General features: G+C 34.3%; 2 protein-coding genes across 5 annotated transcripts; both read right to left on the bottom strand.

Moving 5' to 3' along the window:
- Positions 1 to 28,916: 28,916 nt before the first annotated feature.
- LOC145623830 (uncharacterized) lies at positions 28,917 to 39,907 on the bottom strand. 4 transcript variants are annotated; one of them, XM_081676707.1, is made up of 19 exons: positions 39,619 to 39,906; positions 38,641 to 38,758; positions 38,333 to 38,517; positions 38,141 to 38,248; positions 37,675 to 37,739; positions 36,264 to 36,369; positions 36,002 to 36,085; positions 35,618 to 35,764; positions 35,395 to 35,523; positions 34,649 to 34,716; positions 34,361 to 34,394; positions 34,203 to 34,287; positions 33,972 to 34,039; positions 33,790 to 33,903; positions 33,642 to 33,677; positions 33,426 to 33,512; positions 32,630 to 32,721; positions 32,365 to 32,489; positions 28,917 to 29,999 (listed from the first exon to the last, which is right to left on the bottom strand). In XM_081676707.1, exons 1-18 carry the CDS (start codon positions 39,772 to 39,774, stop codon positions 32,393 to 32,395), a joined length of 1,779 nt encoding a protein of 592 aa, XP_081532833.1. In that variant the 5' UTR covers positions 39,775 to 39,906; the 3' UTR covers positions 28,917 to 29,999; positions 32,365 to 32,392. The 4 variants fall into 4 exon arrangements, with proteins under 4 accessions (XP_081532833.1, XP_081532832.1, XP_081532831.1 ...); XM_081676706.1 differs by having other exon boundaries at positions 28,919 to 29,990; XM_081676705.1 differs by lacking the exon at positions 28,917 to 29,999 and having other exon boundaries at positions 32,202 to 32,489.
- A 29,823-nt stretch (positions 39,908 to 69,730) lies between these two features.
- LOC145624839 (uncharacterized) lies at positions 69,731 to 70,186 on the bottom strand. Its single transcript, XM_081677926.1, has one exon. The coding sequence runs from the start codon at positions 70,184 to 70,186 to the stop codon at positions 69,731 to 69,733; it is 456 nt and encodes a 151-aa protein (XP_081534052.1).
- Positions 70,187 to 72,089: the final 1,903 nt, after the last annotated feature.

The raw sequence follows: 72,089 nt of genomic DNA, 5'->3' as shown, positions 1-72,089 counted from the left end.
CAAAAGATGACGAAGACGGACGTTTGTTAGCTCTTAAAGCTTTGTTGAAGGAGGTAATGTCGCAACTAACCTTTTGAATTCAGTAGAAATCGTTGTTTGTTTTAATTAGGGTTTTGATTAAATAATTTCAAAATAATAACATTTGATATTAAATTGATTAATTTGATGAATTGTGCTTGTTTAGTTTAAATGTGTTTTAGTTTAAATGGATGAAATGTGTTTGTTTTGGTTTATTGTTTAGATTCAGTGGCTCTGTTGTTGTTGTTGTTGTTGATTTTGTTGTTGTTGTTGTTGTTGTTGTTGTTGTTGTTGTTGTAGTTTTATGTAAATAATGAGAATATGAGATCAAATGTTCCCTGAGATTAGTTACTATTTATTTGAATTTTGATATGCTTTGAATAATGTTGGAAAGGTGATTGTTGGTGAAGAGTCATACAAGACTCCAACCAAAGGAAAGAGTCATGTGGCTATAAGCTTCGAGATCAAAGAGTTTGCAAATGTAGAGGTTTCCCTTCCTCCACCTGAACCAGGAATGATCTTTGATAGTTGGAAAAAATAGACTCATATTTTATGGACTATGGGAAACAAGAAGGTTTTGATATAGTCCGTTCAAGTGGAGAATCAATAGGGAAAGGATCTAATGCTAAGGACAAGCGGAGTGTGACATAGACATGTGAATGTTACGGTATGCCTGGTAGGAGGGGCAAGAAAACTGATGCCACACTTGTTTCGGATTCACAAATATGTGACGAAGTTTGTGTTAAACCAAAGAGCAAAAAAGTGCAATGCCCGGTGAAATTATATGCAAAGTTGAATGAAGGTGGTGATTGGGTAATTGATAAAGCCATTCTAGAACATAAAGGTCACTTACTAACACCGGGAAAGTCCAAGAACATCACTAAGTTTAGGAAGAAGTTCTTGACGGACAACCCGCACATTCTTAAACAAGTATTCAATGACCGCAAGGCGGGTGTTCCAGTTGCAAAGATATTCAATTGTATGGCCCGTCAAAGGAATGGCCGAGAGGAGATGCAATTTACTCAAAAGGATTTGCATGATGAGGTTGCAAAGCAAAGGAAAATCATATTTGAGGAAGGTGATGCAAAGGCAATGTTTGCTTACTTCAAAAGGATGGTGGATGATAACCCCCTTTTTTCCATACCCATCGAGTGGATGATTTGGGTAGGCTCCAAGATTTATTGTGGGTCGATGTTAGGAGCCGGGTTGCGTACGAGGAGTTTAGAGATGTTGTATGTTTTGATTCAACTTACTTGAAAAATGAGTATAAGCTCCCATTTTGTAATTTTGTGGGGGTTAACCATCACGGTCAAACTGTCTTGTTCGAATGTGCACTAGTGTCTCGCGAGACTGCGAAAACGTTTAAATGGGTCTTCTCCAATTGGTTGAGGTGTATGGGTGAAAAACAGCCTATTGGGATCCTAACGGATCAAGATCCGGCGACGAGGAAAGCGTTGAAAGTGACTATGCAAGGAACCATTCATCGATGGTGTATTTGGCACATTACCCAAAAATTTGCCAAGAAGCTTGGGATGCTTAAAAATTACACCGAAATTGAAAATGATCTTGAGAGTGCAATTTATGTCAGTCATGATTGTGAAGAGTTTGAGGCTAATTGGCTTGAGGCATTCAAGAAGCATGAATTAGAAGATGATGAATGGCTTCAAGGTATCTTCTTTACTCATTATAAAAATAGAATCACAGTTGTTCTGTGTTGCTGTTATAATGTGTTTGTGTGTGTGTGTGTGTTATACTGTGTATTGCTGTTATAATGTTATGCTGGTGGATATTGTTATGTTGTTGTTATAATGTTATGCTGCTGTAAATGTGTTGGCAAATCTAGATCTGTGAAAATGTTATGTTGGTGCATAAGCTCTGTAAAAATGTTATAAGCTCTGTGAAAATTTCATAAGCATTGTGAATTGTCTAAATCCTATTAAGTGCTATCTGAACTAGTCTGTGACTTTAATGCTCTGTGGATATTGTTATGCTTTGTGACTTTTTAGAATCTAGGAATCATGATATATTTTTTTTTTCTTTTTTTGCTTTTTTTGAACTCTTAAACTGCCTTTCTGGATCATGTAACTGTTGGTGCATAAACTCTCTGAAAATTAAGCGTTGTGAAAATTTCATAAGCTCTGAACTGTAAACCTTATTAAGTGGCTCTTATTTAAATTTTTTTAGGGTTGTATGAAGAACACAATATGTGGGTGCCTGCTTTTGTGAAACATTTTTTAGGGCCGGGATGAAAACAACTCAACGGGTTAAGAGTATTCACAGGTTTTTTTTATGGGTATTTGAGAAAGCATACTTTGTTGCATAAGTTTGTGGAGAGGTATTGTGATGCCTTGGAAGTTTGGTGCACAAGTGAGAAAAGGGCAGATGACAATAATGATAGGTATGTGAGGCAAGCTTACACTGATTTCCCGACTGAGTTGGTATTTCAAAATATTTATACGGATGCAAAATTTAAGGAGGTGCAACGAGAGTGCAACCGTATAATTTATGTAAGTGAGATCCATCGGAATCGGGTTTCTGACACAATAACTGAGTTTGTTGTGGAGGATAGAGTATGGTACAAGCCCAAAGGATCGCGTAAAGAAAAGCCGTCCAAGAGAAAGAGAGAGTACAAGCTTTCATTTGACAGTTTAACCAAGCACGTAACTTGTGACTGCCGCCACTTTGAGTGCACTAGTGCAAAACTAACCTTAAGTAACACCCACAAAGTGTTACATAAAGTGGTAAAAATGTTATTATAGACAATAGGTAACACTTTAGTGGGTGATACAACCGCCCATGTTACCTAAGGTCTTATGTAACACTTTGGGTGAAGTATAGTAACACTTTTTAAAGTGTTACTATAAACTCTCCTATGTAACACTTTTTATGTTATAGGTATCACTTCAAAAGTGTTACTTATTATGTCTTAGGTAATACATACGTATCTTTAGTATCATTTTCAATCATATAGTAATACTTTATCCGACATTGTGTATCACTTTACAAACTAATGTAACACCTCGTTGGGTATTAGGTAACATTTTTTTTAATCATCTTTTGACATTTAGTATCACTATATTCGATATTATGTATCACTTTTTGCAAACTAACGTAGCACCTTATTTATTAATTGGTAACATTTTAATATAATAATAATAATAATAATAATAATAATAATAATAATAATAATAATAATAATAATAATAATAATAATAATTATTATTATTATTATTATTATTATTATTATTATTATTATTATTATTATTATTATTATTATTATTATTATTATTATATATTTTTTATTGAAACAATTATTTATTGGCACTAGCTCAAAACCGACTTAGGGCACCAGTTTAAGGGCCGAACCGGTGCCCTTAACATAAAATAAGGGTATCGATCTTCCCTTGAATCGGTCCCTTTAATGCATAAAAAAAAGTAAAATTGATAAACAAACCATTATATATATATATATAAACTTAGATATTTTTATTAATAGATGCTTGTAACATTACAATTTCATAAAAAAAAATACAATATATGAAACAACAACAACTTCTTGGAAACAGAACAGCAACAGCCCGGAAATAAAACAGCAGCAGCTCGGAAACAGAACAACAGCAGCACATAAGCAGAACAGCAGCAGCACGCAACAATAGAAGCACTAGCAGAACAGCAACATCACATATGCACAACATTAGTAGCACATACGCGAAACAGCAGCAACAAGAAACAACAGCAAAATATGCAATAACACAATAATAACATATACTGCTTTCTAAAAGAGAAAATATTATTCATTACCTCATTTTGCTTGGTAACGTTAGTATAGTTTCATACATTATTGAATGTGTATCGAAGTGACGGTGAATGGGTTCATTTGGTATGGGGATTCTTGGGATTTCCCTCCATTTCACAACTGTTCAAGCCGAATTCATTAGAAAAGGCCTAAGTTGCCTGAAATTGTTCATGTTCTTGAATAATAGTGAAAATCAGCTACTGAGTAAGGCTCCACCTAATTTCCACTAAGTGGAGAGAACACAAGAATGACAAGCACAGAACATTAACAACAACAACTCCAGGACGAAAATTTGAAAGGTAGTCAACCAGTCTTTCTGATATACTCAGCCTGCTACTTAGTCTACGCCGCTTGCTTATTCACTTTTGTTTTAGCAGCCGCCCGCTTTTCTTCGGCTGTGTGCCTTGCAATAGCAAGCTTTTTCATGAACTTATCTTGTGTTTCGGCTTTCATTCTTTCCACCTCAACCTGAACAATTACAATTTGGTGATGAAAGTAGTGTAAGTATGGTAGATTGGGAGGACCACAACTAATCTTGTACACTATAAACAATTAAAAGACTTAGAGAAGATATATATAATAAATAGATATTTTCCTTTGATTCCATGTTATATATAAATCTCAAAAACCTATAGTTTTTCGTACAAGTCAACAAATTTGTGACATAATCTAATATGCATGCAAATTACAGAGGAGACATTACTTACCTTCCACCACATTCTCCAGCAACTTACTATGCATACGAGTTAGAAACCAAAAAGAAATTGCAGACAAAATATTTTTTAATCATTGATCTTTAAGTTGATTGATATTTTTATTGGCTTATGGTATATCCCTGATTCTTTTAATGACTTTTAATTTAGGTCCATTCTAAAACTCCTTCACAAATGTGGGTTCTTAATGGCTGCACCACTAACTTGGGAATCCCTCATTTATATCCAAGCACTTCATTATATGATTGCGGCATTGCATAACTGAACTAAAACTAACGTATCAAAAGATGATTGCCATATAGATTTTTGAATCGTTTTGCTTTTTTACATCTTAATCTATATCTGAACAACTGCTTTGAGAATAACATAAAAAGAAAAAGAGCAGAGTAAGATGCACCAATGTACCATATTACCTGACTATTATACAAGCTTGGATTTAAGTTAAAGCAGTGGGAGACACTACCTTCCAAAGCCCATGCAGACTTACGCATTATGCCTGTCCAAATCATAAAATTCTAAATATTGCAAGAAAGCCACTAATGAATAAGTTTTACTTTTCAAAAACAGATAAGCTGCATTTCAAGATTGGTCTAACAATTTCATAAATGTCCTACAATTCTAAAATAATTGGATTTTTTTTTTAAAAAAAAAAAAAAAGAATATTACCCATTTGCTTTCGACGTGGTGTCAACCTGAGCATGAAGCTGCCAAATCTCCAAGGGACAATGGCTGCCTAGGTGGAGGCCCCTCTTTGGATCACAAACTTCATTTCAATGTCTCCTCATGTTCTTGTACCTCATTTATATTAGTATTGAAAAATCAATAAGCAATCAAAAACGATAAAATAAAATAGAAGCTATTAAAAATTTGAACAATTTTATTATTGCACCTAATTCAAGTAGGAATCAAAATCCTACCCATAAAACCCCGATTAAATTAAAGATACATAAATTAATAAATACACTATGACAAGCAAAAGAATAAAGCCTACATTCATCTGTTGAACAATATCTATCTAGTACAACACCAATTGTCCCACTTAATATACATAGATATTCCCATTTCAATTAATCAAAGACCTAATCAAAAACCAATAATTAAACATATAATCTCCCAAACATTCTTTATTAGTGAAAATATAACGGTTTCATTTACAAATACAATATTGGGTAATTCCCATTTGCCATTTAAGAGCAATTAATTCATAGATTAAAAAATATTGGTCATGCATTCCTTAATTTCAATCAAAACTTATAATAATACATTAATCTCAAAATGTTAAGGGTATCCAAAAATCAATTAATTAATAGAATTGATGGAAAAAACCTGGTCAAAGATGGAATCGATGCTATGTTGCCACTTTATCATCTCGCCGCTCTCTCTCTACGCTAAAATCAACCACCCTATTTTCCTATGTCCTTATACAATTCATGATTGATGCTGCTCGTTGTTGATGTAGGTGTTGCTATTGATTTATCACATCATCTTTATCAAAATCTCACCCATCATCATAGTTTCTATTGAATTTTTATCTAGGGTTTCCTAACAGAAAGCCCCTTTCGTCACTCAACCCGCGTGCTCGTGGGGTAACCGCCTTCTTTGGCCAGTGGGTGGGGACGTAGGGTGGCCGGTGAGAGCTTCATTAGCCAATGGAGGGCGTCGGCGTGGCTGGTGAGGCGGTGAGTGAGAAACTGAGTTTTTAAAAGAGGGAAATTTGAGATCAGGTTTTGAGAAAAAGTAAAGGAGGAAAGAGAGAAGTCATAAAAAAGTATTTGTTTTTTTTTTAAACAAATGCTACTAATATCAAAGTGTTACAACCAAATGATACATAAAACTAAAGTGTTACAATTAAGTGCTACCTAATATAAAAATGTTACAACTAAGTGCTACATAAAACTAAAGTGTTACACGAGTGTTACTTATATATTAAATAACTTTATAACTATGAATGTGTTACCATTTGGTGTTACCTAATGTCACTTTTGTAGTAGTGGTGTCATGGGATTATTTGTCGTCACATCATTAGGGTTTATGAGATTAATAATTACTATGAGATACCAGACAATTATATTCTCCGGAGGTGGAGGAAAGATGTGATACGGAAGCACACAAGGGTGAAAGTGTGCTATCATGACCCAAGCAAAACTGAGGAAGTTTGTAGGTATGAAAAAATGATGGTCATGTTTGGTACGTTGTGTTCGAAAGCTTCGGGTTCTATTCAAACTACTGCAGTGGTGATGCAAGCACTGCAGTTAGTTGAATTGCAAGTGGAGGAGAAGTTAGCAATGCTTGCGAAAAAGAGTGGTCAAGGTGTAGGAGCACCATCATCAGTTTGTTTGGAGAAAGAAAAGGACTCAACCCTATCGACTCAAAGACATGGTAGCTGTGAGGGTCATGGTGATGGAAATGATGACAATAGGGTAGCTGTTGAAGAACAAGATGTTCATGTGAAAGACCCACCCTTACCAAAGAGGTCAGCTCATCGCACCACTGATTCGAGGTACAAGTCATGTCTCGAGAAACCAAAGAAGGCAAAGACAATGAAGAACACACAAGGCAAGAACACACAAGACAAGAACACACAAGGCAAGAACATGACTGTTTCAGAAGCCCAAACAACTTAACCTTCCTCAAATGGGGTAAATATTCCTTCAATTCTTCAATCCTTATTACTAATGAGGTATATTCTGAATTTGAGAAGCCTTAATTGTTATATTATACTTGCATCATATTGGTGTGTCTATGTTGGTATTTTGGTAGGCTGTATATGTGTAGATATATGTGTATATGTACAGATATATGTCCAAAGGCTCACAGTAGTGTGCATATTTTTCTAGACTAATCAATTTAATGTGTAAAATTGGAACAATCATTGCACTATTTTTTAATTAACTCAGATTAATATGCAGCTGTGGAATCAAGTACTTAAAAGATATCATTGAAGGCATATACAGGGGAATACAAGCTATAACCTTGACACAAAAGCAATCTCATCTAACCAAACAGGAAAATGAAACAAAATATCAAGTTATATGGCAAAAACAAAAAGCCTTTCCACATCATACTCCCATAATTCATCATAGACCAAAACATGCAACAGAAACAACCAACCATGAAACCACAAGGCATGTACCCTAAAGGCAACTACAACAAGGCATGTACCCAAAATGCATCTACAACAAGGCAACTCATGATAATAGGCAACATAACCAACAACACATGATAATAGGCACTCAATATAAGACAGAACATGTTCAAAAATTAACAAGACAAGTATTACCCTTCCTACATTGTCAAAGTGGGTCTTCAAAGCCAGCCCTTTGCTTATTACCTTATTCCCTTTGCTTATTACCTACATTACATATCACAAGGCACAAAGTCACAGAGTTGTCATATAGCATACACATAAATCGTAATGGTTGCAATAAAATAAGAAAAAAAAAACTATACCTTCTGCCTCTTGTTTGCATGCTCATGTTCTTCACCTTTCCTCTTCTTACTCTTCCTCATCAAGGTCTTAAGCAAGTTGTGCACCCCCGATTCCAAAGAAGAGGACTCCCCTACACTGTGCGTATTATTGGAACCATTGTCTTCAGAATTATCATCATACTCTGACTCCGTATTATCAGAGACTTGCTTTCTATTCTTTGCTTGCCTTTGCATACCGCACTTTGCTTTTGCTAGCAGCCTTCACAGTCTTGGAAGAAGGATCATTGACTTTCTTGGGAGGATCCTTGACATTCTTGGGATCCTGTCACCAACACATTAGCTTCAGTACTGCACACATTTCAACCACAATACTCTAAATAATTTACTTGACAATCAGTAAGAATTGCTCACCACAAATTGTTTCCAGCACGTATTCTTCGTTCGCACAACTGTATTGTTTCTCATTTTCTACCAAATCAGAGAAACAGGATCATCATAACCATGTACACAACAAGATATTGAAAAAAAAAATAATCACTGGGATAAAAAATTTAAACAGATTCACTTTCAATTTCATGGTTTCAAACCATACAGAATTACTAAACCAAAAATGCAAAATACAGGAACATCAAATACACAATCTTTATACGAGCCCTAACTCATTTTGTAAATGCAGGAACATGAAATACACAATCTTTATACGAGCCCTAACTCATTTTGCGATAAATAAGATGATTCCCATAAAACCCAATAACATTGAAAAAATCCTAATTCAACCCTTACTCAAAATTGAACAAACCCCAACTTCAATTAGACCATAATATTCGAACTCAATGAACTCAATCAACTCCAACACAAAAAAAAATTGTACTTACTTAATTTAGCGCCTTTAGCTGCGGCAAGTCTTGACCGACGAGATTCACCTTAACAAGCTTGTGAATTCCGGCAGAGCTATAAAGCCAGAGATGCTGAGTGAGAGGAGGGAGTGACAGAGCGAGAGGAGCGAGGAGAGAGGAAAGAGGAGAGAGAACGATAGAAGTGAGGGAGACAGAGAAAGATGAGTGAATAAAAGAGGAGAGGGGTAATTTTTGGGAAATCAAAAGCAAAAGTACGAATGCAATACACCAAACACTACAAAATACGTGAGAAAATACCGAAATACACTCAAAACGGGCTGACATAAAGTAGAACGGGAGATGAGGTGGAATTCCACTCACTTGAGCAAAATCCGTGTGAAATGACTTTCTAGCCCCTTAAACTGCATTTATACGTACCTAACGAGAGTGCATTTGGAATGCCTCCAGATGACTAATAGAATGTTGTACTGAAAAAAAAATATAATGAGCTACAATTAACCTTCAACCTATTATCTTCTTTAAACAGAAGTCGTCATGAGAAAAGTTCATGAATAGACATGTTAAACACCCAAAAAAATTTAAATACTTTTGTATAAAATTGAATATAAACTACGAAGTATATTTAACCAATTATATTCCATATAGATGATTGACAACTATACAATAAAGAAAGTGTGATTAATAAAAACTATAATGCTGATGTCTCCGACAAATGTAATAGGTAACATTTGTCACAAATTTTAAAATTAAGGAAATTATGCAGTACACCCTTCGTTATTTCTTTAAGCTAGAGTTAGGATTGTGCGAGTTTAATATAATAAAATGTTCGTTGGGTAAATTAAGGGCATGTTCTCATTGACTGAACTTAACTTAACTTAACTTATTAAAGTTGAGCTGAAATGAACTGAAAAATAATCGTATGAGAACATGCCCTAAGTAATAAAAAAAATCCAAAGAAAAGAGTATAGTAGTAAGGTAAATATTTTATTAAAAAGTATAGTGGTGTGAGAGGATTTTGGACCATTAAAGGAACTAAAAATGATAATGTAAGCCAATATGGATCATTACTCATTAGTAGGCAACGATATATATATATATTTTTTTTGTAAGGGATTTTCAAAAGAGAAAGTGTAGCTTTAAAAAGATGGACGAAAATAACTAGTACTATATTATACTCTGTAAGACGTTGTAAAAAAATATAAATAAAAATATTATACTCCGTATGAAACTGCATTATACTATGGTAGGAGAAACATGGTAGACTTCTTAAGCAATCAGATCTATTCAGAGGAAACAAAAAAAGTAAACGATCAGATTCGTCCTATTTTGATTTTAATAAGACTAGCAATTTTAGGTTTTCTTTTTATATCTATGTAATTAGTCAATGATTCATACACGCAAACAAGTAAATGATAAAATTAGGTGGAAATCATTAGCCTTAAGTTACGGTAATTGTAACCTAAACCTTCTAATTAAACACTAGGTAATGCTAATGGTTTAGTTGAATCCGTTTTCAATCCAATAAATACTCTTACCAAACATGTTCTAAAATTACCGAGGACCATCATTAACAATTTTTTTGATATCAAAACACCATTAGTCCACCAGGAAAATAGACTATCAGTATATTTCTATCTTTTTTTAAGATAAAAGATAAAGCCAATTGATCATTAAATTTTCTGCTGGAAATTACATAGAAGTTTAAGAGTACCACATTATATACTTATCAAATCATACAATATACGAAGTGTAGACACCCATTTGTGTCTCCCCAAAACCAAACCCAGTGATGAATACCTTTCACGTCGAATCGTAATCGAATGAAGTGAAAGTGTGGAAGGTCTAGTGTTGCGGTTAGTTTTATTTCTTTTCTTTCTCTCTATTTTTGAAAACCTATTTTTAAGAAAATAGCCAATCCAGTTTGGTTTTGTCCATAGCAAGGGTCCAATAATAGTGTAGTTGGGTCAGGTTCGAAAAGAGCTTTCCAACGATATATTATAAGCCTAATTCCGATGAATAATGAGGAAGTTATTAATTATATATCCCTAGACTCTAGTGTATGTAGCTCTACCTACACTCCCTCTAAAACGATCCGTTTAGCCTCCTATTAACCCAGTATCTAAACCCATCAAAAAGACACGCTTCAATTCATAAAACCATCGAGATTGCTCGTTGAAAATGAGATTTTTACCAAGTAATGATTAACAATTGAACACTTCCCAAACTACCTCCATGGTTCTGCATTCCAAGACCTCCAACGCTAAAGTCGTCGTCGGGGACGATGGCGGAGATAAATAATCAATTAATCGTGTATGTGACTTAAAAGTGTGTGATTTGTTCTTCTACTGGTTATTTTCATGGAAAATTCAATCAACAAAAATTTCATTGATTGAATTTCCCATCAATTTTTGTCCCCCTTAAATTTCTAGTCTCTTATTCTACTTTCTCTCTCTAATTGGCAGTTATTATAAGCATGGTTGCTTTCTTTTTCTTTCCCAAATCATGAAAGAAAATTTATTAAAGTAGTTTTATTTTTATTTTAAAATTTATTAATGTTCATTTTTCATATTGATAAATGTTCATTTTCATATTGATAAATGATCACTTTATTCAATATATATGTATTGGGATATTGATATATACATGGTGTATGTTCGTTTTCGTATTAATAAATGATCGTTTTCGTATTGATAAATGTTCATTTTTATCTTGATAAGTTTATAATTTCAATTTTGATAGACATTCACATTTTGTAAATAATGTGTATTGATTGTTACAAATACGTACTCTTTTTTTATGTAACGTATAGTATGGAGTGGTAAGTAATTAAGTATATGTAGTACTTACTACTTAGCTTGCTTGTATCGTTTGTATGTCACACCTAACATAAAAATATATTTTATGCAAACAACAAGATACTAAAAACATTGAATAGAGCTTTATATGTTTAGCCACATATATTTTTTAATGCTCATTAATTTTTATGCCATGTTCATTATCATTCCAACATATGCTCATTTATATATGAGTAGATGCTCATTTACATATTATGTTGATCATGTCAGTTTCTATACTCTTTTAGGTTCATTATTTTTATGTATATATTGTTTTTGTTTTAGCGTCTAATGTTCATATTTACTATATTTAAAATACTTATAAATAAATTTGATGTTCTTATCAAAGTCTTTTGCTCATTCTCATGTAGATACATAGGCAACATAACCAGGATATTAATATATATATTATATTTTGAATTTTTAGTAGATGTTTATACATATATTATTGCAATTGTTCAATCCCATAATTTAAATGCACGGTCAAGATATTTGTTAATTTTCGTTTGAATTTCATACTGATATTTTAATAAATGTTCATTCTTATATTGAAATAGGTTCATCTGGAAATGGATGCATGTTCATTGTCATATTTATACATGTACATCAAGTTATTGAGTCATGGATATATTGAAAATACAGGTAAAACAATAGCTACAGCCTACAGGAGAATAAACTCATATTGCACAACCCATAGTGTTTACTTGATGAACTACGAAAAATTCTTTTGTTGAATGTTCATTTTCATTTTGATAAATGTTCATTTATATATTAGTATATGATCATTATTCGCATATTAATAGATGATCATTAAATATATGATAAATGTCCACACTTTTTCCATCTACGATCTTTATATATTTTCTACAGATTTAATAAGAAATTTCAAAAACAATTTGTTATTTTCTATAGTTTTACATGAAAATGAAAAAAAAAAACATTTATATATTATTTGATGTTCATTTTCATATGTATAAATATTCATATACTTTATATACTCCACTAATTTTTAATATATGTTTATTTTTCACATAAGCCTCTACAATTATCCTCAAATTCCTTTAATAATACAAAAATATAACTTTTATAAATTTTTTATCATCTATGAAAATAAGTAAATGTTCTATCAAACCATAATTAAATGTTCAATTACAAAATATTATATGTTCATTTATGTTTATCTTTCATTCATGAACAAATTCATTATACAGTACGGTGTTTCTGCTATCATTTTTTGAGCTTTAGTCTTCATAATTTTCTCTCTCCTTCTTAATTAATACTCTACAATCCTCTAAGCTTCATTCTTCATCTTTTTCTCTCTCCTTCTCTATTACTTTCATATTTGTAAATAAAAAATTGGAATAATAAGTAATCAACAACTTTAGTTGCCTCGTCATCGCCTCCACCACAACAGTGAACAGGCATATATAATTCTAAATCTTCATCCCACAAAAAAAAAATAGGAAATATTGGATCAAATTAATTTTATAATTCTTGTGTAATATGGCTTGGTTGTTTGATTAAGCTCGTTATTTGCTTGTTGAACTTTGATCGTAAGTTATGACAATCAATTTTTGATCAAATCAATACAAAAAAATCTTTGCAATTCTACCGAAAACTATTTTGTGATCGACGGAGAAGTAGAAAATGGCAGTGAGATCAACAAAGATGTAAGATGGAGATCAAGTTAGGTTGTCCTGTAGTTTGAAGGTGAAAGAAATTAAAACAACAAAGATGCGGTGTCGTTTGCAAGGGGAGCAGGGATTTCATCCTAGACTAGAGTCTAGGTAAAAATTTGTAGGAAGTTATGGCAAAATTACCAAACTGGGCCCGGTTAGATATTTATATGTGGCCCAATGATATAGAAGAGGGCCTATTATTGATTTGTCATTCCTAATGTGATTAGGATTGATTATAGTGTTCTAGAATCTTCTAGAAGGTTCTTTTGAATCCTGATTTAATTAGCATTGATAAATTGATCGACTTTAGTTAACTTTTAAGAGCTTTAATCAGAATAAAAGAAGTGTTTTTAAGGAAAATACAATTTTACCCTCTCGTATGCTTAAATTTTATCAAAATAAGAAAACGCGTGGAAAATTATTTCTAGTGCCATACGACAGCTCTGTCGCCTGGCGACAGTGGCGTCTGGCAAGACGCGCAGCATCTGGTGACAGATCTGTCGTCTGGCAACAGACGCGTGTTTGGCGCTGCGGTCGTGTTTTATTCTTTTCGAAACTCTGATTCGTTTTTTATCATATCCGGCTGATTTTCTCTATAAATAGCCTCCTAAAACCTCCGTTTTCAATCATTAATTCTCATCAACTATCATTAATTCTCTCTCTCACCAATACTTATCAAGAATTTCTTGATTACTCTCTCTCTCTCTCTCTTTTCTAAACTAGTTTTTCTCATACAAAATTCCGCATTCACAAGATCTAGAAACACCTAGTCAAATTCGAAGTTGCCTTCGTCCTAGACGTGAAAGGTTTTTAATTTCTAAGGGTTTGGTCCCAAATATCTATTTCAATTATTTAATTTAATTGTTTGTTTATTATTTTCCTTGAACTTACTAACGTGTGTATTTTGTTATTAGAAAGAGGTACGAGGCATCCAAGTAAGTGCTTTGATTGTTTGCATTGTTATTATGATATAGAAATCATGTCTAGGTTGTTATTATGATTCCTAGTGTCATGTTAGGGTGTTTTGATCTTCCTAGTATCATGTTTAGGGTAAAGGTTATAATATCAAATATGACAATTGTGATTCCTATGATGTCTTTTATTGTCTCTTCCTAATATTCATGTTAGTATCATGTTAGGGTTAAAGCTTTGACTTTTAATGCTTAGTGACATACTAGGGTTTATTATTAATCTTTTTAGTATCATGCCTAGGATCTTGCTATTGTTATGCTTTATTTTTAACATGAACATGATTATTTTAATTATGATAAATATGGTTATAATTTATTATGATTATTATGTTGCTTGATTATTTATTGTTATTGCTTGATCACGCCTTTTACGCATGTTTAAAGGGAATTTGTACTTGTAATCACGTTTAATATATAAGATAATTAATAATCTTATTCAGGGTTAATATGATTATAATTCAAGTGATCGTCAATAATAGTTTTATTTGTGCATTAATATTCAACTAACATAGATAAACAGGTTTAGGGTAAACATATTGATTGCATGTTAGTCAGAAGGCACACATGAATACGAGAAGAATAAAGTAGAGGCTTATTATTAGGGCAGGTTCAATCTCTTTTAGGTTGGATTTGTACCTTCATCCCCGAACTACCAGTCATGGTTCCAGACCTATTGGAGTTGACGATCTCCTGGATCGTTAAGGGGTGTAACCTTCACCCTGTGAACGGTTTACAAGTTCCTAAAACTTGTTGGCGACTCTTTTGCTCTAGCTTCCTTCCCTTTGGACGCCACCATGCTTAAGTGTATTATTCATGACACTTAGAAGATATTAAGTTGATACAAAATTGATTGATGGCTTTTTTTTTTTTTTTTTTTTTAAAGAAAATTGATCAAATTTGTTTGATCTTATGTTTCTGGGTATTTCAACAATGTATTACTTCACAATCTATAGTCTAAACCAGCTCCATACTAGATTAGTACATCAAAATAAGTCTAAACCAGCTCCATATCAAAATAAGTCTAAACCAGCTCCATATCAAAATAAGTCTAAACCAGCTCCATATCAAAATAAGTCTTCATCAATGTATTACTTCAACAATGTATTACTTCACAATCTATAGTCTAAACCAGCTCCATATCAAAATAAGTCTCTTCAAAATTATTAACTAGAATACATCATACATGTCGATCTGTTAAAGTGTGTAAAATTATTCACCTAATAGTTTGATAATAACAAAGTTTAGACGTACCTTGGATTCTCGTTTTAAATCCATCAATTTATGATGTTGTAAAATTGCTATTGAAATCAATCTAGAGTTATGATGCTGATAACATGTTGTGAAATAAAGAGAATAGAAGTGAAATTGGGAAGAGAATTGATCTATATATTTTTAATCCACATTTATATATATATATATATATATATATATATATATATATATATATATATATATATATATATATATATATATACTACCTCCGTTAATTATTACTTGCAACTTTTGCCATTTTAGGATGCTTCCAATTACTTGCAACTTTCCAATTTCTTTCCTTTTTTGGTAATTTTTTTTAAATAAGATTACAAAAATACCCTTACCAATAATGTTAAAAACACACTTAGATAATTTAATTACAACTCATTAAATTAATAATTTCACTTATTTAACATAACTATTCTCACCCAATTCCAATTTACCCATACTAATTCAATCAAAAATCCAACCCAACAAATCATTCCACCATCAGATTCATCTTCCAATAACTCATTCGAACACCACCTTCAATATCGATGTCGCCGCCGCCATTTCTAACCACCACCTACAACATCGCCGCCTCTAAACACCGCTACAACGTCGCCTCATCCACCTGTTGTTTAGATCTAATGGTTTGAGAGCTTGGTGGTTTGATTTCCGATGATTTCGGGTGGAGTGGGGATTTCTGGTTTCGAGATGAGTGGGGGGTTTAGGGGAGGTTTCAAAATGGGCTAGGACTTTTGTGGTTCTAGGATGGGTACGGTGGTTTAATTTTTGGTGGTTTTGGTTGAGTGGGGGTTTGATTCCCGGTGGTTTTCGAGTTCAGTGGGTGGTTTCGGGTTGTTTGGGGGTTTTTGGTTTCGGGTTGAGTGGGTGGTTTTTGTTTAGGGGGTGCGGTGGTGGTGAGGTTGGAATTAGGGGGTGTCGGCAGTGGTAGGTTTGGGTTTTTGGGGGTCTCGGCGATGGTGAGCTTCGATCTGGGGTTCGGCGATGGTGGGTTTGGGTTTGTGAGGGTGTCGTGCCGATCTGGGTATAGGGGATGTCAGCGAAGGGTGGTGGTGGTGGTAGCGACGGCAGGTCTTGGTTTAGGAGTGAGTCAGTGGTGGTGGATTGGTGGGTGGTTATTTAATCACATACCCTTACAATTATGAAATTTTGACTTGGGAACCGTGTCCACCCCCAAAGTTGCAAGTAATAATTAACGGAGGTAGTATATATATATGAGGGTTTGGTTGGATAAGAATATAAACCCTAAATTTAGATTGTTCCAAAATGATACAACGGGGATAGTTATCAACAAATATTTCATAACATAAAATTATTATTATAGGAATAAGTGATCAACATTGATGCTCAAAGAACTCAACTAAACAAAAGAAAGGACAATAATTGAAAACACATACACGTGTATTTTAAATCGAGGAAGAATTGAAGGACAATGATATTTGTAGGAAGAGGGCTCTGAGAAATTACAAAATCAATTACATTGTATAGAGAAATTTTTTTATATATATAAATAACTAGATTAGTACTTATACGTTGCATGATGATGATAAGTAATTTTTTCTAATTTATATTATATGAAATAAGTACTACCTCTGGTCTAAATTACTCGCAACTTTGGGGTATTATTTGTGAGATATAAAATATTTCAAAGTTGCGAATATTTGGACCGGAGGTAGTAATTTATAAACTTTAATAATGACCATATGTTTTTCATTTAGTAGGATTACAAATTTTACTTGTTATTTTCTTTCTCTTAATATATTTTTCCATAATCAAATGAGTATTTTGAAGAAATTAAAGATTGGCATTATCCATAAAATTAGTTAAATGATTGAGCTTATCCATAAAATTTTAAACCATTTTTATATAAAAAAAAATATAAATAAAATCAATAATGACATCATACCTTTAATTGGCGGGAAATTTTTTAATGAGAAAACGACACATAGGATAGGGAGGGGGCTAAACGTTTTGTTGTTTACTTGTTTTAGTATAAGTAAATAAAAGTATCAGCTATGACAAACCACAAAACTAAAACTCTTACGGAATACTATTACGGAGTATAAGTAAAAGGCAACAAAATTATTTGAGACAGTCCTTAAATTTTGTTTTTATTTAGGAAATGGGGATTGCACCAATACATACTCAACATATTGTTCACTTATTTCACTTAATTAACACGGGTGATGCCCAATTTCTCATTGGGAGAAACAGAAGTTGTTTCTCAAAGGGTCAAAGAGGTAACTTTCACTTGTTACTTAAGGGTACATATGTGATTTGTCAGGGCCATCTCAAACTATTTTGATGCCCTGTTCTAATCTTTAAAATGGGCCATAATATATAAATAAAAACAATTCTTTATACTCTGTATATGTAAAAATAACCTAATTAAATACTTGTATAAATATATATATCAAACTCTTTTATTAAAAAAAATAATTTTTTTTTTTTAAAAAATGCATACCTATTGCTTATTTGAGGATTTCGAGCAGTTGAACAAGTAACGTGAAAGCTTCATATTTCCATTAATCCTCTCCACCAATAAAATATATCAATATTTTGGACAATTATAAAACTTAAATGTATGATTTGTAAGGTCAAATCAATCTAACTTTTTTCTTTAACAAAAGAATCATCAATATTTTTATATGAAAAGATAGAAAATTACAGTAGTAAGAGTATATATTGGATGAAAAATGTTAGCAGTTGAAATGAAAATTAAATGAGGAAAAAAAAAAAAATGATTGAATTGCTCCATTAACAGTTACAGAGTAAAATTTCATAAATTAAAATTAAAAATATGAAAGGTTTGAGATTATTTTATGGGAATTGAAAGAAAAAGAGAGTGATTAGAAGATGATTTCGAAAAAAGTAGAATTTAGAGGAAGGTAAGTATTTTTTTTTTTTTTTTTTTTTTTTTTTTTTTGAGGCAAGAGGAAGGTAAGTATTTGTAAAATGGAAAATTGAATTATTTTGATAAAAACTAGGAAGGTAATTTAGATTGCCCACCATTTTGACGGAGATCACGTAGTGAACTTAACTGTCATTAAGGAAAGCTAGGAAGAACTCAAAGAAGTTTTCAAATATAGAAATTTCACCATATACCACTGAGTTTAAGCTTAATTCACCGTATACCACAAAAAACTTTCTAATACACCATATAACCTTCAGTTTTATGGAAATGTCACAACATGCCATTAATGACTAACGGAGGTTAACACCGTTAGTCATTAACGTTAATAATGGCACGTGGCAGCTTGTGATTTGTTCCCTTCTAAATAATTTAATTTTAAAATAATTATTTATTTAATTATTGAAAAAATTAAAAAAAAAAAAAAAGAAAAAAAACCTACCACCACCAACGTTCCCCCAGCCAGTCACCACCAACGACACCCCCTGCCAGCCACCACCAATGAACCCCCTCGTCGGTGCGGAATCCGACCAGGACCTCCGCCGGCGCTCCTCCCCTTCCCCTGAACTGTCGTGCCTCCCTCGAAAACCCCATTGAATCACCTCAAAACCCCCCTACCTCCCTCGAAAAACCGTCCCCTAAACACCTGCCGACGTCGAAACCCCCCTCCCCCGCGTCGGCGAACAAATTTGCCTTGTCCCGATGCCATCTCCATGAAGGGAATTATAGGTACTACGCAGCGGAAATAATCATGAATCATATTCATACAGTACCTAATCCCAAGATCTAATGCATAACACATAAAGAACATATAATCGTACCTTTGAAGCGTGATTCCACGTGCGATCGAACAAGAACATTGGGAGATAAAGAACCTCAAGCGTGATTCCTCTAATTGGTCCATGGGCACAGATTAAGACCTCCACTAATGCTAGTTAGTTGCAATAGAACCCTTCAATTGACCTTCTATGGAGAAGTGCGAGCAACGAACCACCACACGCGCCACCAAGGTGGCCGGCTGTACGGACGAGGGGAGGAGAGAGAAAGCCGTGAGTTAGAGAGAGGAATTAGGGTCTTTGGGATTGGTTGCCTTGATGTCAAAATACACTGTGTGTGAATTATGACTTCTTGCAAGCAACTCTAGGCATGGATCTTATTTATAGATCTCATCTCTAAATAAGAGCCCATGTCAAAAGCCCAAAACCTAATTCTCATCTAACTATGCTAGCCCAATCCATTTCATGATTAGTTAGTTGCTCATGAGGCCCATTAATGGGTCTCTTACTTGCTTAACCCAATACCCTTGTTGTGTGACCTCATAGGATCCATTCTAGTAGGCTTTGGACTATTTGACTAGCCCAAAGATCATTGATCATAGTCTAGCAACAGATAATGACGACCCAAAAGAACGAACTTATTATCTCCATAATAATGATCCTTGATATATCTAGTAATTGCACTTATCGAAGACACAATTCCTTCAATCTCCCACTTGTCTGAGACAAGTGCGCAATATTCAAATTCCTTAAGTCAATGTGTGTCGATTTGATAATATGATTGCATCTCATGTCGTGATCATATTAATCTACAAATCTTTTCTTGAAAACTGAGTTAGAATTACAAAACAAATGATTACTATGTAATCCATTTGAGCACGGCCATGCATTTTCTGAATTCTCCCTCTTCAAGGGGCCAAGACACATTCCTATTTAATAGGTAGACTCAATCCAATCTTGTGGCAACCAAGGCTCCCACTCAAATCATGAGGTAACCAGGAAACACCCTTTATAATCTCCAGTTACGGGAAGACGTTTGAATGTACACAGTTACATCAATCATTGAATGAAATCAATGTTCCACTCATGTCAAAGGAATCCACTAATATATCCGGAAGTTCTATACTTGAACTTCAAAGTAGGTCTATAGTTCGATCATGCATCATTCATGCATACCCATGTGATTGACCGAGCTTCACTACGCTCCTATAGCCCATGAAACTGCGCTATCCAATCAATCTTACATGCTAGTCCAATTTATGAAATCATTTATGTCCACTTTAATGATTCCGAACTAGGAACTTAAATAATGTATGAATTTAGTTCACCTGTGGGGTTTCATTCACCAGGTTATTTAAATAAATTAACCTGATGAGCCCATCAATCTATAATTATTTTGGACATTTTATTTAATCTTGAAACCACGATTAAATAAGATTGAAACTTTGTTTCAATTGATAAACATAATTCTGCAAATGAATGTATTACATATGTAACTTGTTTTTCTCCAAAAACAAATATAACTTCTAATTACATCATTTGCCTCAATCCAGTTTCATTAGCATGTTTCTCATGCTTTGGAAATGGAAGGGGTTCAGTAAGTAGAGTTCATGAGACATTCTCATAAACACGAATTTTGCAATTTCTAAATTTTATAATCATATTCACCTCCATACATTAAGAATTTTCCTTCGCCCTTTTGCAAGGAACTTTGGAATTTCTAATTTGTATTCCAACGTTATATTAGATTTTGATTGAAATCTATCATCACTTGTTCTTAAAAACATGTGAATCAAATAGACAAGTATAGTCCATGACATGCATGATGCATCCTTTGCAAACTGCATAAGGATCATCACTCAAGACCTTAATTTCATCAACCTTTCTCAAAGTATTGAATCATAAGCATTGTGCCATGTTACATGGGATTGAAACTCCTTTCAATATAACGTTGAACTTTATAAGAATCTTATCAATATAAGTTTCTTAACCAAGCTCAAACATCCATCAAAACCTATCTCTATAGATTTTGAATCCCAAATGTACTCATCTTCTTCTTCAAGATTTCCATACAAAATGCATTAGCCATCACTTGACCCTTCAAGAAATGAATAATTGCTCTTTGTACTAGACCAAGAAGACTTCATAGCTCCCACTAAACATCTTGTACACACAAGACCTTTTCTTCATTTTACGAGAACATCAAACGATTTGATTTACTCACAAAATTAAGAACACTAACTCCATGATGCTATGCATCCCTAGGATTATTGGATCTTTAAACTTTTGATTGTATCATATACAAATCTTTTTTCATGAACAATTTTAAGAAAGTGTTTTGAAATCCATCTACCAAATCTTATAAGGTAGAAATCACTGAAACATCTTTAATAGATCTTTGCAACGTGACTAATGTAAAGGTTTCATCGTAATCATAGTCATACTATGAATTAGTTGAATCCTTTAACAAGTCTTTGCTTACTTAGAAAACATTTTTCTTTCTTGTCTGTTTTGCTTATAATGGGTCTCACCCAATTAGGCAAATTATTCAAGTGTCATACACTTGCTTACAGACTTAGAATCTATTTCAGATTTCCTGGTTTTTAAACCCCTTGGAGTCATAACTTGTCAAATCATATTTATTACTTGCATAATCATCATGTTCCAAAATGAATATTTTAGAACTCTTAATCAATATGAAATCATATTTCTTTGACTAAGTTTTACATATGCTAGTCATTGTTGTGGGTTTGATGCAACAATTGAAACTCATACAACAACTTTGTTTAGTTTTCAATGAGAAACGACAATAGAGGATGTGCACTTTGAATGTACTACCTTCGACACATGGTTATTATTCCCATTACACTTAATGAGACCATGCGTTGTCATTTGTAACATAAGGTGAATCATGCTCATATTGTTGCTTTGATTCGATTACTTCTCAAATTTCTTCAAGATTTTCGAAATCACTTTTCTTGAACTCTTTCAAGGCTCTCGAACTTTTCGAGATTCTTATACTCCCACTTGCCTTTTTGAGGAGGCACTTTTAGCATAGGGTGAACCAACCATGGTTTGAACCATGTTTGTTTGTTGCTTTTCTCGAACTCTTTCGAGATTTATACTACTCCCACTTGACCTTTTGGAACAATTTCCATAAGGGCACCTACTTGAGCAACAAACATTTTGTGCTAAGTATGATTTGTGTAGTAGTACCCCGTGCTCTGTATAGGAATTGATCGTGCATTAAACGATTTAATACAACTTTTATTCCTTGTTTTGTAGAAAGACTTTATAAGAACTTTTCTTATCCATATCACATATGAAACCTTTGCTACAATTTGATTTGACCTATGTTTCTTTGTTTAGTTTTGTAGCTTATCTTAAAAGTATATCCCTTGAACAATGGTTGGAAGATAGGTAATTTTCATCCATTATCAAAATATATCTCATATAGATTGATAGCTCCCTTCATAAACACTTCACAAGGTTTTCTTTCGAAGTTTGTCGTGAAACGATTTCACAACTCTTGGATGTTCATCAAGGTCTTGGCTTAAATTCTCATTATTACGATCATATCACAATACTTTGAATGTGTTGCCAAGTATATGTCTTGACTTAAATTTTCACAATTACAATCATATTGTAATGTAATAATTATCTTGTCAAGTTGATACTGAACTTCATATTGAACATTTTGAACTTTTCAAAATTTTCACTCTTATGCTTCAACTAAGCACATGTGATCATATCACAAATGATGTTTTATTGTGCGTCTCTAGTCTTTGAACCTTTGGTTTTCTTACATCAATATGTATTCGACATTGAGTTCACATCATCATTTCTCTAAATGGTGATTTTGTCAAAATTTCAAATTAGAATGATAATTACATATATCAATGGATTCATAATCTAATGATATTGAAAGTCCATACCTTTGGATCTTTCGCATGCAATGTTCATTTTTGTTCGAATTATTTGACATTTTAGAGACAATTCATTTATAGAAATGGTTCAATTATTTCTATCATATAGAACTTTGAACCTATTTAGCAACTCAAAACACATTATGACTCAATGAAGCATAGAATAACATTTATTCCACGTTTTTTAATCTTCGATGCTTAGTCAGTACTAACATTGAATGGTGTTTTGATGATGGGAAGAATGAATAACATTTATTTAATTCTAGCCAATAACAAGGTAAGGCGAAATATAGGTTCTACTTGTAAAGTGTAACTTTTGCTTCCAGACTTGTAGATTCTACATGTGAAGTAGCAACATTTGCTTCTAAACTTGTAGATTTATTTCTCCTTTATCCATACTTCTTCATTTAGTTCAACCTCATTCTCAATGAGAGAGAACTAAACAAGACATCATATGTCCAAGAAGTAGTAGCAATGTGCTAAATCAATTTCTATAATATATATACTTCTTAAATTGGAACATTTCCATTCTTTTACCTTCCAACTATATGAGGTAGTTTCTAATCAATTGGAATTGGTCCATTTAATTTGAAACATTTGTTCATAACAACTTTTAGCATATAAGTAGTTCTAGGTTTGAGAAGTAGCAACTTGTTTGCATTTCTTGGACCATAACTTCTTAATGCAATCCTCATATATTCCTAAACCTTTCCCATTTGAGCCACTTAGAACACTTCTCTTAGGTTCAAAATGATGCTTTGCTTAACTACTTTAAGCACATTTCATGATTTCGCTAAGTCTATTTAATCATCATTCATATTAGAGTTTAATCAACTATTTAACTCTTATATAAAGTGGATGAAGAATAGCGTCATTTGATCAACTTTTGATCATAGAGATTTCCAATCACTTTCTTATATTCAATCATATTGAAGATAAGAGATTTTATTGGACTTTTATACTTGTCTTTTAGAGGGTTTGTACCTCCCATCTCATTATACTTGGCATTTTACTCAAACATTTTGAATAAAACCAACCTTAGACATGTGACATGGATTTCTAAAACTTTCCTTTTAGAACCATCTTAGCAAAATTGGAATATAGGTTTATGGATTATCTTTTAACCTTTTGAGAACGTTTCTCAACTTTATTTTCAATCGAGGAGATTATATAATAATAAAATTAGAACGACATGTTACTTATAAGTAAATGCAAAATTCAATTATGTTTAATAAAAATTTAAAGTGCCATAAGCGAATTAAATTGGCAACTTTAAAACATTTATTCAAGTTTAATTGATCCCTATTGAATAGAATGATTCCAAGATCCTTTATTTGTGCAATAATTGACCGGACTTTGGCCCTACCATCAACTATTACATTTTCAAGGTGAGTAAACTCTTTACTGATTACAACTCTTTGTAATTCTTGGTTGAATAATTAACCATCACATGTTTAATTATTACCCTTAGCTTCAAGGTTCTAAACTCTTTAGGTAACCTTGTTGAGTATAACCAATCAAAAGTGTAAAATTTGTTTTACCCCCACTCCCCTAAGATATAATATGACACCCAGCTTTAGCATGACCCATCATAAATATCGAAGGTTTCATCGGGTTTTTGATTGGAAAAGCTACCTCAATATTACTGGGACCTAGATTTATTATGTAGTGATTAAATAGTGAACTCTAGCGCATCATCACAAAACATCAATAAAATCTAACATGCATAATAAACTGAATGCATAAACAAGACATAGCATGGCCCCTAATCCTAAGAAAATTAATAAAGCAAAAGCTCCCACTTGAACCTTCATGGATCTTATCCACCTTGCTCCTTTGGGCCTTTACTTCACGGGCTTCTTGGATTAACTGCAACTTGTAATACTATTCTATTCTATCTACTACTTAAATAAAATAAAATAAAATTACAAAATACTTTACCGGTACGTAGACCGTACTTAGATTACAAAAATACATCACGATGCGCAGATCGTATTTAGCAATCTACTGGGCCATACTAGTCATTATATAGCAGTAAATAATATCATATATTATAAATTGCCACATAATAAATCACTCATCATGCTTTCCTAAACTACAACATCGAATGATCATAATTAAGGAAACATGGCATCTAAATATCTCATATTTTAATTAATGCAATTAGATAATATCATATATTATTCATGACCATTAATAAAATATCATATATTTTAAATTAGTCATGAGATAGAATCAAATCTTATTTTAATTTTAAAAGATAAATCATATTTATCCTCAAAGATTATCCTAACAAAGTTAGGAAATTCTATCCTAATTACTAGCCAATCACAAAATTTTAAATCAATTATATCCAAAATTAATTATGGGATAATCACATTATTTAAATAAATTATTATCCTTTTAGAATATGCTCAAAATATCCTAACAAATCTTATCCAAAATTAACCACTTTAATTATGGATAATTACCAATTTAACAACTTTAAATATGGATAATATCAAATATAACAACTTTTGAATATTTGATTTTATCCTAAAATAAAAGATTTTATCCAAATAAAACCAATTTTATCTTTTAAAATAAAAGATCATATTTTCAAAATATTTTATCTTATCCAAAATAAAACTGATTTTATCCCAAAATAATTCATAATTATCTTGAAATAATTTTTCAAAACAGTTTTTTTTTTTTGAAAAAATCGCAAGCCACCACCGCCGGCCACCGTGGTTGGCTAGCCGAAGCTAGCCACGGTGGCTGGCTGGCATAACAGCAGCCACTGCCGCAAGGCAGCAGCGGGCAGCTGCTCTGGCAGCCGTGGCAGCAGCCGTGCAACACTTGCACGCTGCTGCCCACAGCCACCTCGACCTCCGCCCTCCCCTTCCCTCCCTCTTAGACTACCACCTGGTCGGCAGCCGCCGTGGCTGCGCCACCCAGCCGCGGTTGTCGACCAAAATAATATTTTTTTTTGTTTTTAATTTAATTAAAATAACATTTATTAAAATTAAATTAAATCAGTCCATAAGATTAAAATTAAATCATATTCAATCTTAAAATTAGGGTTCTTCATTAAATTAATCCCAATTTAATTCTAACTTTTAAAATTAAATTGATCATCATACATAAAACACTTTTATGCATAAATCAATCCGATTAAAATTATGAATCATAAAATAATTCGAATTAAATCAAAATCAAGCACAAAAATCATATTTTAGGGTTAGGAATTTCGAAAAATTCGAAAAATAGGGTTAGGGGGTTCGAAATTTTCGAACATATTAGGGCTAAAATTCGGTCTCTTCATGGCTATTTTGAGCATAATTAAATCACATTTAATCGATTCCAAAAGTTTAATCACATTAAATATAATAATTGAACCATAATTAAATTAATCTCCCTCTTAATTGAATTAAAATTGTGGACTATCAAAGAATTATAGTCAATATGCGTAAATGCAATAGGCTAACTGATACCACTGAAGGGAATTATAGGTACTACGCAGCGGAAATAATCATGAATCATATTCATACAGTACCTAATCCCAAGATCTAATGCATAACACATAAAGAACATATAATCGTACCTTTGAAGCGTGATTCCACGTGCGATCGAACAAGAACATTGGGAGATAAAGAACCTCAAGCGTGATTCCTCTACTTGGTCCACGGGCACAGATTAAGACCTCCACTAATGCTAGTTAGTTGCAATAGAACCCTTCAATTGACCTTCTATGGAGAAGTGCGAGCAACGAACCACCACACGCGCCACCAAGGTGGCCGGCCGTACGGACGAGGGGAGGAGAGAGAAAGCCGTGAGTTAGAGAGAGGAATTAGGGTCTTTGGGATTGGTTGCCTTGATGTCAAAATACACTGTGTGTGAATTATGACTTCTTGCAAGCAACCCTAGGCATGGATCTTATTTATAGATCTCATCTCTAAATAAGAGCCCGTGTCAAAAGCCCAAAACCTAATTCTCATCTGACTATGCTAGCCCAATCCATTTCATGATTAGTTAGTTGCTCATGAGGCCCATTAATGGGTCTCTTACTTGCTTAACCCAATACCCTTGTTGTGTGACCTCATAGGATCCATTCTAGTAGGCTTTGGACTATTTGACTAGCCCAAAGATCATTGATCATAGTCTAGCAACAGATAATGACGATCCAAAAGAACGAACTTATTATCTCCATAATAGTGATCCTTGATATATCTAGTAATTGCACTTATCGAAGACACAATTCCTTCACTCCACCCCATTGAACCACCACGTATGCCAAAACCCTAAAACCAAAATCTAGGGTTTCGATTTTGGTGTTTTGGGGTTTCGTGGTGGTGGTTTTCGGCAAGTTTCGTGGTGAAGGTTAGAGGGGTTAATCGGGGATGGGATGGAGGTTTTTGGCCGTTTTGCGAAGGTTAGAGGGGTTAATCGGGGCTGGTATGGAGGTTTTCGGTGATTTGCGAAGGTTAGAGGGGTTTTTCGAGGCTGGCTGGTGTTTTAAGGGTGGTGGTTATGGTGGTTTCGGGGGTAGGATTTGGTTCAAGGAGTGATTTCGAAGTTGGACTTAGATCGGCGAGGTGGTTGTTTGTATTGGGGGGTTCCGGCCGGCCGATTTCGGGGGTTTAGGGTGGCGGCCGGCCGATTTTAGGTGGGCCTAGGGTAAGGGTTAGGGTTTCGCGGTGGCTTGGGGGGTGGGTGGTGGGTTTTTTTTTCATTTTACATATTTTGTTTTTGTTTTAACTTTTTTTTATTTGGACCAATTATTGAGTACCACGTGGCATTATTAACCTTAATGACTAACGGTGTCAACCTCCGTTGGTCATTAATGGCATGTTGTGACATTTCCATAAAACTGAAGGTTATATGGTGTATTAGAAAGTTTTTGGTGGTATACGGTGAATTAAGCTTAAACTCAGTGGTATATGGTGAAATTTCCGTTTCAAATATTTGATTTTAATTCTTTTTTTTAAAAAAAAAAAATTAGGCCCTTTGGTTTTAGGGCCCTGTGTGCAGCAGGTCTGGTTGCACAGGCCAAAACCGGCCCTGTAATTTGTGGAATATTTGATTTAACTCTAGTTATTTGGTGTAAACAAGTAAACAAATTCTACCTACTCCAACCCACTTTCATCCTCATCCTCCAACCCATCTCCAAGCTGCCTCAACATGCATTACCATCGCCACCGGTTTCGGCGGTTTCGCCGTCGGAATTAAACGAAAACCTTAATAACACGGGGAGAAATTAAGGGTATAGTTAACCCTAGAGGGTAATTGATTTTTCCGTCCTTCATTAATTTCTCCATTGAAGCTAAGCATGCCCTTCATCTCCATTGAAGTTGAAATCGATTTGGATTGATTAAAATTTTTTGTATATTAATTAGATAATTTGGTAACCACAATTCAAGCCTAAGGTCTACAACTCATCATCATCATCCGCCGAATCAACCGACCTTCGTCTCCCCTAGCTCAACCTGCACAATCCCCCTTTGTCTCACACTCTAATTATTTGATTAAATTTTTCATTGCATAGTTTGTAAGCTGTTAACGTCGTTACCGCTTCAATACTAGTTGGATTAAGCTTTCAACCCAAGGTTAGATGTCAGGTATAGCTAGAGCAATTTTTTTTATTATTTTTCACGGATCCCAAAGCTATTTATTTACAAAAGTTGCCATTTGAGAAACATACATGTTTCAATTAACACAATAAATAAACATCATATGATCACACAACTTCTACTCATCATGAACAAATGTCATACATAATAAATTATAAAGCCATAGCAAATCCTTGGTTAATTTCACAGTTCAGCCTCATAATCATCATCACCATTGTTGGCTTTAAAAAAAACTAATGAACTGGTTGAAATGCCTTTGTAATTTATTGATGACTAGTGCCAGAGATACTCGGTTGTTAGCGGTCGTAGTAGCGTCTTCGTTCTTTAGAAGCCCCATGTCTCTAGCAATTTCTTTGACACTGGACACTGGCCAAGGATTATCCTCAGGATCCTTTAAATCTAACGGCGGCTTGATTTCACCTCCCTTAGAATTCTTAATTCCTACAGTGATCTTCTTCCAAGTCTTTTCAAATTCGATCGTTTTAAAGTCGGGTTTATAGCATTCATCAGTTTCTTTCTCAAAATTTTCCACAATCACTCTCTCGATATATGCAAATCGTGTTGCCTCGGAAAGCATTTGCATAACAACGAGCATAAATCGAGCTTCACTCGTATCAACAATGGGCTGCCCATAAACTTTATTAAAGAATAAGATTAGTGGTTGTTTTCCCAATCCCAAATTTGCTCTAGAACCTGCCTTACTCTCAAGTCTCAACTTCAGCATAGCTACTTTCATAATGCATAACTAGACGATTAGCTTTAACTTTCGCCTCTGGAAAGAGATTCTTTTCAGCATCAGCAGGGTAACTCTTGGCAAAATCTTTAAAAATATGTGACCTAAAGTTTCCATTAATTTTGTCAAGATAAGCAACCACATATAAATTATAATCTTTTCTTAAATTCACAGCAATTGTGATTGTCCTTCCCCCTGATGCTGTCAAATCGACATACAAATAATTTTTTGCTGCTGAAGGTTTCGCCATTACTGGTAAATCGGGGCGCCCACCATATACAATCTTTCTATCCCTCACTATGTTACGTACATCAGTCAACAATTGCGAGTAGCTAGCTATTGTAGCACCTTCGATGTCGAAACTTACATCTGGTTTTGCGGCGAGAGTTGGTTCAAGCACCATCCATACTGCTATGGCTACCATAACATAAGCGCTCGTGATTTTGATTCTCACCATTCTACGTACTGTCTTTTTCGCCTGTCAATACTAGGTGCACATAATTTTGTTAGAATATATATCAATTCATCCGTATTACTTGATTACTTGCAACATACATCACTTAGAATGCATTGTAAGGAAGAAGAGATTTGAAGAGGTAAACGATTTAATAAATCAATAAGTCAATAATTCTCATGCCTGTGTTTCAATTATTTTGATTAATGTGCTCATTTAGGGCCTGTTCACATTTACTGAACAGAGCTGAATCGAACTGATTGAAGCAGAACTGAACTGAACTAAACTGATTGGAGCTGAGCTGAACTAAATTGAACTGAAATGAATATTTTATGAGAGAGGAAAATTAGGAGCTGAACTGAACTGAATTGAACTGATTGGAGCTGAACTAAACTGAAATTAAGTAAATGTGAACATGCCCTTAGTCATCTACCACAAAATCTATTCTTTAAAACAAAAAGGATATTTTGTGAGAAACAATCTAATATAATTCATATTTTGTGAAAAACTACCAAATAACAAGTAAAATGTTTTAAAATACTATCTTTGTCGGATTTTCATCGTTGACCCACCTCAAAATATGTTCGAAACCACTACTCTTATCCCCAAAACCATTACTACCTGATTGAAATTTCCTCCATCGTACCACGCTGAAACCACCCTACATCCCCAAAACCACCACCCCTAACCCCAAAAACCACTAGCTCGATGCATGATATTACCCCCACCAACTCGTAATATTCTCCAACCACCCAAAAAAAAAAACCTTATTACCTTGGAAACCAACCCCGGCTCACAGTGGTTTAGTGGGGTGTTTTGAGGTGGTTCAACCCCATAGAATTTGGTCAATGGTGAAAAATATTTACCTTTTATTAGGTAGTTTCTTACAATATTTTTTTTTAGATTATTTCACACAAAATTTAGGTTTTATTAGATTGTTTTTGACAAAAAATCCAAATTAAAAACATGTTATATTAAAAGTAATATGAAATGGAGTAAGTACTAAAGAAAAAAAAAAGGGTATTCACACACAATACAAAACAAAATAAAAAAAAAAATACTAGTTACATAATAAAGTGGCTTCATGCATCAACAAAAGATGACTTACCAATAAAAACTGGGAAATGAAAGTAGCTTGATTATTAGTGCAGATGACTAATAAAATGTTGTACTGAACAAACAATATAATGAGCTACAATTAACCTTCAACAGTTCAACCTATTATCTTCTTTAAATAGAAGTCCTCATGAGAAAAGTTGATGAATAGACATGTTAGACACCCAAAAATTTTAAAATACTTTGTATAAAAATTGAATAAAAACTACGAAGTATATTTAAGCAATTATATTCTATTCTATATAGATGATTGACCAACTATACAATAAAGAAAGTGTGCTTAATAAAAGCTATAATGCTGATGTCTCCAATAAATGTAACAGGTAACATTTGTCACACATTTTAAATTAAGAAAATGATGTGTTATACCGTTCGTTATTTTTTTAAGCTAGAGTTAGGATTGTGCGGAGTTTAATAAAATAAGATGTTAGTTGGGTAGAATAAATAATAAAAAAATATTAAGAAAAGATAGTACGGTAAATATTTTATTGAAATGTAAAGTAGTGTGAGAGGAGTGTGGACCATTGAAAGAGTGAGAAATGATAAAGTAAGACAATATGGATCATTAGTAGGTAAAGATACATTGTTAAATTGTAAGGGATTTTCAAAAGAGAAAATGTAGCTTTAGACGAAAATAATAACTGTATCTTTTAAGAAAAAAACGGAGGGAAGAATACTATGTTATACTCCCTAAGAGGTCAAAATAAAAATTAAAATATTATACTCCTTATGAAACTGCATTATACTATCATACTATGGTAGGAGAAATGTGGTATACTTGTTAAGAGTTCAGATCTAATCGGGGGAAACAAAAAAAGTAAACGATCAGATTCGTCCTATTTTGATTTTAATAAGACTAGCAATTTTTTGGTTTCTTTTTATATCCATGTAATTAGTCATTGATTCATACACGCAAACAAGTAAACAATAAAATTAGGTGGAAATCATTAGCCTTAGGTTATGGTAATTGTAACCTAAACCTTCTAACCAAACACTAGGTAATGGTAATGGTTTAGTTGAATCCGTTTCCAACCCAATAAATACTCTTACTAACATGTTCTAAAATTACAGAGGACCATCATTAACAATTTTTTTGATATCAAAACACCATCAGTCCACCAGGAAAATAGACTATCAGTATATTTCTCTCTTTTTTAAGATAAAAGGTTAAACCACTTGATCATTTAATTTTCTGCTGGAAATTACATAGAAGTTTAAGAGTATCACATCATGTACTTATCAAATCATACAATATACGAAGTATTGAATAAGGTTGTCTTACGTTTCTGGTATTTCAACAATGTATAACTTCACAATCTATAGTCTAAACCAGCTCCATACTTCCAAGCATCAAGATATCGCTTCCATTGAAACTTCGACTTGGAAGGGAATTTGTTAATTGAAGACCTAAGAAAAGCTAAGAGATCAAGATTGAACAACTAAACAAAAGAAGTAGATGAAATACAGTTAATGTGTATGCCTCATCCATGCAACCATCAGGTCATTATGAAATATAAACTCGATTAGTAACAGCTCATAATACTCACCTAATTAAAGGATCTACAAAGCTTGAGAGGAATGTGTAATGACCAAGCATAAAGAAATGCCCGGACCAATCAATCAGCACAGGAAAACCAACCTGAAAACATCAAATAATCGAATGAGTTTGAATGTGAAACTGACAAATGATTAATTCTGAGTAGCATTATTTCCAAACATGTTTGTGCAACTGTTTTTGTCATAGCAAAGCAAGCAAGCCCTTTAAATGTATGTGTCACATATCCGAACTACAGTACAATATATATATATGGTTCAAACTAAGGGGCTGTTCCGATTTACTGAAAACAACTCAAGTGAACTGAACAAATTGGAACTGAACTGAATTGAAATAAATTAGCAAAAGAACTGAACTGAACTGAAATTAAGCTGAACACAACAGGTCCTAAGTGGACAACTTCCTGCCATGCCATAATCAAGCACGAAAATACTTAGTAATTGTTTTTTCGATTTTAACATCTGTTTTGGAGGGTCTTATTATTGTATTTTTTAAAAATATTCTACCCTTAATATTGCAGATCAATAGCACATCAAAACTAAAGTATAATATTTTCCCTGATAAAAAAAAATAAAAAATAAAAAATAAAAATTAAGTCCGAGGATGTTGGCAAAGAGCTAGTGTGAACAGCTCATATAGAATACAGTACAATGCTACTATCAGGATTTCACAGGCAGTAGAGCTAGGTGCCAGTATCAACATTCTATACTTCTTCCACATTATATCTCTACGTTTGGTACAAAGTTTAGTTAAGTTAACATGTGAGAAAGGAGTTACTCATAACTTACCTGCTTGAATATGGAAGGAATGATGAGAGGTTTAGTAAGCATGACCAACCCCAATGTTTTGACCAGGGGTCCAAATTGAATGACATCCTGTCCAAAAACATTAACCTTAACATTAGAATAATCAGAATGACCTAAAAGTTTTATGTCTAGAAGCTAAGTATATTAATACATGCACACAGATATCAGAAGAGCAGCGAAAATGAAAGAGACAATGACCTGAAGAAATGGTCTCAAAACAGGATCACCAAGCTTCTGTAGATTTTGTACATTGTCACGATAGCAGAAAAGATAAATATTCTAATTTAAAATTGTTGTAGAACAAAAAAAAATATCTGGATCATTTCAAGAAACATGTAAGTTTTACCTCCATACTCTGGAAATTGGCATGAAGTAGCTCATTGATGAAAGAAGGCGATACATCAGGCTGTTGCTTTGCTGACATTGCTCTTTGAAATAGCCAAGAAGCACTTAGATTGGGCTGCAAATACACACTTGACTTAATATATGCTGAGATAAAAGTCTATTAGAGTGTCAAGCACCACTTACCAAATATGGATTCAGCAAAGACAAGCTGCTCGAGTCAAGAAAATCGCCCTCAATTGCTTCGTATATTCCTGATGGCACAGGATAAGGGCTTATTAGATAAATTAGCTTATCCAGTTTTACATGAAGGTTAAAGTAAATTCCAGTATCATTCTGACAAAAAATAAAAGCTATTATATTTCTCATGCTTTATAGATTACACAGTAATTTCTTGTGGAAGACTGTAAAGTATACCCGACGATAATCTCTCAAGGTGCCTGGTCAAGCTTCCAAAACCACCAAATGAAACAGGGGATTGAATACCGCTAGCATCACCAAACTGCAGAATATACTTTAGCAATGCTTGAAACCATATAATCCATGGAAGGGTTTTGAGTTACAATGTGAAACACCTGTAGAATACGATTAAATGCAGCTGGTAGTGGACTGCAATACCGCAGTAAAAAAATTAGAGGAGAATGACAAAAGAAGAGCATACAATTAGTAAAATACTCATCGATAAGAGGTTTGCAAGAAATATATGTTTGTTATTCATGTTTATTTCCATGAGATTGGAATTGTTATGCTTTGTTCAGGAATTGATTATATTCATAAAGAGATACTTATGCAGTGAAATTTATACTTTGAGAGAATCTACAGATCATGAAACAAGTTATTAGCACTTATAAGTTATAATTTACCTGTCACGATAAGTAGGGAATATGCCATATACAACTCTCATAAAATCGAGGTCATCCAGAGAAACTCCCTATCAGACAACAACAAATAAAGAAAAGTCATTGCAATTAGGGAAGAAGCATGACCTCATAATATACGCAGGCAGAACCGCAGAATGTTTATACATTTTGTAAACAACAGAAACCAAATTCAGGATAAATATATTCCAAGACTTTTGAAGAGCCAGAAAAGCAGCAAAAGTCATATTGCATATCACAGAAACATTGACATTGTTTTGACTTTTGAGAGTCGATATTTTCACTTTATGCCAGAGAAACAACGGAAATATTCAGCATTTTATACCAAGACCCCGGGAAGAGTTATAAACTTAATTGAGTTTCCATCTTAAATTGTTAAAAACAAAGATGTGTAAGATGACATGAATTCTAACTAGAAAACTGAAAGGCACCAGCAGAAGATTTAAGTTTACCAAGTTCAATGAGTAGAAAGTAACAAAGAGAAGGTCAACTTTCTCTAATTCAGAAGGCCAAACGCAAGAAGTGAAATAGGATATTTAATCCCTCAATAAAGATACAAGATTATACAAAGAATGTCAAGCATTTCCTATCGACAAGATATACAATTTTGAAGTAGAATTAACATTCAAAAAGGAAAAGTGAGTTAAAAAGAGCAAAGCTGAAAGAAAGATAACATTAAAAATCTAGATAGGCATATGTATGGCTTCACAGAGAGAAATTATCCATTTCACCTGATATTTTGGCATCAATTCCCAGTAAGTTTCTAAGAGATCTTCCAGGGTAGGGCATCCTGGCTGAGGGTCCATATAGGTAAACATGTAAGTTGTACGATCCATGGGACCAGAACCAGCTGGAAACGCCTGCAGAATGTACAACGGTAGTTTAGGCGATGAAAATTTGCAGGAAAAATAAAACCAGCTGGTTAAAATGCTTATTTCTTTCAAGGGAGATTACCTCCCAAAACAGTTGGGCTTCTGATTGACCAATTTTCTGCACTGTTGCACTGCTATAGATGACATCACTTGTGGTGTTATTTGTAAAGCCACTTGCACAAGAACCAACAACAACGCAAACACCATCTGGCTTCCTTCCATTTCGTATCTGTAACTCAATATGTAAGCCACTTCATCAGTTAGGGAGAGCCTGAAAGAATTATTCTAAAAAAGAAGCATCTGATAACCTGATCTGTCTTTTTTGTCAAACTTTGCAAAGTTAAAAAATATAATGATCAGTTAGGGAGAGCCTAGAAGAAATAATCATGAGGATACTAAGGAGTATGGATACATAAAAGCATTCATGTGCTAGAAATGTAAATTATAATGATACTAAAATACTAACCTGTCTTGTGATAGGAGAAAAATTTCCCATAGCATCAATGATTAGGCGTGATGATAAAATCTTCTCTTCAGATACTTGCAAAACCTACTACGCCAGGAACAACAACAGTGAATGATTTATAGCGGCATAAATCATGTATAGTAAATGTCCACATTAGACATTACTCTGATTACAATCCTTTTAGAAGGTATAATGGTATAAAATTGCTCTGTAAGTGAAGGTGACTACCAAAAGTCAGATTAAGCTGAGATCTTGAACTTACTGCTGAATCATCATACACACATATGCTAGATACACTGTAACCCTCCATGATAATACCACCAAGAGACCTGAAGCGTTCCTTCATTATCTCAACCAACTTAGCTGGCCTGCATTTTTTAAGGAGTCGAGCAGAGAAATAGAGGACAAGATTGGTCAGATATGTTGCATCAATTAAGGACTTTTCTCATATTCTTCCAGCTTTTTTTTTTCTAGGAATAACAAATTGTAAGAGATATTCAAACTAGAGAAAATTGTCTGCACTGTGTACACATAGAAAATAGGAAATTCGATAACAAAACCATAAGATTAAATTTTTTTTTTTAAAAAAAAAAAAAAAGGATAAATCCTGCTTTGGTTCTGCACCAAATACCAAGAATTGGCTTTCCTTTTCCTTTTGGGTAGCATGCTTCTTGGTCTTCATGGATAAAGGACGAGTGGACCATACAAAATTGAATAATATATCCCAGTCTTTATAAATTAAACAATCAAAATTGCTTCAAAATTGCAAAGTTTTTTAGTGTCCAGGCAAACTCTTGAACTGTTATTAGATTAGCATACAGCAAAGACAGGGTATTATTTGGATCATATGTTACATAGAAACTGGGGGGACTTTTACACAAGCTACTGGTTGACGATCAATTAGTACTACTATTTTAGTGATTGATCATGAATGGGATAAGAGAAAAGTTTAATTTACTGATGAATGCTAGTGTTGTCTGTTATTAGCATGGCTCTAATTTTTTCTGGGAATTGACCCTGAGTAAAAATTTCAGCTTTGTAACAATACTGCTTGTTATAAGTATTTTGGAAATAATTTGCAACATAACCTCAGTCAAGAATCATATAAGCAGGAATGTGTAATGTTTCGTAATTATTAATATAGGGATGACCAAAAAAAATACTGCACCCTCACCGTGATAAAAAATTTTTTGGGGAGCTATAATATGCTTATTCAACTAAAATGTGTTTGGATAAAAGGATTCAAAGAATAGAAATGGAGGGAGAGTTAGAATCCATTTTCCTCTATTAGGATATGAATTGGGGGAAGGGAAAAAGAGGGAAATGAGAGTATTCATTTTCCTTCCCCTTATAAAGGACCATTTTCTACCAAAGTCCGAAATAAATTGGAGGAAATACACATGCTCTTCCGGTTTTATCAAGTCTTCCCTCTATTTGCTCCCCTCCCTTTCCCTCCAGCATTGCTATCCAAAAACATCAGTAGGGATCAAGTGATTGTCTACCATTCTCTTAAGTTTACAACAAGGTTTCTTGACCAATACAGCAAGTTTCTGTTCTCATAAGTTCATAAAGCAATTTTCTCTTCTGGTTTTATTAACTTCACGAAGAGATTTTTATTATTACCATTTTGACAAGCATCACATAATATACGCAATTGGATAGGACTAACTTACGAAATTCCAATATTAAGAATGTCCTTGACCCAAATCTCACCCTTCTCTTCAAATCCACATCTATTCTGCAGAATCGATCAAGCCAAGGAGAAGAAAAACATAAAAGCAATGTCAAAATCATGATATAAAAAGTTTACTAGCCAATTTTGAGCCTCGTGAAGGAATTTAAATCTGCCAGAAGCAAGCCTTGACATGCAAGAAGTATGGTTCAGAACAAAATTGATTATGTTTTGGACTATATTCACAAATAGACCTACACCCTAGAAGTAACCGCAATACATGTAATCAACGTCTTTGGAATTATTAATCCAAATAAGAAACAACTTTAAAGAGCTTGATTTTACTAAGTAGCCGCAATACATGATAATCAACATTTTAAGAATTATTAGTCCAAATAAGAAATAAGCAAATAACTTTAAAAAGCTTGATTATTACTAAGTAATTTATAAAGAAACTAGGAACTCACAGGATTAAATTCTGCACATATAGCTTGTTCAATGTTATCTTCATTCAAAATGCCAACCTTTACAAGTTCCAAGAGCTCTTTTCTTGAAATATTCCATTCTTGTTCTCTCTGTTCACAAAAACTGAAGTGTTAATAAGAGCAATCAGACTTTCGCTCCTAAACACTTGCTTAAACAAAGTTTTCATGCTATACCCCTTTCAGAATATTTCTTTCCACAATTCCGACCTTAAGGCCTTTGGCACACAATGCAGTGGCAATGAAAATTCCCAAAGTACCTCCACAAACTATCACATCAAAATTCTCTACTGACTTCCCTGAAGCGTCATCATGCACAAAAGGACCTGTAATACTAGTAACTACCTGTGGTGGTTTAGTTACTGCAACATCAAACTTGACGCGTTAAACAATTATATATTCATATCCAATCTCTTTAATGATGTAGCATATTAACATCATATCATCTATTATACAAATGATGATCTGAAGTACATTATTGTCACCTGTTTCAGCCGAGCAAATATTTGTCCATAATTGATCCAACCTCTTCAAGGCAGTATAAGAATATGATCCTCCTGCACCACCGGCTTCTGTTCCTACCGATATGCTTTCCATTATCCTCTGAAATCCAATAAAACATCGAAGCTTACAACAAGATACTACGACCTATAGCATCAAAAATTAAGCTGCAATATAAGGACTAGTATACTGCCTTAAGCCCTATTCTCTTTACCTTAAAGATTAATATTCATAAAAATAAGTTAATTTAGTGAACGTAATATGAACCTCAGCAAAAACAAGTTATGTGCAGTTTCAAATAACAATTATAATAGAAAATTCAGCAAAAACAAGTTTTAATCAGCAAGAATAATTTATCTTCGGCCTTATACTGACATCTAAGCATAGCATACCTTAATACTGAAGCCTAAGCACAATTTGGACATGATACAAATAAACAAAACAAAACCCGACATGTAACATTGTAACCTGAATTTACAATCATATGAAAAATTTGACATCAAACCAAGGTATAATAACTTAGTATAGATGTCTGAATGTATCATGTAACCAGACTTTATACACTCATATTAAACACTTAATATCAAAGCTACGGTATAGCTTAGTACTGATGTCTAAGCACAACCCGAACATGACACGAAGCTACGATACAATGCTCTACATGTAGCATTGTAGCCCTGACACATTGTTTAACCCCGACATGGTTAACAATACAATACGGAGTACAACTTAACAAACAAATTTCAATAATAGTTGTAATGTTGTATCAAGTCTATCCTCTTCCTCGAGACAAATCATGAAATTCAATCATAAATTGAGAAATAATGTCAATATTTTCCGCACATACCAAAATAGTATAAACAATACTGAGTAGGCGAGTATAATACTCTAATCCACATATTTGAACAAACTACTTGACAATTTCAATAAAATGAAGAATAAAAAGGAAATAATTGGGTTACTTGAGTCCTGGTAGGAGATGATTGCGAGCACATAACAGTAGAAGGTCTCGAAATCCGTGGAATAGAAGAATGGAGTAAAGAAGAGTGAGAAAGAAAGACGCCATTGAAGTGTTGTTGGCATTGTAATTGCTGAAATTGGAGAATTGTCATTCTCATCTTCAAACAAAATCACAGAATTCGTGTTTCTGGTGTTTTCCAACGGTTTTAGCATAACACACTCTTTAGCGCTCCACATACTGACACGTTGTTGATTCTCTATCGGATTATGGGGCTCAATTAAAAAAAAAAAAAAAAAGAAATTCCCAAACCCGCAAAAAAATTAAAGTATCCAACAGAATTACTGATAGCACACCAATAATTCTCTTGGATTTTGTTCAGGGTACTCACATGTTTAAAGTATCCAACAGAATTACTGGTAGCGCACCTGTAATTCTCTTGGATTTTGTTCAGGGTACTCACATGTTTAAAGAGAGAATTATTAAGGTGTTACACTAATATCATTTAAAAACTTATCCAACTCTCTTATTGCATACCCACTTGTCCCCTTCAATCTTTTTGCTCTTTCTTTAGGTTTTTCATATTATCAGAACGCACTCCTTTACTATTATCAACATCCATTGACATATTATCTCCAGATTGGATACTTTGAGGAATATTAGAAGCATAAAATTTTCTATATTTCTCAAATAAAGAGTAAGTGAACTCCTTCACATCATTAGCAAGTTTCATACCCTTTTCCTTTCCATGCGTATCAGTTAGTGTCAATTCAACAATGACCATCTTAGAGTGAGGGTCGAGAAGATGAGCAACATAATATAAATGAACTTATTCATTTTATCCACATTCCCCCAATACTTATCAAACTTTTTTTTTCATTGCAATTTGAAAATTCAAATCCTCACTTTGTTCCCAATTATTCAACATATCATAAATAGAAGCAATTTCACCTAAACCTTTATTAGATGCTACGTAATGGGAACTAGAAATATGATTAGTCAACACATAAAACCCCTCTAGAAACAAAACCAACCTCTCCACTTTTTTCCACTCTTCGGGTTCATGATGCCTTTCATTGTTATTCAAATCCTCTCCATCAGGCAGTGGCGGAGCCAGAAATTTCAAACCGGGGGGTGGGGGGACAAGTAGGCATCGCGTTTAGTTTGACAAAAATGTTGGAACATACGTACACTTAAATAGTTATAGTATTAATGTATAATTAGTATTACATCTCAAAATTTCCAATTCTTCCTCCATATGCTTATGTGTTTAGAATATTTGAAGATTTCGAACATAAAATAATGTAGCCAATTAAATGTACGGTTCATAATTCCCTATTATAAACACTAAATGGCTTGGATCAAGGATCGATCCCATGACCAGAAGTCCACAAGTCTCTATGAGTGGAACACTGACCACTGCTCTATCTTCAATTGGTATAAAACATTATGCAAGGTTACAATTTAAATAAGTTTTTTTAGAGAAAGTAGGGGGACAGCTGTCCCCCCTTGTCCCGTGCTGGCTCCGCCAGTGCTATCAGGAAGAGATGTGTTGTAACACCCTAGAAATTTCTTTCCTTTATAATACCTATTTTGCTCTTTAAAAACTCGAAATAGGAAAATCTAAGACATTACCGTCACTGTGAAAACGGCTAAGACAACTATCAAAGACACACAACGGAAGACTATTTTAAAAACATTCAAAACAAGCCAACTTAAAAAGTCATCCAAACAAAAGTAAAGTCAAACCAAAGTAAAATGAAGTCAAATAAAGTCAACCTACAACTTGGAACCATTGTATGCCCTTATTAAAACCAAACCAACTTCAAAACTTTGCGTTAGTCTGATAAATGATAATATCATAAAAATAAATAAAGCATTAAAGAAATCATAAACTTATGGAAACTAGCATGATTCACTCTTCACTCATTGCCCATCATGAATATGCTTCATCACCTGAAAAACTTCTCTCTACTTGTTTCCACTACTCTCCATTAAAAATGGGTCATCATAGGGCCAAGGTAAAGACAAGGCCAATAAACACAAAATATGCAAAGCTGAGTACATAAGGGTATTAAACATACTAACATGCCATCACCTATCAACACACAACTTACCTCGTTGCACCTGTTTACAAGCATGCAACATACAATAAAACTTTTCAACTAAGCAACTAAATAATTTATTTAGCATTGATTACGCATCAAACGGGTTCCCCCCCCCCCCCCCCCCCTAATCTGCCCCAATAAAGGGGTACTAACACGGGAGCTAACCGTGCCAACATAAAATAACCATTCGTAAGTGGCAGATTCCTGCGCATAATAATAAAAGGAATGTACAACGTCCTGACTCCAGTAGAGGTTATGATTAAATATAAAACCCCATAACTCCCCCCATATGTTCATACTCAAGGTATATACGTTCCAAGAATTTTGGTGCGTAATCTCTTTCATTTAACGTTATTTACAAATTATTAAATTTGGTGATGACTCTCAAATCATAATCATTCAATCATAATAATTATTCAAACAATCAAACATACCGATTTACTTGAATAATTAGTGACCACATAATATTTAATGTTGAACCCTTTAAATCTACCTCGGTGTCAAAGACACCTTAAACGCATAAAGTGCCACAATTCTTATCCCTTGGTGTTAGAAACACCTTAAGTGCACTAAGGCACTAAAATATATATAACTTAATCCTCGTGTACAAAGACACTTAAATAGCTCTTTCCTTATGCTTAAAGCATCAATAAAAATTATATGAACCATAATAATATTCCCATATTCCAAACCAAATTAAGCATTTAGTTTAATTAAACATGCATGCTTTCTATCATGCCATAAATAAAAGTGTGGTTCATATACAACATGCCAAATAATATTTTTCCAATCATTTATCCATCACAGATAAATCATGCTTCATCATATCATTAAATCACCAATATCAATAAATCCATAATTTTTAATCATATCTAGCATGATACTGCTTGTAATTAATTAACCAAATCTATCATGCTACTACATCATCCAAAAATATGCTAAGTATGCAAACGTACCTTGAATACGATCTTAGAATCGCCACGACTATGCGAAATCACTTAATTGGAAATCTCCTACAAACCAAAATTATAAGGAGGCATTAATATCTACTCCACACAAATTTCTAGCAATATATACTCTTATTAAACCACTCATAATTTAATTAAAACAAGCTGAAATTTTATTTAAAACCTCATACTTTGATCACAATTAATGGGTAATTAAAATTCCTTAAGGAAACTTGATTTTTGGCATACTACCAAAAATTCCAGCATTATATATAAATAAAAACTTGCTTTAATTATGTTTTAAAACATTTAAATTAAAGGTTTAAACCACCCTAAATCATAATCCTTCAATAATCCAATTATTTATGAATCTAGGGTTTCAAAATTGGGGCTCTTTAATTAGAATTAAAATCTGAAAATTAAATCACAACTACTTATAATCAAACATCATAATATTAATCACAAAACCCATATTTAACAATTAGATCTAAGGTTTAACAAAAATTAAAAACAAAGATTAAGATTTTTTTTTTCATGAGAAGGAGCAGCTGGACAGCAGGTGGCGCCACTGCCGGCTGCTGCCAGCCTGCTGGTGGTCGCCGCTGCTGACGGTTGGTGCTGGTGCTGGCCAGCGGCCTATTTATTTTATTCATTAAGATGATTCGTTTCATTTTGAAAAGAAATTTATTATTTAAATAAAATGTAAGTGTGTATAAATTAAATGAATCATGAATTGATGCAACAAAAGCATTTTTAATTGGGTCAATCTTATTTAAATAAGTGGACCAACTTGTTGGGAAGTTGAGGAAATGTAAAGGCCCAATAAGTTGGCCCCAATTGAAAAGTTGAGGGGGAGTAGGAATTAGTAATGACAATATTGTAATTATAGTTTTTGTTTTAAAAGGGGAGTATAAATATCTTAAAACCTCAAGATTTTCCACTCAAGATTCATAATTGTCAGATTTCATAAAAAGTTTTAAATGTTTTCTCTTTATTTTCCTCTCTTTCCCACACTTCACTCTCTTTCTTCTTCTCCCCTCACACCGATAGCAGCCACCGGCAGCTGCAGCAGCGTCAGCGCACCACCACCGGTCGTTTCTCTCTCCTCCTCCTCTCCTCTTTTGCGGTTTGGTATCTAAAAAAAAACTCTCTTCCTCTTCCTAAATTATTTCTATTGATTTATTGTTTTAAAAGAATGATTTTAATTATGTTTTGGTATTGATTTTGAGATTTTGATGTTGTTAAATTATTGATATAAATTTCAGATTATTATTTAATCAAGAACACTAAATTATGAGCCCTAGAAATTAGGGATTTTGTGTAATTAGTTAGGGATAGATTGATGCTAGGTTGTTGTTATTGATTAATTCATGGTTTAAACATGTTTTTATTGAGTTTAAAGTCCTCAATTTAATGTTGGAATTTAATTATATACACTACTCTATAATTATTGAGTTAGGGTTTGATTACCCATAAAAGGGAAAAGATTTTAGTGATTTAAACATGAGATTCTAGTCTAAAAGAGATGTTTAATATTAAATAAGTATGTTGTAATTTTATTTAAGTCATAAAAACTAAGTATTTTTGAAAGGATTTGAAGCACCCACTTAAAGAAAAGGTTTTATGGCTTTTATGTCATTAAAATGGGTTGATTAGTAAGGTTTAAAGAGTATTATAGTTGCTGGAAATTTGTGTGAATAGTGGATTAATTATAGTTATGTATTTTAATTTGTAGGAAGCTTCAAGCTAAGTGATTTCTAGCGAGTGTGGCCGATTTTAGGCGATATCCAAGGTACGCATGTGCACAAGAATATTTGTGTATGTGTAGTATCATGTTAGGATTGTGAATTATGATTGAAGTGATGAATTAGTAGCATGTTTATTTGTTGATTATATGCTTGGAATTGATGTTGGTTGAACATGAATTATTTTGCAAGCATGTGAATATGATATTGGAAGCATGATACAAGTTGAATATATATGAATCATGGAAGTATGTTTTATTTTCAAGTATCAAGGAAACATGAAATTAATAAGCAAGGCTTATGTATATGTTTTAAAAAGCTATAATTAGAATTATTGAGTATGATTTATGAATTTAATTCTCACCCATTTATTACTGGTATTGAGTCAAGAAATTAGTTTATGTATTTAATCGCTCAAAGTAAGTAGAGATTAAGCCAAGGAAGTTTATTAGTGCATTCTATGCACCAAGGTAGTAATCGTGCAATTTTGTGCACAAAACTAGGCAAGCAAGGAACCTTAATTAAAATAAGTAGTATGTGCTCACTAATAGGGCTGGCCATTTTGGATATCCGAAAATTTCGGATCGGTAAATACTCGATCCGAATCCGACCGGATATCCGATTTTTCGAATGTCCGAAATTTCGGATCGGATCACCAGATATCCGATCCAAAATTAAAGTATTGATTTATTAATTTGCACTGCACAAGTTAGTGACAAACAAACAAGCCCAATCCCTTGGCAATTGACCCATTAGTCCATGACCGCCCAAATTAGCAAATAATTGAATTAGAAAAGTGTGGGGAATAATTTCAAGCCTTTAAAATCCCACTAGCTTGAACCCCACTGTGATCATACACTAAAGTACGGTGGCGTCCAAAAGGGAAGAAGATAGAGCAAAAGAGTCGCCAACAAGTTTTTAAGGAACTTGTAAACCATCACGAGGTGAAGGTTACACCCCTTAACGATCCAAGAGATCGTCAACTCCATAAGGTCATGAACCAAATAAGGGTTCGGGGATGATGGTACAAATCCAACCTAAAAGAGATTGAACCTGCCCTAATAATAGGCCTCTACTTTATTCTGTTCGTATTCATGTGCGCTTTCTGATTAACATACAATCAATAGGTTAACCCTAAACCTGTTTAATCTATGTTGGTTGAATATAATGCACATATAAACTATTATTGGCGATCACTTGAATTATAATCAAATTAACCCTAACAAGATTATTATTTATCTTATTAAGCGTGATTACAAGTACCAATTCCCTTTAAACATGCATAAAAAGGCGTGATCAAGCAATAAAGAATAAGCATCAAGCAACATAATAATGAATATCATCATCATAAAAATAAATTATAATTGAAATAATCATGATAATAATCATAAAAGAAAATAATCATCATATTAATAATAATTGAAATAATTATCATAAATAAAATAATCATCAAAATAATAATATTCATAATCATTATAACAATTATAATCATAATCATATTCATGTTAATATTAAAGCATAATAAAAATAGCAAGATCCTAGGCATGATACTAACAAGATTAATAACAAACCCTAGCATGTCACTAAGCAATAAAAATCAATTCTTTAGCCCTAACATGATACTAAAAATCATAAATATTAGGAAGAATATAGGAAGCATCGTAGCAATCATACTTGATATTAAAATTACCCTAGACATGATACTAGGAATCAAAATAACAATCTAAACATGATATCTACATCATAATATCAACTAATCAATTAAAGCACTTAAAGTACTTACTTGGATGCCTCGTACCTCTTTCTTTCACGTCTAGGGCGAAGGCAACTTCGAATATGGCTAGGTGTATCAAGATCTTGCGAATGCGGAATTTTGTATTCGAGAAAACAAAGTTTTAGAAAAGAAAGAATGAATGATTTTAAGAGAATTGAAGATTCTTGGTGAATGAATATTGATAATCCCTCCATGAAAACGGAGTTTTTGATACGATATTTATAGAGAAAATCATCCAAAAAAGATAATTTATCAAAACAGAGTCTGAAGACCACAAAACCACTTTGGCACCAGACCTGGCTCATTAGCGCCAGAACCAGTGGCTAGCGCCAGGCGCCAATGCTGGCGTCTGGCGCCAATCCTGGTTCTAGGCGCCAAGGCCTGGGGTTGGACGCCAAATCGGCTTTCAACGCGTTTTCGAAAATCTGATAAACTTACCGTACTGGAAGATAAAATAATATAATTTCAGTCGAAAATGTTATTTGATCTAATTAAAACTCTGAAGAGTCCTAATTGAATTAAGAATGATAAGAACCTTCTAGAATGTTCAGAAGACTAAAAACCATTCCTAATTGCATTAGGAATGATAAATTATATTAGGCCCTCCCCTAGATCATTAGGCCGTACTTAAAACTCAAACCGGGCCCAGTTTAGTAAATTGGCCATGAATTCCTCAATATTCATCGGAATTGGGCTTATAATATATCGTTGGAAAGGTCTTTGCAAGTCCCATCCAACTACACCACTATTGGACCCATATCATGGACCAACCAACTGGATTGGCTGTTTTCTTAAAATAAAGTTTTCAAAAACAGAGAGAAGAGAAAAAGAAATAAAACTTTCCGCAACACTAGACCTTTCCACACTTTCGTTTCATTCGATTATGATTCGACGTGAAAGACACTCATCACTGGGTTTGGTTTTGGGGAGACACAAATGGGTGTCTACAAAAAGCTTCTTCTTTTTTAGTGGAAAAGGGGAATGCATTTTTTAATTAAATCACCAGTACATTACACAATAGGAAGACGAAGACCAAAATCACCAAATACCAAGCCTTTGGTTTATGACCATTACAGGCTTACAATAATAAAAGCTTTCACATTTATATATATTACAGCCAAGTCGATATAAAGGGATGGCAAAACATTGATTGGCAGGTCTATTAGAGATACCTTCTCTTGGAAGTTTGAAAGAGTCCCCTATACTCTCTCTGACGCTGGCTGTTCTTTATACCTAAACTTGCTTTTTGGCTTCTTTCATCATAGGTGTGAGCTAAAGACTTTTCTCGTATTTGAGACGCGAGCGAGAGTCTTCGATGAATGAGATGATCATATATGCAATTTGTCTAATTACTTTAATTTTAAGATTTACGCTTTCACTTGTTAGCTCTGAAACTAAGAAAGAGTGGGTGGCGGTTGCCGGAACACAACTTATACAAGTGATGAAGCGACGGTTGCCGGAACACGAGTGGGCTACGATAGCACAATTGGTTAAGAATATGTGGCTGGTTGGTTGCGTCGCTCCGGTGATGTGGTCATGGAGAGGGAGTCTCGGCGGCTTATGGGTGGCTAGGGGCCTAGGGCGCTTGACACTGTGGCTGCGGGAGACTAGGAGAGAGATTGAGTGAATGTTTTATAGTAGAGATTTTTGAGGCATTTGACACTTTGACAGATTGTCTAATTTTTTAAAGAATTTTTATTTTATTTTTAATGAAATGGAAAACCGGATCAGATCGGATATCCGAATTTTCTAGATTCGTGATCCGAATCCGATCCGAAATATCCGAAATTCAAAAAACCGGATCGGATATCCAAATTTTCGAATCGGATCAGCCGGATCACGGATCAGATTTTTTTGCCCAACCCTACTCACTAATTAATTCAAGAATGAATTGGAAGTATGTATTGAATGTTGTTATGTTTATTCTTGATTGGATGGTTGGAGTTATCACATGTTAAATTGGTAAATCACTTAAAGTGTAAGAGGATACGCACCAAAACTCTTGGAACGCATACACCTTGAGTATGAACACATGGGGCAAGTTATGTGACTTTATATTTGAGCATAGCTTCACAGGGGTACATGACGCTTTACTTTCTTTTACTTCCTCCGTTCTTTTTTTATTGCACCATAGAGGTTGGCACAAGATTTTTGGTAGTGGAAAAAACGATGAGAGAGAAAGGTAAAAATACAAGATTGCCCATGTGATGGTATACATAAACTAAATAATCATGTATTGAAAAGTAAGGGTATATTTGGTATTTCTAGTGTGAACACAAGTATTTCTTTTCTTAAAATAGAAATGGTGCAATATTTGTGATATTTCCTTAAAAGGCAAGTGGTGCAATATTAAAAAAACGGAGGAAGTATTATTTATACGCTGGAATTCCGTCACCAAGTGTGATATAGTAGGTGCAAATTGTGATAACTCCGTGATTGGAAGCTACATTTTTAATGGGCTATTTTTAAGGAAGGAAACACGTTCGATGCGTAATCCAAAGCTATTATTAAATAACTAATATTGCTAGTTATGAGTCAAAGGTAAGTTGACTTGTGATTGTATGGCAAGCATTTTTTAATTGTTTTATTGATGATAGGATATTCATGTTAGTGTGGTGATTCGTACTTTTGTGTTTGTGTTTGGCTTTCCTTTAGTTGTCCTTACTATGACCTATTTATATGGTGAGTAGAGGGTTGAAATAAAGGGGAAGTGATAGGTACTTGAAGCATGAAGAGTATGATGGGAATGAGTGCCGAGAGCTACTTGTTATGCTTTCCTAGTTTTATGTTTTATATTTTAAATTAGAAAATTTTGACTTTTACCACCTTCAAATAACCACTTAATTGAATTTACCACCTAAAAAAAAAAAAAAGATTTACTTTACCACCACATTAAAAAATAAAATTTAGTTTTACCACCTAATCCTAACTCCTGTGACGGAAACTAACTGTGGGGCCCACAATAACGGCTACTTTTTGAACTTTTCCCCAAATTCTCTCGATTTCTTTTTCTATTTAAACCCACCTTCTTCATTTCTACATCTCTTGAAGATTGAAGTTTTTTTGTGATTTTCTTGCCAAATCTTTAAATTTGGTAATCCCTAACAATCCTACATCATCAAATTATTCCAGATTTGTGGTCGTCCTTGAATCAAGTCAGTTCTACAACAAAGGAGGGACGAAGGTACGCAATTTTCTTGATTTGTGATGTAAAGTTTGACAATTCTTTTTGTGATTATGTTCCAATTATTAAGTGTAATTGAAATTGCACAAATGTGTTATCAATTGAACCCCAATTTCACTGTAAAAAATTAGGGTTCATGTTAGTCAAAATTAATTTGGGGGGTTTTTGAAATTTCAATTGGATATTAAAATTAAAGTTAGATTATAGTAATTGTGTTCAAATAAAATTAATATCAATGCTGTTATCAATGAATTACAGAGGAGGTTTTTTCTCAATGAGATTGAAAGCTTGAAGGTGAAATGCAAGGCTCTTAGTTCAGATATGAAGAAGATGAGCAGGGAGGTTCATGGAGGGAATACAAATTCAAAGGAAAGAGAAAAAATTTCAGAGGAGAAAGAAGAAATTTCAGAGGAGGAAGGTGAGAAATTGAATAGGGAAGGTGAGAAAAGGAGGAGAGAGAGTGAAATCGGGTTTAGAACAATAAATTTGGATGGAAGTGACAGATTGTGGGCCCCACACTCAGTTTTCGTCATCGGAGTTAGGATTAGGTGGTAAAACTAATTTTTTTTTTTTATGTGGTGGTGGTAAAGTAAATCTTTTTTTTGGAGATGGTAAATTCAATTAAGTGGTTATTTGAAGGTGATAAAAGTCAAATTTTCCTTTGAATTATTGATTAAGGACTAACTTTGTTATGTTTTTTTTAAGTTGGATTTTTAAAAGTGTCATATTTGGATTGGTTCCAACTTGTGGATTATTTAATTCTACTTTTGTTTTGAGGTTGTGAACTCAAGAATTATTTTGAAAGTTGGTTTTTTTTTTAGACTTCCGTTGTGTGACTTTGAAAAATAGTCTTAGCCGTTATCAAAGTGGAGCTAATATTTAGGACATTTCCTTAAAAGAGTTTTATTTAGAGTAGAAAATGTATTTTTAAAGAAGGGAATTTCCAGGGTATTACAAGATAACCCACTAGAAACACGTTGAAACTTCAAAGCCGTTTCCAACATTATGTATGTGGAGTTCCAACGAGTGGGGACATCAAAAGTTAAAGAAGATTCGGAATCTATGTTCGCTTTTTGCACAAGATCTTTGAATCTAAGTATTCTTATAGGGTAATTCTAAACCTATTTCATAGCATTTTTAACTCTATCAATGTACACACCATGCTCTCTAATACCATCCCAGACAATTAAATTAATGATATGAGCAGTGCATCTAATATGAAGATTTTTTCCATCATAAACACATCTTATTCTTCTAACCATTCTACTCAACTGTGCACAAACAACATCATTTGAAGAAGCATTACCAACAGTGACAGTAAAAAGTTTATCATCAATACCCCAATACTCTAAACTAGAGGTGATCAAAGTAAGTTCGACTTGTTGGCCCGACCTGTTTTTGGGCAGAATTTTCTGCCCGAAATCAGGTCGGGCCTGGACCGGCCCGAGAATTTTTTTTTTTGGGCGGGCTTGGGAATATGTTTTTATGCATTTTTTTGTTGATTTTTTGGGCTCGATCTGAAAATGGCCCGAAAAGCCCGCACGACCCGACCATTTTGGGGGGCGGGGGTTTGGGCACAAAAATACTGACCCGAAAGTTGGCCTGACCCAACTCGGCCCGAGGAGTAGGTTTTTTTTTGCCCTCGGCCCGCCCAATGATCACCTCTACTCTAAACATGCCTAAACATCTTTTCCAATATTCTCTCCTTTATGACTAAAAATTGGACAAAAAATTATGATCTTTTTATGCAATTTCCAATCATGATCAATGAAATGAGCCGTAATTTCTCTTTTTCACTATAATACACTATAAGAACAGGTAACTAACGACGGAAAAATTCCTTCGGAAACACCCTGTTTTTCGTCGGAAAACCCGTTTCCGATGGAAATTCCGTTGGAATCGGTTGTTAGAAAACCATTCCGACGAAAATCAGTTCGTCAGGCCCGGAAAAGTCCGTTGAAAAATGCTTTAAAAAAAAAAAAAGCATGCCCCGCCATGGCTCCACCACTTGTGTCCCTTCCCTAGAAATTCCTTTCCTAACCACCACCGCAATTCACCCCACCACCACCGAAATTTCCCAGAACCCCTAACTTATAACGACCCACCACCGTAATTCACCCAACCACCACTGATATTTCCCACAACCCTTAACTTATACCGACCCACCACCACAATTTACCCCACCACCACCAAAAATCCCCATAACCCCTAACTTACAACGACCCACCACCACAACACACAACCAACCCAGATCCACCCACCTAACCCAAACCCTTACCAAAACATCAAAAAATTCCGACAAAATAAAATCAAAAAAATTCGACCACAACCCAGATCTATCAACCACCACCATAAATTTTTTTTTAAAAAAATCCGAAAAAAGAACAAATAAAATCAAAATTAAGAAAAAATAAGAGATACATACCTTAATTTGACCACACCAAACCTCGAAATTGGATTAACAAGGCCAAATTCAAACACGAAAAAGTTTTTTTGGTCGAATTTGACCTAAAAACCTTTGTTTTGCATCATTGATGTTGTTGTTTACGCCGATGTTGTTGTAGCGGCGGGTAGTTAGTGTTGGCGGTGGAAAGAGAAAAGGAAGGGGAAAATTTCGACAGAATTTTATTCCGTCTGAAAACAAGTTTCTGATGGATTTTCCGTCGGAGATGTACATATATTCCAACATATTTATATTATGTCAGAAATTTTCGACGGATTTCCGATGAAATAGTTGAATTCGTCGGAAATTTTCGACGGAATAAAAATCCGTCGGAAATTTTGACTTTTCCGACAGAATAATGTGTCCGTCAGAACTAGTCCGCCGTTATTTGCCTGCTTTCTAGTAGTGATACAACTTTAAACAATCACGAGCAATGGTAACATGAGATGGAATGTGAAATTGTGGACATAAAACTTGCACAAAGTTCCTAAAACCAGGTTTTTCCACACGCTTAAATGGTAACTCATTAAAAATAATCATGTGAATCAATGCCTCTCTAACATCATTCAAGTTAATAATCCTACTCCCACACTTCAATTCAATTCACCACTCTTATGTTCTTGATCAAAATACAATTCAGTTGCTTTTCCTCTATATTAGCAGGATTACAAAGACATGATTCATAATGGTTTTTAACATTTTTTTTAAACCATTAAGATTATCATCAGCAGATAAAGTTTTAGGACAAAACTTACATTCAGATCGTAGTTTTCCATTCTCAACATACTCTAAGTAATATTTCCAATACTCAGCTTTCCTTTTACCTTTTCTATTCCATATATATTCCACACGCTTAAATGGTAACTCATTAACAATAATCATGTGAATCAATGCCTCTCTAACATCATTCAAGTTAATAATCCTACTCCCACACTTCAATTCAATTCACTACTCTTATGTTCTTGTTCAAAATACAATTTAGTTGATTTTCCTCTATATTAGCAGGATTACCAAAACATGATTCATTATGGTTTTTAACATTTTTTTAAACCATTATGATTACCATCAACAGCAAAAGTTTTAGGACAAAACTTACATTCAACTCGTAGTTTTCCATTCTCGACATACTCTAAGTAATATTTCCATTACTCAGCTTTCCTTTTACCTGTTCTGTTCCATATATATTCCTGCCCCGCTTTTAGCTTCTTATCTGGAGGCAAAGTAGATTGCAATTCTTCCTTATCCTTTTCAGAAAGTGGTTCCATAATTCTGACACTCACAAGATGTCGAGATTCTTCTTGGAAGATCCACATTCACAAGATGTGTCGTATTTCGTCGATACGTGATTCCATAATCCTCACATTTGATGTCGAGATTACGATGGATTTCCTCCAAGAAAACACATCATGGATTTATGGTGCCAACGAATTGGTTGTAATTAGTGGCAATTTAGCACTTTATATAAGTGAGTTTAAATTTAATAAATTATATTATAATTATTTATAAATTAAGAAATTACATGAAATTACGTATATATTATATTGCACATTATTGACACATATAATTATTAATATTGCACTTTTATATAAGAGATCAGTCACTTTAATTAATACAATTTATAAATAGCAAGTCATAGTACTCAACTAGTTAACTACCCATAAATATATTTCTCTGTCTAATCGTTTGCATTATACAATCAGAGTAACCTTATTATATCAATAAACAGTAAGTCATGGCCCGTGAATACAATTTAAATATGTCGATACAAGCTTTAATGATAATCAATATTTTTGGTCCTAAATAAATTTTTTTATATTATTAATTAAAAAAGTAAGATAATAATGTTATAAAGATGAAATCAACCTTGGAAATTAATTACTACGGAGTAGTAGTTATAGAAATACTTTTCAAAGATGATTATAATCAATTTTAAGACATTAAAATGTAAAGATGAGATAAATCTGCCTATGACAGCGATGAGTTGTAAAAAGCTTATCAAACTATAATTGCATAAAGTATTTTACACCGCGGCGGAATAAAAAATTTCATAACCGGGAATAAATGGACATCGTAGCAAAAGAAATTCTTGACATATTTATAGATAAATAGTATCCAAATTATTTTTGTCATACTATCAAAAAAAAGAAAAGAATTAATAAATCGAACACTTGTCTATGAGGTTAGAGAGTTATGGGTTTGTGTTTGGCAAAGATTTTTGAGAATATATAAATCCTTCTCAGAATATTTCTTTGATTTGTTCATGGTGTAATCCATTATGTTCACTCTTTTTTTCTAGAATCATGAGGAATAAGTATATCAATTCTTCTTCCTTTAGTGGTATTGATTACTCCGTAGTACTTAAACCACTTATTTCCACATCACTTTTTTGAGTTTGTGGGAAATTAAATGAAGAGAATTATTTTCTTGGGATACCTTTAAACATGAAATGTCTGTCAAAGATCAGGCTAAAACTTAAGATTTAAGTCATCTAGAATTATTTCAACTACAATTTGAGATTTAAACAATTAACTATCAAACAATTACAATTTGAGATTTAATGTAAAACTAAATTAGCATTTGAAATGGCGTAATTAAATTGAAAAAAATAAAACTAATAATTCAATTATCATATCGTACAATTGAAATTAAAATAATTTTTCTTTAAAAAAACAAAAAAAGAATTGTAAACAATTTAACACAAATTAAAAAGTTAACAACTTAACAACCCTAACTTTAAAGTAAAGTAATAAATTCTATGATTATATCTAGAACAAGTGTGCGATTTAAAATTTTAACAAAATAACTTAAGTAATCAAACTAATTCATACATACATATAAAAAATTAATGATCAAACAATTACAACTTGAGATTTAAACGATAAATAATTTTAAAAAAAAACTAATTTCTCCCTCCACCCCTAATTTTACATCAGTGGCGGATCTAGAAAATTTTTGTTACACATATAGCAAAATCAAATAGCTAAGCTTAATCCAATTTTTTTACAAAATTATTTTCAAATATTCGGGTGTGCATGCATTAAAGATTACAATTAAGCTCGAGGAAAAAATACTATGTATCAAAAAAATGTGACAACATTAAGTAGTTAGTTGATCATCCATCTATTAAAGCAATTTTCTCTTCACATAAGTCATTGAGGTGAGTGCCCTTCACATATTAAAAACTGGCAATTTTCTCTTTTAATTAATACTAATCTTTTTAAGAGAAAGTGAAGTGTTTATATTATATCAGCGAATAAAGAATCCATAAGTACACAGGGGGAAATATCACCCTGACAATGATTTTCCCAAATTTGCTCTACACCAAAAGCAACTAATTTAGCTAAGTGATGGGAGACATATAATTACCTTCACGTCTAGGGGTGTCTGTTCGGTTTTTGGTTTGGATTTAGGCAATATCCAATCCAATTCGAATAATAATTTGGTTTTCAATTTTCAATCCGATCCGAATTATTCTCCCGATCCGATTCGATCCAATATAATCCGAATTAAAATTCGGCTCTTTGGATTCGATCTGAATATACGAATTAAAATACTTTAATTTTTAGCGTCTAATACAATAATCAAATTGAAAATGCAATTTAAAATATAACATATGTTCAAGCCTTAATATTAATACAAGTCTTGTTGTAAATAGTCATGATTGAATAAAATTGTTCAACATCAAGGCAATATTAATTAATACTAATCTAGTACATATACAAGGCACGCCATTAGAACAATCCATGCACTAATATCATCCACAAACTACAAGGCAGAACCATAAACCACCAAATATTAGCACTCATCAGGCGACTTAATTAAGAGAGCATGGCAGCATATTCATAAATGTTTAATTTTAGGAAATTTTGTCTAGAACTTCCCTAAAGATAGAGTCATTTGTGAACAACTACCCATTTTTTTTTATTTGTTTAGAACTACCCGGAAATTGCAAATCGTTTGGGTAGCACTACCCATTAACGTTGTCCGTCCAATTAAGACGTTATTGGGCCCATTTTTTCACCTTTTCCACTTAATTAACTCCCCTAATTACCTTATCTTTCCTTCCTAATTAAATTTCCCTCAATTCTCACTCAAAAATCTAAGAGAACATACTCAATCAATTAAACACAAATTCTCAGTTATTCATGTAATGTTTCACACTTTCCTTTTAATTCATTGTTTGTTGTATTTGTTTACAAGTTTTAATTGAACGCAATTAACATAATTAGGATGTAAATTAGTGATTCGGATTAGGGTTTATGGGTTCAAAAAATTTAGGGGTTTTGATTTTAGGGTTTAGGGGTTAAATTGAGTTCTTTGTTCCGGTTATTTTGACTTTGAGATTGAATTCAATTGCATTTTAATTACTAATTAACCATTGTAATTGGTGTTTAGGGTAATTTTACCCCGCCACGTGGTCCAATCAAAGGATGACACGTGTCAGCCCCAGGATGGCCCAAGGTGGACAAATCCCTGCTTGACACGTGTCACTCCAGAAATTAGGGGGAAAATGGCGGCTCTCAAGCCCAAATCCCGAGAAAGCCGCAATGCGGCGCAGCCCACCAATGATTAGGGGTCAGTGACCTAATCAGGGGCACAAATCCCGAGGACCCTATAAATAGGGAGATTTCCCTCTTTTGGAGGGCACGTTTTTACCATTTATTACAAACTGTCCCTGTGATAGAGACATCTGAGCTTGGAATCCGAGCAGATACCCACCTAAACTTCCGCACCTTTTTCTCTCCCTTCAAGTTACTAACTTGTTCGTCGGAGGCGGAGCACCACCCAACCGGTGTCTCCGTTTGTTTTGCAGGAACAGCTCACGCCAGATCAGTCTTCGTGTTGTAACTCTCCCGAGGGACAAAATTACCCAAAACAATTGGTAGGAGCCATTGTAATTGGTAGGATGTCTAAATTTGGGGGGTTTGATTTCTAGGGTTTAAGGGGAAGTTAATTAGGGAGGAGAGAGAAGGTAATTAGGGGAGTTAATTAAGTGGGAAAAGTGAAAAAGTGGGCCATTAACGTTTTTTTGGACGAAAAACGTTGATGGGTAGTGCTACACAAACTTTTCTTAACTTCTGGGTAGTTCTTAACAAATAAAAATAAAAAACGGGTAGTTGTTCACAAGTGACCCTATCTTTAGGGTAGTTCTAGACAAAATTTCCTTAATTTTACAATTCGGTTTTCGGTTTAATTCGGATCCAATTAGGGTCAATCTGATTCAATCCGAAAATTCGAATTTTTAAAAAATCTCAATCCGATCCGATTTAAAGTTAGCTTAGGATCTGATCCAAATTGTTAATTCGGTTTGGATTGGATTGAATTTCGGTTTTAATCCGAATAATGGACACCCCTACTCACGTCTAACATGAAACGACCAACCAACAAAATCATAACAAGAATTGAGAAAGAAAATATCATCCAGAATATTATCCAAATCTGTGAAGAAAGTTAAAGCATGCATACCTAGCTTAGTGATTAGGCCTTGGCAATCCGATTCGAAGACAACCTTCTTGCAGTCATACCTCTTCCCTAAACGGGAAACAAATTGCAAAGCCATATTATATGCTACATCAAGAGACCAGTACCCACGCTACCTTCGAACTCTAGTAAAAATCACCACCCCTTTCGAGTTTCGGGCTATTGCACCTAGTCCAATGCAGCCTTCAACACATAGGTTAGTGTAGACACCTAAAAATGTCTCCCCAAAACCAAACCCGATGATGAACAACCTTTCACCGCGTAGGGTTGAGTATTTAATCTTTGGAGTGCTTAAATCCATGTTCTATCCAATACATTTCATAAACAATCTTATTTCTAGCTCATTTCCCTAAACCATAACTTACTTTCCACTTTTCATGTCCACATCACAAACCCGAGAGAGACTGATTTTTTGGCCTCATAATTTTGATCCAATTATTATATGGTTGGATAGGACTTTTAATAAGGTATCCAACAATATATCATAAGCCCAATTTCGATTTAAAACGAAGAAGATATGAGCAAAATACTAAACTTGGCCCAAAACCGAGACCCTTCTACTAAAACGACCATATCTTAAAACTTACAAATTATTTTTACCTGATTCTAATTGGGTTGGAAAGTAGATTTGATAAGATTTCCAATTATATATTATATGCCTTATTCCAAGTTACGGATCAAAAGTTATGATAATTTTAAAAACGCGTAAAAACTGGAATTACCGCGCACATTGTAAAAGCACCGTGTGACGGCAAAATCTGACATGGCACGGTGCCTGGTGCCGTGACACGGTAATTTTCAACGTGTCACGGTGCCACCATGGCACGGTACCAGTTGCCATGACACGGTATTTTTCACCGTGTCACGGTGCTTTTTTTGTCGTTATTCTCACGCACTTTTTTTACCGTGACATGGTGTAATGTACCGTGCCGCGGTAGACACTATTGCGTCGCGGTGGACATTGCCGTGTCATAGTATATGTGACGTGTTGAAGGAGTTATGTCTTCGTCGTGTGCAATTACTAGATATATAATTGGATCAAATTATGGAGATAATTAAGTTCGTACATTTGGGTCGTCGTTTTGCCATAGCTAGAGGTACTAACGATCTTTGGACTAGTAAAATAGCCCAAAGCCCAATTGGACGGATCCTATAAGGTCATACAAAGGGGCTAGATCGAGCATTAGAGGACGAGACCCATCATGGGCCTCATCACTCTAGGTGGCCGGCCATATGGGGATTAAGAAGTGGTTTTGGGCTTCGTGCCCTAGTCTAATTATAATGAGATTATAAATAGACTAGGTGCCTAGGTTTGCAATGACAAGAATGCAATTAACTGATCAGTGTGATCAAACCCTAATTAGCAAACACGAAACCCAACCCCTCTCATAGTCCTCTCTCTCTCACGGTTCTCTCCTCCTCCTAGGCGCCGTTGGTGTGTCGCGGTGGTGGTGGTTCGTGCGGTGGTCGGTTGTCCGTAAAGGAGGTGATCGCGGTTCTCCTCAATCACTCAACCAATCTAGTATTGGTGGACGGCTCGTTCGAATCTCGTGGACTAAGTAGAGAAGCAACGCTTGGGGCTCTATTCTCTCCCTGATTTGCCTGTCGAATAGCTTCGTGGAATTCACGCGTCAAAGGTATGATTATGTGTCTTGTGTGTTATGCATGTGATTCTTGGGATTGGTACTTGTTTGAATATGATTCATGTTATATCCGCTGCGTAGTACCTATAAACTCCTACAGTGGTATCAGTTAGCCTCTTGCATGAACGCGCTAGATCATAATAATACGATTATTTGATGTCCACGTTAATTTTATAATCAATTAAGAGGGAGAAATTAATTTAATTATGGTTCAATTATTATATTTAATGTGATTAAACTTTTGGAATCGATTAAATGTGGTTTAATTATGCTCAAAATAGCCATGAAGAGACCGAAATTTAGCCCTAATTTGTTCGAAATTTCGAACCCCCTAACCCTAAATTTCGAATTTTTCGAAAATCCTAGCCCTAAAATATGATTTTTGTGCTAGATTTTGATTTAATTCGATTTATTTTATGATTCATAATTTTAATCGGATTGATTTATGCATAAAAGTGTTTTGTGTATGATCATCAATTTAATTTTAAAAGTTAAAATTAAATTGGGATTAATTTTATGAAGAACCCTAATTTTAAAGATAAATGTGATTCAATTTTAATCTTATGGACTGATTTAATTTAATTATGATAAGCGTTATTTAATTAAATTAAAACACAAAAAAAAATTTAGGTGGTCGGCAACCGCGGCTGGGTGGCGCAGCCACGGCGGCTGCCGACCAGGTGGCAGTCCGAGAGGGAGGGAGGGAGGGCAGGCGGTTTGGGGTGGATGTGGGTAGCAGCGTGCAAGTGTTGCACGGCTACAGCCACGGCTGCCAGAGCAGCTTCCCGCTGCTGCGTTGCGGCAGTGGCTGCTGTTAAGGCAGCCAGCCACCGTGGCTAGCTTCGGCTAGCCAACCACGGTGGCCGACGGTGGTGGCTTGCGGTTTTTTCAAAAAAAAAAAAATTTAATTATCTTATTTTAAAATTATTTCAAGATAATTGTGAATTATTTTGGGATAAAATCAGTTTTATTTTGGATAAGTTAAAATATTTTGAAAATATGATCTTTTATTTTAAAAGATAAAATTGGTTTTATTTGGATAAAATCTCTTATGTTAGGATAAAATCAAATATTCAAAAGTTTTTATATTTGATATTATCCATATTTAAAGTTGTTAAATTGGTAATTATCCTAATTAAAGTGGTTAATTTTGGATAATATTGACTAGGATATTCTGAGCATATTCCAAAAGGAAAATAATTTATTTAAATAATGTGATTATCCCATAATTAGATTAGGATATAATTGATTTTAAAATTATTTGATTGGCTAGTAATTAGGATAGAATTTCCTAAATTTGTTAGGATAATCATGAAAGATTAAATATGATTTATCTTTCTAGATTAAAATATGATTTGATTCTATCTCATGACTAAATTAAATATATGATATTTTATAAACGGTCATGAATAATATATGATATTATCTAATTATGATTAAAATATGAGATATTTTAGGAAATGCGTTGACTTTATTATGAACATTCGATGTTGTAGTTTAGACAAACATGTTGAGTGATTTATTATATGGTACTTTTATAATATATGATATTATGTTGCTATATATAGACTAGTATGGCCCATAGATTCTTCAATACGATCTACGCATCGTGATGTATTTTTATAATCGAAATACGGTCTGCGTACCGTTAAGTATTTTTGTAACTTTTGTTTAAAGTAAATAGAATAGTTATTTAAATAGTGTTAGTCCAAAGAAGCCCATGAAGTGAAGGCCCAAAGGAGCAAGGTGGATGGAGATCCATGATGATTCAAGTGGGAGCTTTTTCATTTCTAGTTTTCTTAGGATTAAGGGGCCATACTATGTCATGATTTAATGCATTAGTAGATTATGCATGTTAGATTTTATTTATGTTGTTTGATGATGCGCTAGAGTTCACTAAATAATCACAACATAATGAATCTAGGTCCCAGTAATATTGAGATAGCTTTTCCAATTAAAAACCCGATGAAACCTTTGATATTTTATGATGGGTCATGCCTCAGCTGGGTGTCATATTATATCTTAGGGGAGTGGGGGTAAATCACGTTTTACACTTTTAATTGGTTATACTCAACAAGGTTACCTAAAGAGTTTAGAACTTTGAAGCCAAGGGTAATAATTAAGCATGTGATGATTAATTATTCAACCAAGAGTTACAAGAGTTGTAATCAGTAAAGAGTTTACTCACCTTGAAAATGTAATGGTTGATGGTAGGGCCTCAGTCCGGTCAATTATTACACAAATAATTAAACTTTGCCTTATTTTGACATAGATGGGTAGCCGTAACAATGATGACAATTCTTTACCTCCAACGATGATAACAAGGCTTAACTTTATCAACTTCAATGATTGGGAAAGCGAACTTAGAAGTGTTCTAAGGAACGAAAATCTTGAATTTCGTTTAGACTTACCAATCGAGGGCAGATTTAGTCCAGGCATGACTCTTGAGAAGCATTTGAGAAATGTTTCAGATTGTAAGAGAATTGCGCATATGATGTTGTCTTCTATTCCAGAAGATTGGGCTAAAAGATTCATGAACTATGAACCTTATCTCTTATTCAAGTGCTTACGTGATGTTCGCTATGGAATTCTGAATTCCCATGTTGATGGAGAAATGGATGAAAATGTCAAGGAAATCATTAATATGGTTCCCAAGAATGACGACTCCTGGACTGGCAGTATTAGGTTTGAAACCTACAAGCTTAATGGCGAGATAATTTCAAGAAAACTCTTGCCAGGGCAGTCAGTACAAATTCATGTGGATACGATGGTGGAACTATTTGACCGCATGAGTATGTTAGGGAGACCATATGAAGATCATCAAGTTCATGATATAATTCTGCATTCTCTACATGATGGATTTGACCTCGAGAAACTTTGTCAAGATGATGAAGATTCTGGAGTCAAACTAGTTGATTTACTCAAGAATCATGCAGAGGATTATCTGAGAGGAGAATAAGCCAGTGCTTGAACAAGGATGTCCTCAATAGGATGAAGTGACAGGTAAGAGTTACCTAACACTCTTGTTATAAACATTTAACTTTCACTTAGGTATGTGATACCAAGTTGCAGTGCTTAACATAGTGATGTTGCGCAGGAACTGCAAATAAGTGAAGCTAGCATGGAAATGGAGCTTGAAGGTTCACTAGAAGTATTTGAGTGGCCAGAAATAGCTTCATAGTTTTAAATTTTTGATTAGTTTATCATGATTTTAGAACAATTTCCAGTTTTGATGAGACAATATTTCGGTTTTCTAGTTTTGAATACTGAATTTGGTTTACTTGGCTTGGACAAGTGTTGATCCATGACCAAGGTAATAAATTGTTTTCATTTTGCTAGATATGAGTTAATTTTGTTTTATGACATTGATATAAGTAAATCACAAAATAAGATATAGATGATTCAAAGTACACTTAGCTTACTTATAACAAGTAAAGTTAGGTCACATTAACCATTTGCACATCCAAAGTTATGGATGGACTCTCATTCTTATATGATTATGAATCACTTGAGAATTAGAAGTCATGCTTGATAAGTTAAGATGACCAAGTTGCCTTTTAGTATAAAGGGTAAAAGAAGTTAAAATGACCTTTTGAGACTCATACATATGATGTATGTAAATCAATAAGTTTAAAACTAGCAAAGGGATTTAACTATTTCATTGCTTTTACTAACGATTTAAGTAAATATATCGATAATTACTTAATGAAGTAAAGCTTGGAACAATTGAAAAGTTCAAAATTCCTAAAATGAAATGTAAAATCAGTTTGAGATAAACAATTTAACACCACAATATGATTGTTGTGATAAATATTTAACTAAAAAGGAATGATCATCTAAAGGGAATTGTTGAATTAATTCACAATCCAGAAACATTACAATTAAAATGTATGTTTATGAAGATGGAATCAGACTTTGCTTGCCATTGTTCGATCCAAGATTTAATGATTTACAAATATCTTTTTGAGAACATACATGACAACAACAATTGCGAATATACTAAACAAGAAACTTAACCAAAGCACAAGAAAAGATGTCATAAGAGTTATGATTTGGAAATGTTCCAAAAGTTATCTTTCCTAAACAGGATTAAGGGTTATGAAATCAATGTAAAATGTTTACAAAGATAACATAATACACCCTAAATCAGAAAAGTAGTTCTTCATGGGTTTTTCTCATGGAAACTAAGAGGTATTATTCCTACAATCGCGCAGAAACAAAGTGTTTGTTGCTCGCGATAGTGTCTATATAGAAAGAATGTCTTCCTACAAAGCCAAGTGGGAGTAAAGTTAGATCTCAATGAGATTCGAAACGAGCAACAAATGGATGTGGATAACACTACATCAGAGACGAAGGCATATGAAATCAGCTAATTTGATAAAACGTGTGTCGAAGCAAGCTAATTCAACTAGCGAGGCTTCTATCGTCCCACTAGAATGAAAGGCTTCAAAGAGTTGAAGAGAATAATTCTATTGTCGCTCATACCTATCGTAGGTTACTTGGGATCAAAACAAACAGTTTGTTGAAATTCTGAGAAAAGGTGGATTATAAGATTTTCCTATTGGAATGGTTGGAACCCATGCCTACAAGCAAGCTTTGGATAAGTGCCAACTCAGGAAATGGCTTAAAGCCATGAAATCCAGTATGGACTCCATGTTTGTAAGAATGTGTTAGTCCATAATATTCTTACAAATAGGGCCAAACCTATTAGTTGGGTAAGCCTATTCGGATTATTCTAATTATGGATATCAAAATCACTTTCATGAAATGTTCTTGATGGTGAGTATGTATATGATGCATCCTAAGAGTTTTGAAATCCATAAATTCCTAGAAAGTTTTGCAAACTTCATAAATTAATTTATGGATTGAAGTAAGCATCAGGGAGTTGGAACATTCGTTTTTTGATTAGGCAATCAAATAGTTTGATTTCCTTAGTAGAACAAAATACTCTTGTAGAGACAAGAAGTTTAGTGGGAGCAAATTGGTCTTCTTGGTCATGTATGTAAATGACATACAGTTCATATGAAATGATATATCAATGCTTGAATAAGTCAAGCAGTGGTTAGAAAGATTGTTTCAATATGAGAGACTTAGGAGATGTTGAGTACATATTAGGAATTAAGATCCATGAAGTGAATCTTGAAGAATGATTAGAATGAATCAAGAGACTTATATTGATAAGGATCTTGACAAGTCCATGAAGCGAGACTCTAAGAGAGGATGTCTTCCCATGTTTCATGGTATTACACTCAGTAAAACTCAGTGCCTTCAAAAGCTAATAGAGTTGAGTTGTATGGATAATGTACCTTATGCTTCTGCAAAAGGATCCATTACATGTACCATGAAATGTACAAAGCAAGATGTTGCATATGACTTGTGCATGTGTAGCAAGTCTCAAGCAAATTCAGAATAAGCATACGGAGAATTACCAAGAACAAATCCTTGAGTACTTGAGAAGCACTAAAGGAATTCTTCTAGATATTATGTTAAATGGTAATTTAAGCAAGTTGTCAAAAGGTTACACGAATGCAAGTTTTCCAAACAGGCAAGATAATTCTAGATGGTGATCTAAATGCATATTTGTGTCTGGATGGAAAAGGACAGTGAGCTTGAAGAGTTCAAAGCAGAGCACTGTTGCATACTCAATGTCATAATATGTGTATTAAACTATAGTCAGATAGTTACAGAGGAAGTTCGGATTAGAATGTCATGTGACTAACAGGTCACCTTTGCCCAAGAACAAAGGAGCCAGAGTCACATCACAAATCCAAACTTAAGGATATGAGATATCACCTCAATTATGAGATCATTGACCAGCGGAAGGTCATGTTCTGCAAAGTTTTATTATGAGTAAGAAATCACTAAACCCCTTCCATGGACTAAGATATGAGAGTCATATTAAAGTCTTAGGATTGAAGCAAGTTATGTAATTTAAGTTGTATATGTTTTGAGAAAGCATATTACATGAGAAATGCATCAATTTGCAGAATTATGTTTAAAATAGAAATTATTATTTCTCTTATTTAATTATGGTTTTGGAAATTAAATAAAATGTCCAAAATAATTATGAATTGATGGGCTCATCAGGTTGATGACCTGGTGAATTGAAACCCCACAAGTGAACAAAATTCATACATTATTTAAAGTTCCTAGTTCGAGATCATTAAAGTGGACATAAAAAATTTCAAAAAATGAACTAGCATGTAATAAGATTGATTGGATAGCGCAGTTTCATGGCCTATAGGGGCATAGTGATGCTCGGTCAATCACTTGGATATGCATGAATGATGCATGATCGAACTATTGACCTACTTTGAAGTTCAAGTATAGAGCTTCCGTATATATTAGTGGATTCCTTTGACATGAGTGGAACATTGATTTCATTCAATGGATGTTGTGACTATGGTACACTCAAACGTCTAGCCGTAACTGGAGATTATAAAGGGTGTTTCCTGGTTATTTCAGAAGTTGAGTGGGAGTCATGTTACCACAAGATTGGATAGAGTCTACCTATTAAATTAGGAAATGTGTCATGGCCGCTTGAAGAGGGAGAATTCAGAAAATACGTGGCCGCGTTCAAATGAATTACACACTAATCATTTGGTTTTGTAATTCTAACTCAGATTTCAAGAAACGATTTGTAGATTAATATGATCTCGACATGTGATGCAATCATATTATCAAATCGACACATATATTGACTTAAGGAATTTGAATATTGCACCCTTGTCTCAGACAAGTGGGAGATTGAAGGAGTTATGTCTTCGTCGTGTGCAATTACTAGATATATAATTGGATCAAATTATGGAGATAATTAAGTTCGTACATTTGGGTCGTCGTTTTGCCATAGCTAGAGGTACTAACGATCTTTGGACTAGTAAAATAGCCCAAAGCCCAATTGGACGGATCTTATAAGGTCACACAAAGGGGCTAGATCGAGCATTAGAGGACGAGGCCCATCATGGGCCTCATCACTCTAGGTGGCCAGACATATGGGGATTAAGAAGTGTTTTTGGGCTTCGTGCTCTAGTCTAATTATAATGAGATTATAAATAGAGTAGGTGCCTAGGTTTGCAATGACAAGAATGCAATTAACTGATTAGTGTGATCAAACCCTAATTAGCAAACACGAAACCCAACCCCTCTCACAGTCCTCTCTCTCTCACGGCTCTCTCCTCCTCCTAGGCGTCGTTGGTGTGTCGCTGTGGTGGTGGTTCGTGCGGTGGTCGGTTGTCCGTAAAGGTGGTGATCGCGGTTCTCCTCAATCACTCAACCAATCTAGTGTTGGTGGACGGCTCGTTCGAATCTCGTGGACTAAGTAGAGGAGCAACGCTTGGGGCTCTATTCTCTCCCTGATTTGCCTGTCGAATAGCTTCGTGGAATTCACGCGTAAAAGGTATGATTATGTGTCTTGTGTGTTATGCATGTGATTCTTGGTATTGGTACTTTTTTGAATATGATTCATGTTATATCCGCTGCGTAGTACCTATAAACTCCTACACGTGTCACGGAATTTTTTCTCGTGTTTAATCCGAGTAAAACCTAACGCGTTTTTATCCTAAGTTGGTCTATTTCTGTCTCACGTCACACCAAAGTACCCCGCGTCACGGGAACTCTTGCTGTGTCACGGCGCATTTTGCCGTTTCGCGACAGTTATTTGTAGGGTTTTTATCTTTTTAGGGTTTCGTGTGTTCCCTCTGCTCCTTTTCTTTATAAATACCCACCTCCTTTTTGCAGTTCGGGGGCACCAAATCATTCTCTCTTCCTCTCTTTTACACCAAAAATCATTCTCCTCCCTCTCTCATATTCTAAGCCTTAAACCTATATTTCTAATTATACCATTTCTTCCTTAAGCACTCCAAGGAGTTCATACTTGACCCGAGGTTCTGTCCTTAAACCAAGGCGTGAAAGGTATAATTAACTAAGGGTTTGGACCAAATCAACTCTACTTTTAATTTAATTTAATTTCAGTTTTATTTATATTTTTATTGAAGTTACTAACAATTTATTCATGATATAGCAATTTAAAGGAACACGCGGAATGTGAGTAATTAATTAATTTAATTACTTATTTTTATTTCTTATTGCTAGTATCATGATTAGGGTTATAATTTGATTTGACTAACGATATTATTGTTGAATTGCTTCCAATATTAATGTTGATTTTATTATATTTAATATGATCACCATATTGCATGTTTAAAGGGAATATGTAATTGAAAATCACGCTTAATAAGATAATTTGGACAACCGGTTTAGGTTCCTTTAATCTTGTTGTTTTAATCAAGTGATCAGTAATATTTTAGAATTATGTGTTGCATTAATATTCAACCAATTTAGCATAATAATAGTTTGGAGCGAATTGAATATTTGTTTGTATGCCTATGAGATCGCAGGAATCACTTTTCACAATAAGAATCGAGTTGAGGCCAATACGGGCGAATGTGACTCCATAACTCACTTCCTACCATCATCCCGATCCTCCTTTCGTGGTTCCTAACCATATGGAGTTAGTAATCTCATGGATTATGAATGGGGTGTAACCTTCACGGGTCAATTGTTGTTGCCTTCGTTGTCCCTTATTCGTGGTTGCCTTTTAATGATCCGTGAACGGTTTACAAGTTCCTTAAAAACTTGTTGGCGGCTCCCTACTTTCCTTGTCCCTAATCGTTGTCCCTTATCGTATATGTCAATTCTCACTTCCTATGAGTGCCAAGCATATTCACAACATGCTTAACGTTGGCGCACTTCAAACGACGCCTACAGCTAGCATCACAATTTATTTTAACTGACTCACCTGTAGGGGGGTACCATTTCTTTGGGTTGCGCTTGAATCTAGAGGGCTTAGTTGATCCATACATCTTGGTTGTATAAGCATTATGGTCTGACACAAGACAGCTTGTGCGAGCAAGAGTGAGGGCATGGTGGACCTCTATTAGAACTGAACACTTTCTCGTTTCTTTAGTTACATATTTACCACATAAGAGCCACACATTTTTGGCATTTGAGTGCATCCACCTTTCTCCACGAGGCCAGCAAATCAAGAGAGTTCAGGGATCTAGCATGTAGGACCAACTCCTCACACTCAATCTCTGTCCATTGATAAGATACGGAAACACATTCAAAAAGAGCATGTTGTTGTGTTTCGCAAGAAAAGCACCAGGAACAACCATCATCTTCAATAATATGCCTCCTCTTCAGAAGTGCACGAACCGGGAGAGAATTCGTGCTTACTCTCAAAAGAAATTGGCGTACCTTAGGAGTAGTATCAAGCTTTCACACATCAACCCAAGCTTGGTGAAAATCGCCTAGATTGCACGACTTCCCCAATAAGTAAGCAGATTTTACAGGATAAAACCCATTGTTAGAGAAATCTCAGGTAATGCAATCATGAGGCTCACACAGGCTCAATGGAATAGCCATAATGCACTTTTTGTCACGAACGTTGAAATTTTCCTCAAAGATCTCAAAATTCCATTGCTTGGTGATCGGATCCATAAGATCATGAACCAAGGTCACCACATCAGATCTTGCACTAGTTAAGAAATGACCCTGCTCATCAGCCACCCAAGGGTCTTCCTACACTCTTATGCTAGCCCTGGTTCCCACTCTCCAAAGTAGCTCTTCTTTCAACAAGCTTTCCGAAATCCAAATGCTACTCCAAGAGTAGCTTCCACCTGTTCCAAGATGGGAGTCAAAGTCCAAATTGGGGTAGTATTTGGTTTTAAAAATATGTGCAAACAAAAGAGTTAGGGGCGTGGAGAAGCCTCCATGCTTGCTTCCCCAATAAAGCCATGTTAAATACTGCAAGTCCTCGAAACCAAGGCCAACAAGGGATTTCGGAGCGCACATCGAATCCCAACTATTCCAATGCATTCGACCCCATTACTAGAATTCCTCGCCAAAAGAGAGCAGTCATAAACCTAATCTCATTCAAAATACCCATGGGAATTCTATAAACCCCCATAAGATAAGTCAGTATAACCTGATTTACTTCCTTAATGAGGACTTCCTTTATGGCTCGAGAAAATAGTTTCTCCTTCTAACATGCAATTTTTTCCAAATACGGTCTTTAAGAGCGATGAATACATATTTCTTCAATCTCCCTACAATTGTAGGAATTCCTAGATATTTCTCATGAACATCGACTTTCTTCATTTTCAAAAGATTCACTAAGTCCAATTGCTGTAACTCACTGACACCTTTGCTAAAGGACACCTCTGATATTTCATAATTGATTTTATGTTCGAAAGCTGCTTTGTACAAGTTGAGTATATCAACTATCTTTGAGCATTATACTCGATTGACCCTATCAAGAGAAAGCTATCGTCAGCAAAAAGAAAGTAAGAAATACTCGGGCCACTCTTACTTACCCAAACCCTGTGGAGTTGAGAATGGAATCAAGTCTCACAACAATCGCATTCGACACAATCTTGTAGACAACATTACACAAAGTAATCAGAAGAAATTATGTTAATATAGTAGGTGACTTAATTTTCGGAATGAGATCAATATTGGTTGTATTCACAGCTTTTGGAGAACAATGCCATGAAGAAGTACAGACATGATTTGCCACTTCATCACCAACAATATGCTAGAATTTGTGGAAGAAAATGGCATGAATACTGTCTAGTCCAAGGTCGTTATTTGCAGGGATGCATTGCTGAGACGACCTCATAAATTTTGTGCTTTGTACATGGGCGGAGTAAAAAGGCATTATCATCCGATGGGTGGGAGTAGGAGAAGAGATCCTGATAAAATTCTTAAATAATTCCTTCACAATCACCCTAATCATTGCACCATTGACCCAACCTCCTTATTCATCAAGCCACAATTCTCATTTTTTTTCTTTCTCTCAAATGCCTTATGATGGAAATATTTGGTATCCCGATCACCATATTTAATCTCCGAAACCCAAGATCTCAAATACCAGTAGGCTTCTTGTTTGTCTAACAAATCATCCATCTTCTTCTCTAAGGAGGAACAAATTGCCATATTAGAGTTGCTAGCCAGAAGACCTTGTGCATCTTTGAGGAGCTTTTCTATGTTATCAATCTGCTTACCCAAGTTCTCGAATTTTTTCAAGCCCCATCTCCTCAATGACCCTATCATGGCATCTAGTCGGTTTAGCATTGGCAGACTTGATGAGTCCTCCCAAGAGCTTCGAACTGCAGCTTCACAAATGGCTTCAAGCAGCCACCCCGTTTCAAATTTGAAGGATTTTTTCCACCCCTCTTCCTCTTTCATTTGGGGCGCTTCATATGAACAAAGATTGGGGCATGATAAGATTTTACGCGAACCAAATTCTCCACACAAACCTTTAGGAACATATTGCACCAAGACTCATTGCCACAAAATTTGTCGAGTCTTTCCCGAACAACTGTATCCTCTTCAATACCCTTCTCCCAAGTGAACCAATGTCCATCAAAACCCAAATCCCGAAAATTACAATCATCGAGAGCCCTCTGGAAATCAAGAATAGTTCTACGATCTGCAACTGCACCCCCTCCTTCTTATTATTGCATAATATTTCATTAAAATCATCTTCAACAAGAATAGGACCACTACACAAGGAGCGGAGCAAACCCCAAGTTTTGTATTTATTAGCAGATTCTAGCCAGCGAAAAATAACAATGAAATTCCATTTAAGACCCTCGACAGTGGTAACATCCCCAAAAATATGATTATTCGAAAAAGAAACAAGAGAAAAATTAACATTACTACTATTCCAAAAAATACATAGCTAAGTCTAGACTTTTTACTTTCTGTCAAAACATTATCTATTTTAGTTTCGAAAAGAAATACAAAATCAGGGGCAAGAGATGAGCACCACTTACATAGCACTCGAACTGCCTGAGGGTTTCCAAAGCCCCGGCAGTTTCAGCATAAGGTATTCATGGCTCTTCGCGAGGATGGAATTGCCCATGGCCCACTACTGAGAGACCCTTCACGTTCAATGAGTTCAAAACATCAATCTGTATTCTCTTCTTGCATTTCAGTGAGTAATCTACCTTCCCTACCATAGTGTCAAAATGCCTTGATATCGTTCGTAGACTTGGTCAAATTTTGGTCAGCTTGCACACCATTAGGCATCATATTTCGAGAGTCATTAAGCATTTCCAGGTGCTCCAAACTTGAGTAAACTATAAATACGATCCCTAACGTTTGGTATAAGTTTGGTTTTAGTCACTCATGTTTCAAAAGTTTGAATTTGATCCCTCTACCACCACTTTGGGTGGTTACTTGGGTGTTGATTGGACCAAACATTAGGGACCTTTGCTTCTAACTAGACCAAACATTAGGGACCTTGATTGTTTTTGTTTTGGAATTTCTTGCTGAATACATCAAACATTAAGGACTTCTAATGATATCATTACCACATATAACAAAATAATAAGCTGTTAACAATAAATGTCCAATGGAATTTTTAATAGCAAAATAATAAGAAATTCAATTGCTACTAATTATGTTAATTTACCGACCATTCTCACCAACTCGCATCTTTTTTATCATTAGTTAAAAGTGTCCCAAATAGCAACTTCCGAGTAGCTCCCAGGGGCCCAGTTTCACTACTCCAGGTTCATTGTAACTCGGTCTGGGGGTTAAACTTTATCGCTACTTGTGGGGAATAATTTCAAGCGTTAACCCCCTTGCTTGAACCCCATTGTGATCATACACTAAAGTACGGTGGCGTCCAAAAGGGAAGAAGATACAGCAAAAGAGTCGCCAACAAGTTTTAGGAACTTGTAAACCGTTCACAGGGTGAAGGCTACACCCCTTAACGATCCAAGAGATCGTCAACTCCATAAGGTCTTGAACCAAATAAAGGTTCGGGGATGAAGGTACAAATCCAACCTAAAAGAGATTGAACCTGCCCTAATAATAGGCCTCTACTTTATTCTGATCGTATTCATGTGCGCTTTTTGACTAACATACAATCAATAGGATTAACTCTAAATCTGTTTAATCTATGTTGGTTGAATTTAATGCACAAATAAAACTATTATTGGCGATCACTTGAATTATAATCATAATAACCCTAACAAGATTATTAATTATCTTATTAAGCGTGATTACAAGTATCAATTCTCTTTAAACATGCATAAAAGATGTGATCAAGCAATAACAATAAATATCAAGCAACATAATA

This window comes from Chenopodium album, chromosome 3, assembly GCF_948465745.1.
Source record: "Chenopodium album chromosome 3, dcCheAlbu1.1, whole genome shotgun sequence".
Lineage (NCBI taxonomy): Eukaryota > Viridiplantae > Streptophyta > Magnoliopsida > Caryophyllales > Amaranthaceae > Chenopodium > Chenopodium album.
The sequence above is the reverse complement of the archived record's forward strand: the minus strand, read 5'-3'. Positions and strand labels throughout refer to the sequence as shown.

Bases quoted from the DNA above. Each gene is read 5' to 3' on its own strand.
- LOC145623830 (XM_081676707.1), bottom strand. From the start codon at position 39,774: ATGAGAATGACAATTCTCCAATTTCAGCAATTACAATGCCAACAACAC. The intron at 36,086-36,263 runs GTAAGTTCAAGA...CTGGCGTAGTAG, and splicing joins GTGTGTATGATGATTCAGCA to GTTTTGCAAGTATCTGAAGA. The intron at 32,490-32,629 runs GTGAGTATTATG...AGCTTTTCTTAG, and splicing joins TTTGTAGATCCTTTAATTAG to GTCTTCAATTAACAAATTCC.
- LOC145624839 (XM_081677926.1), bottom strand. From the start codon at position 70,186: ATGAAAGAGGAAGAGGGGTGGAAAAAATCCTTCAAATTTGAAACGGGG.